Source organism: Hyperolius riggenbachi, chromosome 5 (genome assembly GCF_040937935.1).
Source record: "Hyperolius riggenbachi isolate aHypRig1 chromosome 5, aHypRig1.pri, whole genome shotgun sequence".
In the NCBI taxonomy this organism is placed as follows: Eukaryota; Metazoa; Chordata; class Amphibia; order Anura; family Hyperoliidae; genus Hyperolius; species Hyperolius riggenbachi.
In genome coordinates this window covers 403949579-404021667 of record NC_090650.1, presented here as the reverse complement: position 1 = coordinate 404021667, position 72089 = coordinate 403949579, and the positions used below count along the sequence as shown (strand labels likewise).

The 72089-nt window shown below is 44.9% G+C and overlaps 1 long non-coding RNA gene across 1 annotated transcript; it reads left to right on the top strand.

Annotated features, from left to right (window-relative positions):
* The first annotated feature begins 13517 nt into the window (after positions 1–13517).
* Positions 13518–42300, top strand: LOC137517862 (uncharacterized). Its single transcript, XR_011020691.1, has 4 exons — positions 13518–13690; positions 33140–33456; positions 39917–40077; positions 42080–42300. It is a non-coding gene; the product is annotated as an uncharacterized lncRNA (long non-coding RNA).
* The last annotated feature ends 29789 nt before the right edge of the window (positions 42301–72089 follow it).

The window sequence follows — 72089 nt, the reverse complement described above, 5'->3', positions numbered from 1 at the left end:
TCATGAATGTGGCAGCCAGAATTATCCACTCCTCCCATTGCTCCACCAATGGCGGCTCCCCTATGTTAATCCCTCCACTGGCTTCCTATCCAGTCCAGAATCAGGTTCAAGATACTGTGTCTGGCCTACAAATCTGTCCACAAAACCTGCCCAAGCTACATATCCGATCTTACTCAGAGGTACACACCTAGCCGCTCACTCCGCTCTTCCAATGAACTTCGCCTGACCGCCCCCGCATCACCCAGTCCCATGCACGCCTCCAGGACTTCTCAAGACATGCTCCAACAGTATGGAACTCCCTACCTCCCCACATTAGGGTTGCCCCCTCCTTCAACATCTTCAAGAAGGTCCTCAAAATGCACCTTTTCATTCTGGCCTATCACCCTTCCCCTCCCACTGGTGCACTACACCCGCAGCTGAACTCCAGTCCCCTACCTTTCGTGTCCCCAACTTTCCCTCTAGATTGTAAGCCTTTCGAGGGTCCTCCTCCCTGCGTCTCCATCCTGTTCACGCACCTCCATAACTGTACAGCCTTCCTATAGATCTGACTGAACTGTTGCATGAACTCCACTTGCCTAATCTCCATGCTCCCATCCAGTGACTGACTAAGCATTACCTTGTACTCATACTGTGCTGCGTGATCTGGTTTGCATGTATTCCTGTATTGTCATTTGTCATATTGCTGTATGTAACCCCTAAATATTGTCTGTAACCTTATGTCCAGCACTGCATAAAATGTTGGCACTTTATAAATACAATAAATAAATAAATATCACAGCATATAGTATAGACAAATGCCTCTGCGGTATGATGTACAAACCTCAGCCAGACCAGTCTTGCAAGAGAAGTCTCTGCTAAGCTAGATGGTCGCCCACTAGAGTCTGTACTGATGTGAGTGTTAAAATTGAATACAAAAATATAAAAGTTCACAATAACGTAAGCCAAACTTGCCAAGTCCAGCAAGCCGCTCACACAGGAAATATGTCAGGATGGATGCCTCGGTGACAGTTCAGGGCCAAGGCTATACATCTTCATGATTTCTAAGTGCTATTGAGAATCACACTAGGGCCATCTGCATGCTCATAAATCCAGGTCAAACACCTCAATGATTAATGTGCTATATGTAATTATTGTCTGTAGACTATGGTACGGATATTAGATTGAAAGTCACTTTAAAGAACGGTGAGTTGCTTGAGTGGTGGGATGCAGTGCTGCTCGGATACCCCTTTTCAAAATCCGTATCTGATTCGGATCCGGATACCCCGCTATCCGATCTGGGTTGGATATCCGAGTTCAAAATTTTGGATATCCGACCCTATTATCCGGGATATCCGGGCAAATTCGGATATCCGGATAGAAAAACCAGAAGTGGCCTTTAAATTGTTTTTAAAAATTTTTTTTAGGGTATATGAGGCATGCAGCATCATTATTTTGTAAAGAGGAACACTAATTGATGATGTAGGGACTAAAAATCCCCCCCCCAACAAAAAAATGGCTGTCAATTAACATTAGGGCTAGGTTCCAGACAGCGGTCATGCAGCCCGCATTGTGTCCAAGGTCCAACCGCACAACTGGGACATGACAGTTTTCAGCCAAGACACCTCCAAAACATTATGCAGCAATTGTGTTTTGGGTTAATTATAGGTGGTATCAGTGGCCTGTGGCACCCTGACCTGGCGTGGGAGCTGCACAGGCAGCAGGAGCAGGACAATGCAGCAGCAGCAGGTGTAACGTGTGCCAGGAGCATTCCGGACGTGGCACGTGGCAATTGGCACTTAGCACGTGTCACGTGGCATGTGTCACGTGGCACTTGGCACGCGTCATGTGGCACTTGCCACCTGTCCCGTGGCACGTGTCATGTGGCACTTGCCACCTGTCACGTGGCAAGTGCCATGTGACAAGTGCCACACGTGACACTTGACAAGTGCTACGTGACATGTGGCAACTGGCAAGTGCCACATGTGATACTTGGCAAGTGCCACGTGACATGTGGCAAGTGCCACATGTGATACTTGGCAAGTGCCACGTGACATGTGGCAAGTGCCACGAAACACGTGGAAAGTGCAACGTGACACGTGACACATGGCACATGCCACGTGACACTGACACGTGGCACATGCCACGTCACATGTGCCACAAAACACGTGCCAAGTGCCGAGTGCCAGTCAGACAGCAGAGGAAAAGACACTAGTGCACACTAACTGTCACACTGGCACTGCTCACAGCACAGCAGTTCTGTAGAAAGCTAATACAGTAGTACTACTACTCTAACAACTACTAGGACTGACTGCAGTACTACAATACTAACTACACAATAACACAGTAATCCTATCCCCTAATCCTTAACCTAACGTATACCTAAGGCTAATAGCTGGCCAGCAGGCAGCAGCTGGCCTGGTCTGTGCACAGCACACACACAGACACATAGCAGCTGCCTGCAGCACACACTCTGACTGTCACACAAATGACATCAAGCTAATTAATGATTTACCAATAGTGTAGTGATAGTGAAGGGGTTAATCACTGAACAGCTTTCGGTTTATCACTGCTAGGCCAGCAGCACTGGAGCACACACTCTGACTGTCATACAATGACATCAATCAAGCTAATTAACGATTTAACAATAGTGCAGTGATAGTAGTGAAGGGGTTAATCCCTGAACAGCTTTAGGTTTATAACTGTGTACAGCCCTTGCTAGGCCACCAACACTGGAGCATGTCTCTCAGTGAGCATTCAGCAAGCTAAGACGATATGTCTCATCATGGCAGCCCTCCTTATATACAGGGGGGCTGGCCAGTGTTCCTTTATGTGATTGGGTGCCAGGGTTTAGGCTGGGAGCCCTCTGATTGGCTCAATGAGGTCAGGTGGGGCTGGCCAGGGTTCCCCTCTGTGATTGGTTGCTAGGGCTTCTGCTGGGAGCCCTCTGATTGGCTCCAGGACGTCATCTCCTTAGTTACAGTATTTTGGATCCGGATATCCACAATATCCGCGGATATCCGAGTTATGCGCCCAAATATCCGCAGATAGCTAGACGGATTTTTAAAAAAATCCGAAACGGATAGCGTAAAAAAGTTCGGATAACCGGGTTACCCGGATATCCGGAATCTTGATGAGCAGCACTAGAGGGATGCGTAGTCTGAGGAGGTCTGCAGGAAATGTGTCAGACTTATATAAATGAATAAAAAAAATATTAATAACTATGCATTGTACTGAGGAGAACTGCAGAAAATGTGTCAGTATTATATAAATGTATAAAAGTTTTAACTATGTCAAAGTAATGGAAAGGAAATGAAGCAGCTCAAGTCAAAGTAAAACTCTTTTATGAAGTGCAAAGGAACGAAAGTCTTATAAAATGGAAAGATTATACTATAAGCAGAACATTGGACAAAACAACTCTGCTGGAATCCTAGGGCACTCTGTTTTTCAGTCTCTAGAGGCTGAGGATAACTGTATTTACAAGCAGCCCCATTTCTAAGGGCGGGGAAGGAGGGTGGCTGCCCGGGGTCCAGCGTAGGATGAGGGAGCAGTGGACGCAGAGCTGTGCAGGAAGGGGAGCCCGATTCCTCCCTTTCCTTGGGCCCCTCATATGCAGAGTTTTTGGCACAGTGGGTGGGTATTACAGTGGGCACTCACCTCTTCCAGACTCCATGCACTAGAGGTTCAAATCCCATCTGTCACATCTATGGGGGCTACATGTGGCTACATATACTAAGCTGACAACTGGCTACCTATGCTGGGGTACATCTGGGGGGCTACAAATGGATACCTATAGTAAGGGGACATCTAGCTACCTATATTGGGGGTCAAACTACATCTCGCAACTTATACTGCAGGGGGGGGGGGTGTCATCTGGCTATCTATACTAAGAGGGGGGTCTACATCTGACTACACATACTCCAGTAATCGACTGGCCACCTATACTATACTAAGGGGGGAAAGGGGTAAATCTGGCTACCACATACCGGAGGAAACCGATTATGGGGGCACCTCTGGCTACCACATCCCAAACATCATGCTCTAGCCTCTTTTGGATGGATGGGGTTGATTACACCCTTGCAAAGATGGCCTTTCCTGTAGAGCTGATGTTCCTAAGTAATGCTCATACCAAACACTTAAAGGGAACCTTACCTGAGAGTGGATGTTTCCTTTTAAACAATACCAGTTGCTTGGCAGTTCTGCTGATCTCTTTAATTGCAGTAGTGGCTGACTCACACATCTGAAACAAGCATACAGCTAATCCAGTCTGACTTCAGTCAGAGCACCTGATCTGCATGATTGTTGAGGGGCTGTGGCTACAACTATTAGAGACACAGGATCAGCAGGAGAGTCAGGCAACTAGTATTATTTTAAAAGGAAAAATCCATATCCTTCTCAGTTTAGGTAGATATCAGGAACCAAGGCAGAGAAGGGTTAAAATCCACCATGTGTCCAGTATTTGAGTGTTAAAACAAAGGAAATTGTTGCCAAAATTATTTAACCACTTTACCCCCAGCGGTACGGATTTCTCCGACTCCGTCCCTTTTTCCACCCTGTTAACACCAAGGGACAGAGAAATCCGTACCTGACGCCGCTCCCGCCACTCCCGCCACTGTTCGCGCTCCCACTCGCTCAGCCGTGCGCCCCCGCGCGCCCCGCCCGCTCGCCCGGAGATCAATGAACGGGAAAAACCTTTCCTGTTCGTTGATCTCTGCCCCCTGCAATGATCAGCTGCTTCTACGTGAAGCAGCGATCATTGTGAGTAAAAAAAAGTTTCCCAGCCTCCTAACCCTTCCTGCAAGCGTACTTCCTGTATGCTTGCAGGTCACATAAACAAAAAGTTACTCTTGTGGCCAAATAGTAAAACAACACCTTAAAGCATTTTTCATATACAAATACATTACGTTTACAATAAAAATTAACTCATTACCTCCTACACTCCTCAATTTTTTTTATTTTTTTTGTAATTAAAAAAAAAATGACAATTAAAAAAAATACATAAATAGTTACCTTAGGGACTGAACTTTTTAAATATTTATGTCAAGAGGGTATAACACTGTTACTTTATAAACTATGGGCTTGTAATTAGGGATGGACGCAAAACTGAAAAAAATGCACTTTTATTTCCAAATAAAATATTGGCACCAAACATTGTGATAGGGACATAATTTAAACGTTTTTTATAACCGGGACAAAAGGGCAAATACATTTCATGGATTTTAATTACAGTAGCATGCATTATTTAAAAACTATAAAGGCCAAAAACTGAAAAATAATAAATTTTTTCCCACATTTTTTCCTACATTTTTTCCTATTTCCCCATTAAAACACATTTAGAATAAAATAATTCTTGGCATAATGTCCCACCTAAAGAAAGCCTAATTGGTGGTGAAAAGAAGAATATATAGTTCATTTCATTGTGATAAGTAATTATAAAGTTATAGACAAATGAATGGAAGGTGCGCTGAAAGGTGAAAATTGCTCTGGTGCTCAAGGGCTAAAACCCCTCAGTGGTGAAGTGGTTAAAAACTAAATTCCATGCAGGGTTAGAAAGAAATTAAAAGGAGAAAATGGTCACAATGCACTCTTTTTGTCTATCAGATACTCACTTTGGGTTACATTCATGGTCACTGCCCTGTAACCCTTTATCATCCTCTATCTATCATACACCAGCTGTACTGGTTTATACGTGACAATCTGCAATGGGTGTAAGGGCACTCTGTTCCACTCACTCTGGTTCATTAATGGTCACCTGCCACAAGCTTCAGAGTGCTCCACCATTCACTTGGTGAATGGTGAATTTGCTGGGTCAAAGTCCTTTAGCACCAAAGGACAAAAGTATCCCCCCTTTTCATCAGACACTGATTGCTTGCCAAGACCCCAGGTACATTACTACATCAGCCCCCCCCCCCCCATTCCAATCTTTTGCTCAGGATGGTATTGAGAGGTGTTCCTCCATGACTTTCCTGTCCCAATCCCACCCCAACCTCCTTCAAATTAGAGTCAGTTTGCAACGTGCTTACTTAGTAAGTCAATACTCCCCATTCAAACTTTCCACTTAACCTGAACACAGATTTACAGGTCCACACTCTAACCAGCCCTTCTAACAGCATTTCTTCTGCTATGCAGAGCGAAGTGGTTGCCCGACACAGATGTGGCCTTGTGGCCTTTTTAGATCTTTTTCTGATCACATACTGTTGGACTGTGTGGTGCAGCACATGGATCTGCTGTGATATTGTCCTCCGCCATGGCTGCTCTGATTCAAATGCATCAACAACTAATCTCTCCTCACCACTCCACCCAAGGTTGGTGCCTCTTTCACCTCAGCCTTGGCCTTGCATGTTCTTAGCCTCACTTGGCCTTCCATAGTGTTGGGTCTAACTTTTTTTAGGCCACCAGCAGCCACTCTTTTGCACAGTGCACTGTCTCCTGGGATGTACAACTCTTCATAGGAGCCAGGGGAGCCGATTACACCTGCTTCTAAAACTGTATGCTCTTTTTGTATACTGCAGAAAGGGCACAGCAAGGTCAAACAGTGACTTAGTACTGACATTCACAGCTCTTTATTAATCTTCATAAAAAGCTCACACTTAACACAAAAAAGTCAATATCAATTGATAATAGTTCTAATAGATGGACATACAATGTTTATGTTGAATCCCCTTTTTAAAGTAAACTCACCCACATTTTTTGCTTGCAATAGTGTTCCTGAATAGGAATGGTCCATTTCCAATTCTGCGAAAATTCAAATTTCCGGCAATGCCAATTTCTGATTTTCCCGACTTTCGTTTTTTACGATTTTCCATTTTTCCAATTTTCGAGGAGTATTTTATTTGTCATTCTTTGTATCAGAGAATGCAAAAAAAAAATGACAAAAACATGGAAAATCTTGCTAATTGGGCTAAAATGACCGAGTTGCAGTAATTAAATCGGATTTCCGCAGAATTCCAGTTTCCGAATGGAAATGCTGATTTCTGATCGCAATTCCAATTCAGCAGAACCCGAATGAGCAACGCTACAGTCCTCCTTAATAAAGATACAATTTAAGCTTTCTTGCTCCCACCCAAAGTAAAAGTACAAGCTTCAGCTCTTCGTCAGTGTCAGGATGTGCCTGGGTTTAGAATAGCAGTCAAAGCTGAGGTCCATTATCAGTGACTAAACCATTGTAATTTCCAGGGCAGCATTTATTCGTGGTCGACAAGATGAGAGTCTGTCTTTTCAGATTTCTAAGAGGCTCCATATGCAAAGACATTCTGTCAGTGATAATGACTTTGAAATTGTTTCCCAATGGATTTTACAACAGCGTCTATACAGGCAATCCTTTATCTTCTGTTTGTCCATTTTACCATCAGTTTTTCAATATGATGATTACCTCCGAGGAATAATCTTTTGTCATGAAATGGAAGTATTGTATTAACGTCCGAGCGACAACCACCGCCGGCAATAGCGCATGTTGCCTTCATTTGAAACGTGGATTGATTTGTTTGCTGTGTTGTCCATAAGAACTGATTCTACGTGATAAGCCTCACATATTGGAAACATACGTCCTTTAAATCTCTGAAAGCAGCATGTTCTGTGCCTAGAAATTATAGAATGAAAATAAAGCTATACCAGTACAATGGATGACAAAAAAAGATAAACAGCATGCCTGGAATGTTAAGTGCCAGTGCATGAAATGTAATAAACAAAAGGAAAAAACAATATTGTATTGCTAAATAAGTAAAAAATATATGTAAATTCTGAAATGCAAAGTAATGCTAAAAGCTCAGCTATTAGACATCCAACAGCCAAAATAGTTAGTATATAATAATTATTTAAGCCAACAATCTGATGTTTTTACATTGATCTCCTGTCCATCAAAACATGCAACTAGAAATCTACCTCAGCCTTTCCTCTCAGAAGAACATTATTTGCAGCTCGGCCAAGTCCAATCCATGCAATCAATAGCATTTTGCACAGATAGAGTACAGGCGCTGTAGTACTGAGCAATAACATTACATTGGTATGAAACTCAGCATTTCTACTTTGTTCTAAAATATTATTTTCAGCATAAAATCTACTGCTTAAAAAATTATAGCAGAACAGCATTTAAACAGTTAAATACAGCACTCTTTTCTTCAGTGGAAAGCTCTTGGCAGCTACTGCAGCACCCAAAGAGGTGGCAACATAATCTTTTGTTTACATTCCTCTTTTGCAGGTGCATATTATATCGGCACCGCTCAGTTCGGTGCAGGGAGAGCCGAATGACGGCTTTCTCCACTACCGCTAAACTCTGAGGCAGCGTTGTCGCACTTTGGAGGGAGATGTAATTTGGGGTCTGGCAGCCGCCAGAGCCCAGAATTACCGCTACGTGGGGCGTGCATCATAGCATTGCTGCTATGATGGCACCCAGTTTCGGCGCTCGGCTCTCAGAGCCTTGTGCTGAAATGAACTGACCCAACCTTAGCATATCCCCCTGGTGTAGAAGAAAAAAATAGAAAACCACAAGCTAGAGGCCCTTGTCTTAGAATAGTGAACCCATTTTATGTGGATACTAATCAATCCACAATGATGGTGGTATTAATAAACGAGTGCATGCAATACAGGCACAAGAAAAAAAAGGTGCTGATAGAAGTCTAAATGATAAATACCTTCATGAATTGGGCACCAAATGAAGACAAAAAAATATTTAGAGTGGTAATGAAAATAGTAAAACATTAGTAAATGTTACCAATATTTTACTACAACTGAACCTAATCCTACTCCTAATCCAACTAATCACACAGAATCCTCCCCCCTCCTAAGCCTAACCTTAACCACTTCACCACTAAGGGGTTTTACCCCCTGAGCACCAGAGCAATTTTCACCTTTCAGCGCTCCTTCCATTCATTCGTCTATAACTTTATTATTACTTATCGCAATGAAATGAACTATATCTTGTTTTTTTCGCCACCAATTAGGCTTTCTTTAGGTGGGACATTATGCCAAGAATTATTTTTTTCTAAATGTGTTTTAATGGGAAAATAGGAAAAATGTGGGGAAAAAAATAATTATTTTTCAGTTTTCGGCCATTATAGTTTTTAAATAATGCATACTACTGTAATTAAAACCCATGAAATGTATATGCCCTTTTGTCCCGGTTATAAAACCATTTAAATTATGTCCCTATCACAATGTTTGGCGCCAATATTTTATTTGGAAATAAAGGTGCATTTTTTTCAGTTTTGCGTCCTTCCCTAATTACAAGCCCATAGTTTATAAAGTAACAGTGTTATACCCTCTTGACATAAATATTTAAAAAGTTCAGTCCCTAAGGTAACTATTTATGTATTTTTTTTAATTGTAAATTTTTTAATTTTTTTTTAATTACAAAAAAAAAAAAAAAATGGGGAGTGTGGGAGGTAATGAGTTAATTTTATGTGTAAAAGTCATTTATTTGTATGTGAAAAATGTGTAGGGTGTAGTTTACTATTTGGCCACAAGATGGCCACAGTAACTTTTTGTTTTAATGCGACCTCCAAGCTTCCTTCCGGAAGCTTGGAGGAAGAATAAAGAGGTTGGACACGTGAGTTTTTTCTCACAATGATCGCGCTGCCCATAGGAGAGCAGCTGATCATTGCGGGGCTTAGATCAACGAACGGGAATGGATTTTCCCGTTCATTGATCTCTGGGCGAGCGGGCGGCGGCGTGTTTACTAGCGGCGGGCGGCGTGTTTACGAGCGGGAGCGCGGGCAGCGTCGGGAACGCGGAAAGTACGTGTTTCTCCGTCCCTGGTTTTTAAAGGATGGAAAAAGGGGCGGAGAAATACGTACGCGCGGGGGTAAAGTGGTTAAAATTGTTGGCAGTATCAACAGAATTACCTAAACTGCACTATAGTAAAACAACCACAAGATGTCACTGTAAAATGTAAAGTTCTACAATGATCTCTATGGATTTGTGTTTTCCTGTTTTCATTCTGCGTTCAGGTCTGTTCTAAGTAAGCTGCATTTCCTGATGGTGTTAAATGATTTATTTCTGCATGTTTTTCTCCAGTAAAGAGTTCTAACTTGTTATACTGGGTGCCCATCTGTGTGTACAGACCACTCTGCTCCACCATCCCCCTTCCTGATGCATAGCCTTAAAGCTTCCCTTCATGATGCCTAACCCAAAAACCTCCATTCCTGATGCCTAAGCCTGCCCCCTTCCAGATGCCTAACCAGCCTTAAAACCCCCCTTCCAGATGCCTAACCCTAAAACCCCTGTTCCTGATGCCTAACTCTACACCCCCCCCCCCCCCTTCCTGATGCCTAGCCCTAAAACCTACATTCCTGATGCCTAACCCCCCCTCCCAGATGCCTAACCATAAAACCTCCCTTCCTGATGCCTAACCCTTAACCCCCCCCCTTCCAAATGCCTAACTCTACACCCCCCTTCCTGATGCCTAGCCCTAAAGCTCCCCTTCATGATGCCTAACCCTAAAACCTCCCTTCCTGACGCCTGAACCTTAACCCCCCCTTCCAGATGCCTAACCCTACCCCCCCCTTCCTGATGCCTAGCCCTAAAGCTCCCCTTCATGATGCCTAACCCTAAAACCTCCCTTCCTGATGCCTAAACCTTAACCCCCCCTTCCAGATGCCTAACCCTAAACCCTCCCTTCCTGATGCCTAGCCTTAAAGCTCCCCTTCATGATGCCTAACCCTAAAACCTCCCTTCCTGATGCCTAACCCTTAACCGCCCCTCTTCCAGATGCTAACCCTAAACTCCCCCTTCCTGATTCCTAACTCAACACCACCCTTTCTGAAGCCTAACTATAAAGCCTCCCTTCCTGATGCCTAACCCTAAACCCGCCCTTCCTTATGCTTAACCCAAAAACCTCCCTTCCTGACACCTAACCCGAAAACTCCCTTCCTAACCTTATAACTTTCAAAAGGATAATTGTCAAAAACAAAAAACAAAATTCAAACACTACAACTTTCTATTTTTGAAAATTAAATGATAAGGAAAAGATTTGCAGAGCCTTCACATACCTCACCTCATCATCAGGCATCCTGTCGCTTGAGTAGTTAGTGACGGGATTCTAATCAGTTCATTTACTTGTGAGGAGGTCAATTATAAGGCCTCAATCACAGTATATATGCACTACCATGCATGCGCATGGTGTGCGATCACCAAGAATATTAGAAGTGCATAAACAGCAATTCTGACGTTCAGACTATTCACGCTGTGCAGCAGTGCGATGCACTATCACATTGCTGCATGTATTTTTGGCAAAGTGCATCGCTGATCTCATTCACTGGGCCTGATTCACAAAGCGGTGCTAACAGTTAGCACGCTGGTGAAAAGCCCTTTATCACGCCTAAACTCAGTTTAGGCATGATAAGTTTAGGTGTGATAAGTTTAGGCATGATAAGTTTAGGTGTGATAAGTTTAGGCATGATAAGTTTAGGTGTGATAAGTTTAGGCGTGATAAGTTTAAGCACCAACTGGGTTAGCACCGCAGTGCACAGCTGATCAAAAGGTTTGCGCTAGCAAAGTCTGGTGCACTTCGCATAGAGTTTATTGGTGCTGCTTTGCGCGTGATCTAAACTTATCTAAACTTATCATTAGAGTTGGGCCGAACCTCCGATTTTAGGTTCGCGAACCGGGTTCGCGAACTTCCGCGGAAGGTTCGGTTCGCGTTAAAGTTCGCGAACCGCAATAGACTTCAATGGGGATGCGAACTTTGAAAAAAAAAAAAATTATGCTGGCCACAAAAGTGATGGAAAAGATGTTTCAAGGGGTCTAACACCTGGAGGGGGGCATGGCGGAGTGGGATACACGCCAAAAGTCCCCGGGAAAAATCTGGATTTGACGCAAAGCAGCGTTGTAAGGGCAGAAATCACATTGAATGCTAAATGACAGGCCTAAAGTGCTTTAAAACATCTTGCATGTGTATACATCAATCAGGTAGTGTAATTAAGGTACTGCTTCACACTGACACACCAAACTCACCGTGTAACGCACCGCAAACAGCTGTTTGTGTAGTGACGGCAGTGGCGGGTTCACTGAACAGGAATACAGTGGCGGGTTCACTGAACAGGTATGCAGTGGTGGGTTCACAGAACAGGTATGCAGTGGTGGGTTCACAGTACAGGTATGCAGTGGTGGGTTCACAGAACAGGTATGCAGTGGTGGGTTCACAGAACAGGTATGCAGTGGTGGGTTCACAGAACAGGTATGCAGTGGTAGGTTCACTGAACAGGTATGCAGTGGCGGGTTCACAGAACAGGTATGCAGTGGCGGGTTCACAGTACAGGTATGCAGTGGTGGGTTCACAGAACATCACAGAACAGGTATGCAGTGGCAGGTTCACTGAACAGGTATGCAGTGGTGGGTTCACAGAACAGGTATGCAGTGGTGGGTTCACTGAACAGGTATGCAGTGGTGGGTTCACAGAACAGGTATGCAGTGGTGGGTTCACAGTACAGGTATGCAGTGGCAGGTTCACTGAACAGGTATGCAGTGGTGGGTTCACAGAACAGGTATGCAGTGGTGGGTTCACAGAACAGAACAGGTATGCAGCCAGGAACAAGCTAAGCCTAACTAATCTTTCCCTATGAGAGACAGTCTGCAGCAGCTCGCCCTACTCTCACTAACGCAGGCAGTGCAGGCACACGAGTGACCGTAATGGCCGCCGCTGCCTGCCTTTTATAAGGGGGGGAGTGGCTCCAGGGGCTAGTGTAGCCTAATTGGCTACACTGGGCCTGCTGACTGTGATGTAGAGGGTCAAAGTTGACCCTCATGGTGCATTATGGGGCGAACCGAACTTCCGCAAAAGTTCGCCTGCGGGACGCGAATGCGAACCACTGAAGTTCGCATGGAACCGTTCGCAGGCGAACCGTTCGGCCCAACTCTACTTATCATGCCTAAACTTATCATGCCTAAACTTATTACGCCTAAACTTATCACGCCTAAACTGGCTTTTCACCAGCGTGGTGCAATGGTTATCAGGCCTAAAGTCTCTAACTGGGTTAGCACCGCTTTGTGAATCGAGCCCACTGTAACGAATGGGATCAGCAGCGCAACACACAGCAATGCAGATTGTGTGCGATCAGGCACGCTTGTGTCCCGAACGTCCGGCCATATGCGTTGCCTAATCTGAATGAGGCCTAGTCCTGGTTTTCAGAATTAACTAGTAAATATTCAGTAATTTTACCAATATTGTACTAGCGGCTATCACCTGAACATTTTTTACTGCCGGCCCTTTTGATGTGTGCTCGTCAACCTGGAATGTTTTGTAGGATTTTGAGAGAACACTGTAAAAAAAAAAAAAAAATGCTAGAAGTGGATTGACTTTTCCCGCAAGTACAATGCTGGGATAGGACTTGGCTCACCTCCTTCACGTTTTCAATCACAAGTTTAACTCTAATTTCTGGAATTGGTGAATGTTTTTCTATTCTGCTCCGGTGGCTGATAGATGTGTGATGTCCATGAAACGTAATGATGGATAACCGGCTGCGTTTGCTCGGGACCCTCACTGCACTGAGCATATAAAAATGTTTATGCCTCGGGGAGGGGAACATTAGCTGAGGGCAGGTGGGATCAGCTGACTGGAGGAGAAGTCTTCATGGAGGAAGAACACATTCCAGCAAAACTCTGATAAAATGACGGGATGGGTGAGCGGCTGCTCAATGACTCCTGTAATTTCATCACAAGACAAAAGATAAAATATTTCCCCATGAAGAAATTTCAGAAGGTGATGAAGTCCACCTAAATTGCAAGTATCTTCAGAAAAGTAAAATTCTTTACCGGGTTTTTTTTTTATTATGTGTCTAAAAATGATACTTTTTTTATTTTTGTATATTGTATTTTTTGTTATTTTAAAACTGCATTTTGTTAATTATGCTTCAACAACCTTTTTTTTTTAATTAAAGTTTTGTAAACAAAGTTATTGGCAAAAGCCTTAATCACAATTGTGATTAAGGCTTTTGCCAATACGTAGATCATATTACACATTGCTATGTAAAATGGGGGTTGATTAGCAAAATAACTCAATTATCATCTTTCCTTATTTGTTTGTCACATGAATTATATCTTCTTATATATATATATATAAACGTATCATTAATCTGTCCTTATGGCCCTTATTCAACTCATATTTTCCTCCTCCTAAGTTTATTCCTAAGAGTTCATTTTTCATAGTTTGTTTTAAGGGACTCCGAGGAGTAAAAAATAACAAAATCGGAACTTACCTGGGGCTTTCTCCAGCCGACCGTAGGTCGGGAGGTCCCCCGGGGCCCTCCTGGCTCCTCTCCCGGTCTCTTTGCAGAAATCCCGACGGGCGACACCGGGGCCAAGTGTCGGGCTGACAGTTCCTGAACAGTGATGCTCGTTGTCATCACGCCGGCCGGCTTGACAGTACTGCGCATGCACGATTTACAGTTAGAAAACGCCAGCCACCGTAATGACGCATATCGGCCGGCGTGATGACGACAAGCGTCACCGTTCAGGAAGTGTCAGCCCGACACTCGACCCCGGGAGAGGAGACAGGAGGACGCCAGGGGACCTCCCGACCTATGGTGGGCTGGATAAAACCCCAGGTAAGTTCAGATTTTGTTATTTTTTACTCCTCAGAGTCCCTTTAAAATAACTTTTCAACACTCTGAAATTAAAAAAGCAGGTGAAAGTGTACTGACAAAAAAAATTAAATATATATTTTCAGTATTTTCCTGCTTGCCGGTGTCCTAAAAGGCAATTTATTAACAAGGTGTGAAAATATCACCTTGGAGAAAACTTAGGATAAAAGTGAATTGAATAAAAGCCTACCTGTTTTATTTCATTGATGGACCGCTATCACAAAAAAATTGTTAAATTGAAGATACATATAAACACATACAAAAAAAGAAGTATGTTTCTTTCCGAGTAAAATAAAATTTGTTGCTGTCACTTACAGTCATTACAGTAGAAATCTGATGGAACTGACAGGTTTTTGACTAGTCCATCTCTTCATGGGTGATTCTCAGTATTCCATTTATTGTTTACAAAAGCAATTCCTGGAAAAGATCTATACAAAGATTCAGGCCACCTCCTCTACTGCTTGCACACTGTTCTGGCAGTTTACTGAGCAACTGCCATTCAGTGCTTTTGAAAATCACATTTTCCAATTTGCTGTTTTCCAATTTTCGATTTTTGAGGAGTATCAGAGAATGCAAAGAATGAAAAAAAAATAAAAAACCCGGAAAATGGAAAAATTGAAAAATCTTGTGATTTGTCTTCAGTTAAAATGTTGCAGAAAAGATCCTGCATCCGATTGGCCCAATGCTTCAGAGTTCTGGGACTGAGCTAAAATGACCGAGTTGTGGTAAATCGGATTTCCGCGGAATTCTGATTTCTGATCAGAAATACTGATTTCCGATCAGAAATACGGAAATTTAAATTCCACAGGATCCAAATGGGAAACCCTAATTGTAAGTTTATTTTCAATTCAGTTTTGCTTTAATGAAACCTGAGCTGCAAAAACTATAATAAAATAGCCATTTTTTCTACATCATGAAACATCCTATGTAATAAAACTCCTGTATCCCTGCGTCATCCTGTCCATGTGTTTGCGCTACTGCGCATGTGCACCACAGACAGCATTGGGACAGGAGGACAGGGCCAGGGAGCCGGTGGCGTGAGCGCGAGTGGACGGGTGCACATGCATGCGCACTGACATGCAGCAGGACAGAGGCCTAGAGCCCGTTTCTAATCGAGCTTAGGTCAACCTAGTAAAAAAATAATATGATACATTAGTTACTGCAGAAAAGCATATTTTGCTGCACTTTATTTTGCTGCACTCTGAAAAAATGCAAATTAGTTACTTAAAATAGAGCTGTCAGCCATACATTCTCAGAAAAAAACACATAGCAGTATATAAGTAGATAAATACTCGTTCTACTTCCATAACATAGGCATTATACAGTCCACATTTTGATTTTAGTGATTTTTCTATAGTTAAAAAAAAGAGAAAATCCCTCTTTGGATTTTCCATTTTGTCTGTGTCTATCTTGAAGCCAATCCTGACATCATTTCCTCCCTTTCTCTGGCTATGTATCATTTCCCCCCTCCCAGTCTCCAGACACTCCCACCCACCCAGGTCTGCATTAGAAAGTTAAACAGAGAGGAACAGAGGTGTGGGAGGGGAAAACAAGAGGGAAAGAGGCTTCAACCAATCAGACTGCATTACTTAAGTCTGAGGGAAAAGTGAAGAAGAAAAAAAGAAAACCCAGCATGCCCTCAAACTTCCTTTGTGTGACAGATGTACCAAATAAGAGACAGGGAAACTTGGGAATGTTGTTTTATGGAGAAGAAAAATAAGAGTGATTTTTAACTTTTTGACTGCCTGGGTAAGCATCCTTATTACTTGTTTACCAGATAAAAAATAAATAATTGATTTTTGATTTTATGCCCGACAGTTACACTTTAAGGTTACAGTCTGCAGCTATTAAAGAGAATCTGTATTGTTAAAATCGCACAAAAGTAAACATACCAGTGTGTTAGGGGACATCTCCTATTACCTTCTGTCACAATTTCGCCGCTCCCCGCCGCATTAAAAGTAGTCAAAAACAGTTTTAAAAAGTTTGTTTATAAACAAACAAAATGGCCACCAAAACAGGAAGTAGATTGATGTACAATATGTCCACACATAGAAAATACATCCATACACAAGCAGGCTGTATACAGCTTTCCTTTTGAATCTAAAAAGATCATTTGTGTTTACCTTCTGTCCCCTTCTTCTCTCATGCACTGAACATTACAGGCTTCCTGCAGACAGCTCTGCCTGTGCCTGTGTTTGTAATTCCTCAGTATGTGTCAGCCAGCTACTTTCACAGCCTAACAGAGGAGGATTTTTATCCAGCTCTCTTCTATCACTGATAAGATAGCAGAGAAGCTGCTGGCTTATGTAAATAAAACACACACTGGAGTGTGCATAGAGGAACAGACCAGCACGGAAGAGTTGGCAGCCTTCCAGTAACAGGCCGACAAGTTTGACAGGGGAAAGATACATTGATTTATTACAGAGACCGTGATAGTACAAAGTGCTGCAGTGAGCCAGAACAGATTAAAATAGGTTTAGGAACTTGTAGGATGGTAGAAAAAACGTAATTTTTGTTACAGAGTCACTTTAAAGAGACGCATAGATACCCTTCCATACATATGACTTCTAATTACCAATAAAGTATATGTCTGGTATTTATCCTTTACTGGGGTAGTGGAAGCTTTCATTTAGGTGGACATTATCCTCTATTACAAGATACTGCTTGCTAAAGGCAATGGATTCCAGTAATTGAACCACTAAGACTATCCAGTTATCTCCTATGCAGTATAAATATTCCACTGAAGTCTAAACTCTGAACCGGTGTAGCTGTGAGCCAGAATCTATAAAGCTCTCTGACCCTCTACATAGTTAATCTATAGACAAGTAGCCTGTTATGTGTACTAAAGGCAATGGATTGGTAATGGAACCCTCAGCCCATTCACAACAATGTGATTATTATGCTATCATTTGCTTTGTATGACACATGAATCACATAGAGAATATATGCCTTCCAGGACTCACGCAAGTAAACTGTAACGGCGACAATTGTAAGTGAAAGTAACTGTTATGCTAAGTTCATACTGCCAGTAATCAGCATAGTAATAGACCGCAAGACTGCTTATGGAGATGTTTGTGCTTAGTTTATGGATGTAATGAAGATTGATTCTGTTACACATTATAGCTAGTGCTTGTTCACTGTACACGTTTTAATAAACACAACTAAGGCCAGTGGCGTAACTACAATTCATGCCCCCCAGTGAAACTTTGATGAGGCCCTCTAACGTACACCATTCCTGGCCTCCCCTTGTGGTGCCCTCCACAGCCTGGGGGACCATTATTATTATTATTATTATTATTTACTATTTATATAGCACTGACATCTTCCACCACGCTGTACAGAGTATATATAGTCTTGTCATTAACTGTCCCTCGAAGGAGCTCACAATCCAGTCCCTACCATAGTCTTATGTCTATGTATGTATTGTGTAGTGTATGTATTGTAGTCTAGGGCCAACTGAGGCGGAAGCCAATTAACTTATCTGTATGTTTTTGGGATGTGGGAGGAAACCGGAGTGCCCAGAGGAAACCCACACAGACACGGGGAGAACATACAAACTCCTTGCAGATGTTGACCTGGCTGGGATTTGAACCGGTAACCCAGCGATGCAAGGCGAGAGCGCTAACCACTATGCCACCGTGCTGGCAAGTGTTGCCATCATGATCTTCACACCCATAACAAGTGTAGTCACAAAAACACCTGATCTGAAGCACAGTCCCCTGTATCGGAGGAAGGGAAGGTTAGTAGTTGGGGCCAGAGGCGGGACAAGGTCCTCCAGCACCCAAGGCTGAGACACCAAGGTGCGCCCCTCCATCCTTCCCACCCCAGCCGTCACACACTGATTGCTATTAGACTAAGAGGCGCCCCAAGACAAAATGACAAATAACATTTATATTGCGCTTTTCTCCTTGCGGACTCAAAGCGCCAGAGCAGAGCAGCAGCCACTAGGGCACGCTCTATTGGCAGTAGCAGTGTAAGGGAGACTTGCCAAAGTCTCCTACTGAATTAGTGCTGGCTTACTGAACAGGCAGAGCCGAGATTCGAACCCTGGTCTCCTGTGTCAGAGGCAGAGCCCTTAACCATTACACCATCAGCCAACTGCCCCAGGGCCCCCAACACCTTCATCTCTAGTTATGTGGCTTGCAGCCACGGCCATGTATCACCTTTCTTATTTCTCTCTGCTTCAAGCACAATAGGGGAATGATAGCTGAGTGAGTTGTGCGCCCCCTCCTACACTGCGCCCTGAGGCTGGAGCCTCTCTCGCCTCTGCCTGGCCCTGGATGGGGCCCTTCACAGCTCCGGGCCCCTCTGTGATTGGATGTGCTTCTCCACCCTAGTTATGCTTCTGGTAAGGTTTGATTGTATTTTCAGCAACTCACAGTTAAGAGATCCACAGAGACATCAGAAGTGCATAGGTTGCATCCATGCGTTACGTATTCAGCGCACAATGAATGGTTGCCGACAAATGTATGCAAATGCAGTACAATTACATTTATTATAAATGAATGGTATTGCAACTGTATTCGAGATAGTTGCATGACAACGAGGCGTCGTGAATTGCCACTGCTACCTGCATTACATGTTGCGTAGAAGTGGGGAAGGGGCCTAAAGCTATTACATAGTTACATAGTTATTTGGGTTGAAAAAAGACATACGTCCATCGAGTTCAACCAGAAAACAACACCAGCCTGCTCTCTCACATATCCCTGTTGATCCAGAGCAAAGCAAAAAACCCTTACAAGGCATGGTCCAATTAGCCCCAAAAGGGAAAATAGTCCTTCCCGACTCCAGATGGCGATCAGATAAAATCCCTGGATCAATATCACTGGGCATTACCTAGTAATTATAGCCATGGATGTCTTTCAACGCAAGGAAAGCATCTAAGCCCCCTTTAAATGCAGATATAGAATTTGCCATAACTACTTCCTGTGGCAATGCATTCCACATCTTAATCACTCTTACTGTAAAGAACCCTTTCCTAAATAAATGGCTAAAACGTTTTTCCTCCATGCGCAGATCATGTCCACTAGTACTTTGTGAAGGTCTAGGGACAAAAAGCTCACCTGCCAAGCCCTCTGATGTATTTATACATGTTAATTAGCTCCCCTCTAAGGCGTCTTTTCTCTAGACTAATAAACCCAGTTTATCTAACCTTTCTTGGCAGGGGCGCCTCTAGCCATTTTGTCACTCCAGGCGAGAAAACCTGTGGCACAAGGAGGCACAATGGGGGACAGAAAAAAGCACAAAGGGGGGCAGAAGGAAGCACAGGGAGACAGTAGGAGGCACGAAAGGGGGACAGAAGACGGCAGAGGGGGATGTAAGGAGGCACAGGGAGACAGACAGAGGCAGAGGGGGACAGAAAGAGAAACAGGGAGACAGAAGAAGGCACAAAGGGGCACAGAAGTAGGCACAGGGGGCAGAAAAAGGTGCAGGGGACAGAGATGGCACATAGGTACAGAAGAGGCACATGGAGACAGAAGGAGGCACAAAGGGAGACAGAAAGAGGCACAGGAGGACAGAAGGAGGCAGAGTGGGACTGAAGGAGGAAACGGGGCAAAGGTAGCACCGGGGGACAAATAAAGGCAAAGGGGACAGAAGGAGGCACAAAGGGGCACAGAAGGAGGCAAATGTGGCATGGGGGACTGAACAAGGCACATGGAGACATAAGGAGGCACAAAGGGAGGCAGACGGACAAATGGGGGTCAGACATGGCACAAGGGACTAAAGGAGGCACAAGGAGACAGAAGGAGGGACAAAAGGGACAGAAGACGGCACAAAAGGGGAAAGAAGGCTGCACAAAGAAGAAAGAAGCACAGAGGGGGCAGCTGCCTGCAACTTACACTAAGTAGATGCAGGAGAAGCAAGTAATATAACACGCACCGGGCTGGGCTCAGTGCAGGGGCAGGGCTTAATTTGGGGGTGGGGCTTAACCATTTAACGACCGCCTAACACCGATAGGTGTCGGCGGGTCGTAGTGGTTTTGCATGAAAACGGGCGCTCGTTCGAGCGACCTTTCCATGCTAGTTCACGGAGGGTGTCTCCGTGAACAGTGTGCGAGACGCAGATCGCGGCTCGCACACGTAATGTAAACACGCGGGGAAGAAATCCCCACTGTTTACATCATACAGCGCTGCTGCGCAGCAGCGCCGTAAGGCAGGTTGGCGATCCCCGGCCTCTGATTGGCCGGGGATCACCGTATTCTGATTCGCCGGCATCTATTCTAGACGGCGCAGGATGGATCTCAGTCCTGCGCTGCCCATAGGAGGAAGGGGAGGGACGGAAGGGGACGGAGGCGGAAAATGGCTGCGGAGGGGGGCTTTGAGCAGCCCCCCCCGCCGAACGAACAGAGGCGGCGGCGATCAGACCCCCCCAGCAGGACATTCCCCTAGTGGGGAAAAAAGGGGGTACGTCTGATCGCCCATCCTCATTGCTGATCTGTGCTGTGGGCTGTAGAGCCCACGCTGCACAGATCAGCCAAATCACCCCTGGTCCTTAAGTGGTTAATCCAGCAATATGGCGCCCCCCCCCCCCCCCTCGTCTCTGCACCTGCTCTAAAACGGTAATATCTTTCCTGTTATTGTTATAAAACAATAATAATACACAAGTGGTTTCTATGTTAAGCACATCACAAATGCATTGAAAATTATGAAACAATCTACTGTACGCTATATGAATTAAAAGAAAAAAAAGAAGAAAAAAACTGAACAATGGCTTTAAGAGGAATTAAAGAGTATTTTGAGTGTAAAAAGTAAAAAACATAGAGGCGAGCCTGTTATATCAGCCCCGCTCTCAGAAAAGCTGCCTGTGGCTAATTTTTCTTCAAACGTTTTCCAAAACTCTTGCCACCCCCAACTGTGTTGCCATGGCCCAACCCAGCTCAATAGCCATAGCCTAATTGGTGGCTGCCGAGCTGGCAGTTAGATGTAATGCCTTCTAAAAATTGCATCCTTTTGACTGCCCCTTGTGTGATTAAAGGGCCATTATTGTGAAAATGTTAACATTTAAAATACATGTAGATGCATATAAATAAAAAGTGCACTTCCTGTAGAGTAAAATGAGCCATAAACAACGTTTCCCCTATGTTGCTGTCGCTTACAGAAGGTAGTAGAAAACTGACAGGTTTTGGGCTAGTCCATCTCTTTATCGGGGATCCTCAGCATGGCTTTTAGTCTTTATAAAGACACTCCCTGAAAAGGATTTATACAAAGGTGCTGGTCAGCCTCCCTGCTTGCTGCGTACTATGTTGGCAGTGAGCTGGAACAACTGACATTTACAAAATGCTTTTGAAAATAAAGATAACCCTGAGAAATCCCCATGAAGAGATGGACTAGTCTAAAACCTGTCAGTTCTGTCAGATTTCTACTCCCTACTGTAAGTGACAGCAATATAGGAGAAAAGTAATTTATGGCTCATTTTACTCTGGAAGAAATGTACTTATTTTTATGTGTTTACATGTATTTTATATTTCACAATTTTGCCAGTAGTGGTCCTTTAACACCAGAAATAAAACAATTCTATAAACATTAGGTTGGCATCTTTTTGGTTTTAAAGTAGTCTGTTTGTTAGATTGTATTGCAAGGGAATGTAAGAACCAAGAATGTAGGACAGCATGACATGCTAAGTGACTACGTCTGGCATCTCCAGGGTCTTGGATCTGAGTCCCACCAGAGACTCTGTCTACATGGAGTTTTCATTTTCTGACGGTGTTTACTGCTCTTTCCTCCCATCACCAAAAGACGTACTGGCAGCTTAATAGGCTTTGACCCAAAACATTTGCTGTGGATCTTAGAGGGAGCATTTGAGTGTGAGAGCCTTGGAGGGACAGTGAGTGATGTACGTGTCTGTTAAGTGCTGCAAGAAATGTAGTCAGAGTTATATAAATATGTAGAATAAGTAGGAAGTGATGACAGAAGAATGTGGAGTTTGGTTTGTTAAAACTTCAAGTGGAAAAAGGTGAAATACCTTGCGATGACACATCTCATGATCTTCAGTGACTTGTCACAGTGTGGCCTATCTATATCAAGAGTGGCTGCAACAGAAGAATGCCGGTTCAGCAAGGGTGACATAGAATGAAGCAGGTAATTTTGATTCGCCCTTTTCCCCCGCGCTGGGTGACGCCATAGACATAATGTTATTATGTCTATGTCTATTCAGAGTGTAATTTGGGTGCCAGAGATCACCGGACCACAAATTACTTCTCCCTCTGAGTTGCTACGACTCATTCATCTCACCCTGCGCTAAAAATGAGTGACGGCACCACGACGAAAAAAGCCATGTTGCAACATACAAACAGTGTGTGTGTGCATGGGTGCACACACACGGCTGGTGCTTCCATAGAAACAAACTGGGCAATTTCCCAGGGTCCCTGAGCTGGCTGCCAGGCCCCCCCAGGTGTCCTCCTAAGTGAGGGGGGTATCACTCTAAGTGGGGGGGGGTATCCCCCGGCACTGTCCCCCCAGTGTAAAATGTCGTCCCCCCATGTCGGTGTCCACCGCTGGCTCCATGATCTATTGTCTTGAATCATGTCTCTCCACTGGAAAATATTGCATTTTTTTAATTAATTAAAGTACTGCAAATATTTTGTCAGTTATTTCTGAGCACTGCCTACCTCTTGCTATGCTATGTCTTTTCTCTACCAGACTAAGCTGAAACTGAATTGGAATTGTCTGCAAATGAGATGTGTGTAGATAGAAATTCCCTACAGCTGTGACCACTGTGACCTGCATGCATGAAGCACTCACTGGCAGAGAAAAATAAGGATGCCAAAAAAAAAAAATGTGATTTCACAAACAGCTGATTGTTCCATGACTGCTGTGGAGCATAACTCAATTTTGCTAAAAAATCATAACTGCCATCAGACTGAACTTAAAGCAAACCTGAAGCATGTTTAATATAAAAAACAGGTACTAAGGAGTAGGGAGGCGCTGGGTCCTATTGAGCCTTTCCCATGTCTCTCATGGTCCCCTCGTTCCAGCTCTGTCTCCCCCATTCAAATCTCCTGCAGCGGGAGGCTTGAAAGTTTTTGAGAGTTCAAGTGCTCCTGAAGATGGGCAGCTCCGTACTGTGCATGCGTGAGTGCACACGAGAGCGCCCTCGCACATGTGCACTACGGAGACACTCATCTTTGGGAGCACTCAGGCTTCCGAAGCCTCCCGCGGCGGAAGAGAGCAGTCTCTAACCCATGAGTCGGAGACTGCTAATGGCGGAGCCAGCACTGGAACGAGGGGACCAGGGGGGGAACAGGAAGGCTTTATAGGACCCAGAGCTTTCCCCCTCATTAGGTAAGTATCTGCTTTTGTATTTTAAAAAGCTTCAGGTTCACTTGTTTTTTATAGTACTTACGTATTTTACTTCCCACAGGTTTGACAGTCTCGTGTTCAAATTCTAGTTACTCACCTGTTGAGATTTAACCAACAGTTGAAAGTCAAAGGTCTTGGCTTTTATTTTCACCAAGTCCGAAGTCGTTCTGATGCACCATTCCAGAATTATGCAGTCGTCAAGTAGGGGTGTCTACTGCACCTTGCTGCTCTGTCCATCTGATCTGAAATGCAAGCTGATGACCTCTGGTTAAGAATTGATGCAACATCTGTGCAGGCCTGAACCGAGGAAAGGGTGGCTAGGCAGGAGCCGGGGGTTTGTTTGTGTGTACAATGAAGCAGCGGAGGCAGCAGGTGCATTTCCAGGTTCCTGAAGTTAAGAAGTTGATGCCCCTTGGCTGCTACAGCGCCCTCTGCTGTCACAATGCAGCTGTTATTTACTCCAATGCAACAATGCTCCCACAGTGTGATGTCAGTACTTCAGGGCTCTGAGACGCTGACATCACACTGTGGGAGGGGTTTCACCACAATATCAGCCATACAGTGCCCCCTGATGATCCGTTTGAGAAAAGGAATAGATTTATCATGGGAAAGGGGCTATCAGCTACTGATTGGGATGAAGTTCAATTATTGGTTACAGTTTCTCCTTAATAATGTTAAATTACAGGACAGCTTGAGGATCGATGTGCAATGCAATGTCTTTTTTTTTTTCTTCAAAAAAAGAGTTACACTTTAATAATGCTCTAGAGCAGTAATTCTCAACATTTTATTGGTATGCACCCCTTTTAAAACTCTGTACTCACCAAGTACCCCCTAGCATAGGCCTCAATTCACAGAGCATTATCAAACGTTTATCAAACACTTTATCAAACGTTTGATAATTTACCTCATGGGTAAAATCTCATTTTAAATTCACTAAGGTGTTATATATTTATCGAATGTTTTACCGATAAAGGCCTCGATTCATAAACAGCAGTGCGATAAAAAAAATCTTGTCGGGAAAATACCGCACTCGGTATTTTCCCGGTCTGTGTGCTAATTCATAAAGATTTCCCCAGCTGCCCTTGGAGGTCGGTAAATTACCGCAGCCCATTGAGCGGTAGAGTAGAGCAGTGTCCCGATTCCCTTTTTGCCCTGCAGAAATGAATCACACAGACGGCTCTCTCTGGCTCTCCCACTGATGACTCAGACAGATGAGTCACACAGTCTTTCCCTGCCTGCAGAAATTACTCACACAGACGGCTCTTTCTACTGATGACTCAGACAGATGAGTCACACAGTCTTTCCCTGCCTGCTGAAATGATTCACACAGAGGGCTTCTGGCTCTCTCCACAGATGAATCAAACAGACTTTCGGCTCTCTGCACTTTGCATTAATCAGAGCTGTCAGAGCAGTCGGTAACTTGTTAAGAACTCACCAGAGGTGTCGGTAACTACCGCCAGGCTTACCGCTTGTTGAAGGCTTTATGAATTGACATTTGCTGACAATTTACTGACATGTGTTGTCGGTAACTGCAGCCAAGTCGGTAATTTATCTCCCTGGTCGGTAATGTCAGCTTTTCATGCGGTAACAGCCTTTATGAATTGACATTTTGCTAAGTGGTCGGTAAAGTCTGCTGTTTTCAGCATTACCGCATGAGGTAATGCTTTATGAATCGAGGCCATAACGTTTAACAAATATATAACATCTTAGTGAGATTTTACCCATGAGGTAAATTATCAAACATTTGATAAAGTGTTTGATAAACGTTTGATAATGCTCCGTGAATTGAGGCCATAGTAAACATTATCACAAGTACCCCTTGACAAAAGTATATTTAATCGTAGTACATGATAATTGGTTCTAAACAATTTCCAAGCATTTACTATTAGCTAAATACTAATTTGGTGCTGTTTAAATACGATGTATCACTTTCTAAAACTCTAAATTCATTATTCTTGGTTAAGTATATCAAGCCTGAGTACCCCCTGTAACCATCAGAAGTACCCCTTGGGGTACACGTACCACACATTGAGAACCTAGGCTCTACAGCCCAATGAAGACTGCCAACTTTCTTGACCTCATAGCTTCCTATCTGAGATGCTGATCATCCATCCACAGAATGCCTTCTGAGTTGCTCCACTGGAACAACTATGGAAATTACGAGAGCCAGAGGCACATTAGAACAACTAATGTATACACAGTGTTTACACGGTGTCAGTCTCTAGTCTTATATCCAGTGCAAATAACCTTGTTAAAGCCCATCACCCAGGGGAACCAATGTGTTCTATAGCACAGCTTTAATCACAAAACGAATACCATAAATATATTATATTGGCGTGATACCAAATTAAAATGTAATTATTTACCTTTCTACTTTAAGCAAAGAGGCCACAAAGCCTATTATCCCCACTCTTCGCTCTCAAAACCAATCACAATATCAGGGCAGTGCTAATTCTGTTCAAGTCACACTTCTAGATCCATACGTTGATTGCTTTAAAGTAATCACACATTGGCATGCAATTTCTATTTCATATTAGTTCCTGATTCCGAAATCATACATTTCCATAGTTCCAGGTTATATCCTCACATGTTCACACCGTTCCGCATTCTGCCATAATTAGATGGATGCTACCTCCAGTTATTTTACACGGTTCTTGCCTGGCCCACAGCCATGAACTCAGCTCACCACACACACACGAAGTGCGGTAGTATATAATATGTAGTGTACAATATGTATACCTAAAGTCAGTGGGCCGTAAACCATTAACTTTTCTCCTGAGTTTACTCCAAGGAGATCATTTTTTTATTGTATCTAAAAAGTAATTTTTTACTACTTAACCACTTTAGTACCAGCAGTCTCTGGCCCCTTAAGAACCAGAGACTGCTGTTACAAAAAATGGGGCTCACCAACGTCACACAGCGCGGACCCGAGACTATCGCCGATCGTGCTTCTCTTCCGTCGCTGAAGCTGCTCTGCCGGCACTATGATAGCAGTGCTCTGATTCTGCCAGGAGCCGATTTTCTCCTGACCCAGTGATCTATGTGAGCCAATGAGATTGACTCACAGTGATCACGGGGCCAGAAGCCAATGACTTTGGCTCCTGTCCAGCTCATAGCGACAACAAGACGAGTGGGCTGCAGCGGCAGGGGAACAGCGCGACCAGCAGTAGCGGTAGTAACATGCAGTGTGGTAATTGAAATCTATGCCCTGGCAAGGACGACTGGTCCCAAACAGGGTGTAGATTTCAATAAACGTGCTCCAGTGGTGATTAACAATTGAAAATGTACTCAAAAAGAAAACAAAAAGTTCCTATTAAACAACAGTCATTTTTTGATAGGTGGGAGGTTTTAAAGCATTCTATTGATAAGGTATGAATATATCGACTTTTCAATCAGCTTTGAAACCACACCTGTGCAGTCGGCTTCCTAAAAATGCCTGCAGTCAATTGGCTTCCCGACATAGGCCTGGTGCACACCAAAAACTGCTAGCAGATACGTAAAATGCTAGCAGATTTTGAAACGATGCTCTTATTTTTCTGTAGCGTTTCAGCTAGCATTTTGCGGTTTTGGGAAGCGTTTTTGGTGTAGTAGATTTCATATATTGTTACAATAAAGCTGTTACTGAACAGCTTCTGTAACAAAAACACCTGCAAAACTGCTCTGAACTGCGGTTTGCGTTTTTCCTATACTTTACATTGGAGGCAGAAATGCCTTCGCAATCCAAAATCTGCAGCAGCCCGGGAGTATGCGTTTCTGCAAAACGCCTCCAGCTCTGGTGTGCACCAGCCCATTGAAATACATTACCCAAGCGTAGTGTTGGACGAACACCTGTTCGGGTTCGGGAAAGTTCGCCGAACATGGCCTCAATGTTCGGCATGTTCGGGCGGAACCCCGAACTTCCCGAACATCCCGCTTTTGGGGGCCCTATGGGGTCGCAGGCATAAGGGGGGAGCATGCCCCGATCCCGGGGGGGGTCGGAAATTCCCCCCACCCCCTCCGCTAGCGCTCCCCCCTCTGCCCGCTTCCCCATACAAAAGTTTCAGGAAGTACCGGTCCGGTGGTAGTGGGTGGCTGGCAGTGGGCGGCACTGTGAAGTGAGTGACTGAGGAGGAGGAGTCCGGAGAGTGACGCGTTGAGGGAGGCCGGGCAACGGGCGGTTCAGCAGTAGTACGGTACTACTGCTGAGTAGTGCTGCTGGGTGGGGGGAATTTCCGACCCCCCCCTGCGATCGGGGCATGCTCCCCCCTTATGCCTACGACCCCATAGGGGGGCAGTATTCGGCCGAACAGGGCCCTGTTCGGCCGAACAGGGGCCCTGTTCGGCCCTGTTCGGCAGCCAATTAGTAGTTCGGGGCAAACCCGAACTTAAAAGGCCGAACACCATCAGGTGTTCGGCCGAACTCGAACATCACCCGAACAGGGTGATGTTCTGCAGAACCCGAACAGTGGCGAACACTGTTCGCCCAACACTACCCAAGCGTATCCGCAGCCGCAAGCGGATCGCAAAACGCAGCCGAACCACTCTGGTGTGCACTAGGCCTAAGTGCTGTCCTGTTGGAGGTGGGGAGAGGGACAAATGCACAATGCACGACAGAGTGGCTTCCAGTTGGAGGAGTAAGAAGGACTACAAGGCTTGCAAACTACAGTTACATAGAGATAAACAAACATTATTGCCCTTAAGGATTGGGACTCGGTTACTTGGGTGACAGTCCAGGACCAAGTGCTGTTCTGTTGCCATGGAGGGGGAGAGGGACGACGGCATGATGCACAGCAGAACCGCTTCTAGTTGGAGGCAGAAGAAGGAGGACAATGGCCTCAATTCTGGTGCACTTATCGTCCGTTTTACCGCATAAGTGGTATTGTACCACATGCGGTAAAAGCAGTTTGTTATTATGGTCGATTTTAGTCATAATTTACTGCATGCGCCATGCAGTAAATTAGGTCATAAAATGTGCAGTATTTTACCAAAAATTGTAATTTTCATGAAAAATAGGGGGCATGTTAGCACATAATTTACACGTTTAAGACCTGTCTGTACCTGGTGGTAAAGTCAATTTGTATGCATTTTGCAGTTTTTAGTGGCGTTCCTATTCAGTTTCTATCCCTGTTTTAGTGGAGTCCCTTTTCCAGCTGTGTAATAGAAAAGAATAGTAGAAATATTTACTGGATTTTTTTTTATACAGGATGCCTATAAATATACTTTCTATAGGCTGCTACATAATAAAATATACCTTCCCCCTCCAAAACAAAACACCTTCCACACACTATCCTAAGTTATGCAAGTCAATGAAAGACTATTATTATTATTTTTCCTGCACTTCTTGCATTTACCACTCGTTTTACCGTATGTTTGGACTTGCAGAATAATCTTTCAGAGTTGCCAAAAAAATTGAAAATACTGCATGAGGTATTTTACCTACAATTTTTTGTTTACCGCACATAGCTACCAGAATTGAGGCCAATGCATCTGGCTGTGGCAATCTGGCACTCTGGATCTCTCAGTGAGATATTTATGCAGAAACCACCCCCGACTAGCTGAGAACACACTAGCTTGTTCGCCGGTCTTGAGGTGTTATTGGCCTATGTATGTTTAGCATTAGGTAACTGGAGTGGGTAAAATGATCTTACTGGCTTTTGCCGATAATGAGAAAGAAAGTACTTGTGAAGTCCAGAAAGACCTACTCAACCTACTTCCCCTCTGACCTCAGTATGTTCCGAATGATAAATAGCCGTGCCAAAGCCAAATAAGCAATACTCATTAGGTAAATGTTTATGGAGAGAGGCAGGCTACAGTGGCGGAATAATTGCAGAGCTGAGATTATAATAGCATTTAATTAATTTTCTTCCAGGAGTGTAGAAAAGGTTTACGTTTATTATAATGAGCGTGGGAACTCCCGGGAGTATCATCGCCTTGACTCCCTGCCTCTCCGTTCTGTTTTACAGGCAAATTAAATCAAAGACAAAAGGAAACGCTTGTTTTTGACTGTTTTATACATATTTTATTAGAGTTACTTTGAGGGTGACTGATCCCGACGGCTTGTTTTTTTATCTGTTTGGAAGTTTTGCTGTCTCAGTCAAATGTACTGAAAGGATGGATGAAAGCCAAAAACTATTTTCTAATTGTTAATAATTCAGCACATTCCCCTTCGTGCGGTCTTTTATTTACAAAAAGGACCTGTAGCGGGTCGGAGCTGTGTGTTTTACAGTTACTTTACAAAGTCGGGACAGGGACTGAAACTTAAACAGAGCATGAGCTGGATAAGGACCTAAAACCTGCGTTTAAAGGAGAACTGTAGTAAAAATAACATAATGAATAAAATTCCTTATTTTTTACAAAATTAATATATAGATTTTTTTAATCAGTGTTTGCCCATTTTTTTAATCTTTCCTCTCCCTGATTTACATTTTGAGATTTATCACTCGTGGTGACATCTTTAGTTCTGTCAGGTGATCTGTACGGAATCATTCTATTCGGTTTATTACTAAGAGCTCTATGCACAGAGGGAGATACTGGTTGCTTGGCAGTTTGAAAAAGTCATTATTTCCCACAGAGGAACGAGGTTCACAGATAGCAAATTGTCAGCACCTTGGTCATGACATCACACTGTGGGAGTGGTTTCACCACAATATCAGCCATGCAGACCCCCCTGATGATCTATTCAAGAAAAGGTTAAGCATGTTCATGGGAAAGGGGGTATCAGCTGGTGATTGGGATGAAGTTCAATCCTTAGTTAAAGTTCCTCTTTAAGCATAGGTTTGTTTGTTTTTTTTGTTTGTTTTTTTTAGACCAATATTTTATACTAATTTATTGGGCACCGCGTGTAGTAAAACCTACACCTCATTTGTGGCTGTTCTAGCCTGATGTGGCGTAGGATTTACGCCGCCCGCTGTTTCCGCACCCGAGGCGATAGTGTGCACCCAAGAGGGGAGACTAAGCTGTCATATGACTACTGGCATCTCCCCTCAGTGATCAGCGGCCATCGCACATGGCTCCTGATCATGTGATCACTACGATCAACTGCGGCGGTGGGGGGGGAGGATCCACTCACCTTCCTGACGTCCCCCCAGGGATCGGCACTCCCCTCCGCTCTGGCCAGCATCCCTGCTCACTCCGACTTAAAGTGGAATATAACTCTGCATTTCAACTTTGCTCTAAAACATTATTTACAGCATATTATATGCAAAAAGCATTTTTTTTTTTTACTAGACCAGCATTGGAAGGGTTACACAGGGCTTTAAAGTTCCTGGAGATTTCTGCAGACGCATCCGAAGCTGAAATAGATACATTTTGTTTACATAAATGTATCTAAGTGTTGAATGTTACACACACATTGGCTGTCCTCCAGCTCAGTCAGAGAGATGAGTCACATGCCACACTTAGATACATTTATGTAAACAAAATGTATCTATTTCAGCTTCGGATGCGTCTGCAGAAATCTCCAGGAACTTTAAAGCCCTGTGTAACCCTTCCAATGCTGGTCTAGTAAAAAAAAAATGTTTTTTGCATATAATATACTGTAAATAATGTTTTAGAGCAAAGTTGAAATGTAGGGTTATATTCCGCTTTAAGTGCCGGGTCCCGGCTTAATGACATCATCAAACCGCGACCCGGAACTTAGCGGCAGTACAAGCGGGGATGCTGGCCGGAGCAGAGGGATCCACAGCTGCTCATCACTGGAGCCTGGGAGGTGAGTAAAGGCTGAGGCTACAGGGGGGACATCTGGCTACAGGGGTCACACCATGCCCAGCAAGCCACACTGGAGATCCGACTGCCTGACCCCCCCCCCCCCCAAACGCAATCCCTTTCCCACATGTAAAATAGCATGGTCCTCAAGGGGGGTTAGGCTGACAGTCCCGAAAGGATTAAAGACGTGGAAAAATATTTTTTTAAAATGTTGCTCTATATAAATGTCGTGCATAATATTTGGGATGCCTGTTAGTACTGTGCTGCAATTTTATATTTATATAACACAGACATCTTCAGGAACCCTTTACAATGTCCATAATAAGTTCACTGACTGTCCCTCAGAGGCCCTCATAATGTAAACTCTACATAGTTTAGTGTATCTTTTCCATCATAGTCTATAGCAATGTGCCCATGTTGTGATTTTTCAAGTGATTCTTCCCGCAACAAGTGATGAGTAATTGTCACTGTGATATTGTGATGTGCGTACGCAATTAAACAAACGTTTTGCGACACATAGCGATTACGACCATCACTGCAGATCAGATCAGATCTTTAAGATACCCGATCATTTGAACTCTCATTCGCGCCCATCGTGTGCCATCACATGATGTTCCCTCTATGTTCCCGTGGGTAGGAAGGTGGATTTTCTGTCCTCTCCTCTTGCCCTTCTCTTTGTCTCATTAGTCTGGCACTTCTGGCTGGTGTGGCTGCAACTCGATAACAGCCCCTCCTACTCCCAAGCCCACGAGAACTTCTGGAAAAGAGGGGCCATACATTTGCCACACTGATTCGTTGTTGCCCATGGGAAGGAGCGATGGACACATTCGCTCGCAGCCCTTACTTGCAGAGTCTTCGGCGTGCAACCACTATCTACCAACCCAGTAGTCCTTTTGCAATCAACTGGTAAATTTGCGATCAATGCAATAGGATCCCTTGCTTTGAGAGATCAACTGGATTAATTTTGGGTTTAATTTGACAAAATATGCTTGCTGCTCATGGCCTCAGAGAGACCTCACCTGAAATGCAGGATACGGGCTGCATTTGTTTTGCGTCTCCATTTTTTATTGTGACAATAATTTTGCTATAGGCAAAAGAAAGATGTCATCTATATGAACTAGTGGTAGACGGAAGAAGCCGCTAATAATGAGACATAAGTCACTTGCTGTTACATGATGCGAGTGACCAATAAAAACGCCAGGGGGGCCTAATGTATATACTGAAAGAAATTGTTTACGAATGCTTCTTGATGGTTTACAGCTGAAGCATCACCTCTCAGAGCTTCTTCACATCTGCCAATATTAGAATTAAGAAAAAAGTACAAGCGTGCTTCAAAAGTGATAATTATTAAGGAAGAGTGATCTGATTTTAGCTCCTCTTGCCGTAATAAAGTCGTTTCTTCACAGCTGAGTGATGGGCTAAGTGACAGCTGTCATCCCGCTCAGTCTTATTCCATTTACCTCACACAAATGTTTTTTTTTTCTCTTTTTACCAGGCAGAAAGTAACCGGTGGAATTTCAGAAGATGGACTCAGCTTTCTTGATTAGATTAATGGATGTTGACTCAGTTCCGGGTGAATTGACACAGACATTTTGTATTTCCTGACAGGGTGTAATGACGACGCCACATATGGAAGAAGCAGGAGTGGAGGCTGGGGGCGCGGAGAGAGCCGCTACAGCGCTATAAACAGACCTGCGGTGTGACGGCGTCACACAAGCGGAGGAGACAGATGAAATATTTCATCAAATATATTTCACAACAGGAATTCTCAGAATTGTCAGACTATCCCAGCTTTTTTTGTTGATGACACTCACACATAAAATATTTATCCAAGAAGAAGCGGTGACAGAAAATAACAAGGCAATATGGAAAGTTGGAAGCACATTTGGACCACGATGGTGGTGAATTACATAACTCCAGTCAAGGCAGTTATTTACATTACATTTTTTTTTTAGCTTAGTTTATCTGCAGTTACTGTTTTATTTGTATTATATATGACAAAGTTTATACATTGGTTCAAAACGGTAGATGAAGGTTTAACTACCTTCCGACCGGCTAACGCCAAAGGGCGTGGCCACAGCGGCAGCCCCAGGACCGCCTAACGCCAATTGGCGTCAAGTCCTGGGGCTCTGTTTTGCAGGAGATTGTGCGCAGGTTGCGCGTGCATCTCCTGCTCCGCCCCCTCTTCAGTCTCCGAGCTGCGATTGCTGCTCGAGAGACTGTTAGACAGTGAAACTGCTGTCTAAACACATAGCACAGAGCTGCGATCAGCAGAAGCACTGTACTGGGGAAAGTCGTGTCACATGGCTTTCCCCCTGGGGGACAAGAGAGTGATCGGCTCTCATAGGCTGAAGCCTATGACAGCCGATCACGTGATTGAATGGCTGCATGGAGGGAGGGAGGGATGGAAATAAGAAAAAAATGTACATTTTGTTTAAAAAAAGACACAAATAAATATTTATAAAAAAAAAACACTTGGGGGCAATCAGACCCCACCAACAGAGAGCTGTGTTGGTGGGGGGAAAAGGGGGGGCTCACTCGTGTGCTGTGTTGTGCGGCCCTGCAGCTTAGCCTTAAAGCTGCAGTGGCAATTTTAGTTAAAATTGGCCTGGTCTTTAGGGGGGTTTACCACTGTGGTCCTCAAGTGGTTAAATAAGGATTACAATTTCTTGTACAGATATGATTGGTTTTGATGATATGCTTTTCACCTATTAAGGACCTTAGGCTTACATCCCCCTAGTGACCAGGCTATTTTTTACACTTCAGGCCACTGCAGCTTTAAGAGCTCGCTGCAGAGCCGTAGAAAGCAGCACACAAATAAATCACCTTCTTTTCTGCCCACCAAAGAGCTTTCTGTTGGTGGGCTCTGATCGCTGCTGCAGTTTAATAAATTATACTATTTTTGTTTATTATTCCCCTCCCTCCCCCTGGCAGCCAATCCCTGTGATCGTCTCTCATAGACATCAAGCTCAATGTACTTTCTAAACAATGTCTTGGGGACCGATCGACTTCAGATAAAATGCTTTTCTCTTTATCGTGTCCACCTGGACTCTGTTTGATCAGATTATTTAAAGGGTAGAAATGATAAAAAAAAATGATTGGCTCAAGTGCAGAATTAATGACCTCACATTGAATCAGCCTATGAGAGCCGATTGCTCTCTGAGCCTCCCAGGAGGACAGCCCAGTGACACGGCTGTCCTCAGTACAGCACTGCTATAGATCACAGCACTGTACAATGTAAATAGATGGCGGTTTTGCCGTCTAACAGTCTCGCTGCTAGGAGACTAATGATGGAGCTCCGCTCCATCATTTGATCGAGGATGCGCACACATCGGCGAGCGCGATCCCCAGCCAAATTGGTGTTGAGCAGTCGCCAAGAAGTTAAATCCCACTATTCTTTTATATTTTAATTTAATTTCATTTTTTTTTCTTGTGCCATTTTTTTTATTTGTGTGCTGGTAAAAAGGGTTTTAAATTCTGCAATTTTCTTCAGCTTACATCATTGTATGTAGACTGACCAAGTCACGTTTGAAGAGTCTGTGGTAAGTGATGGTTAACCAAACAAGTGGTCTTATCTTTTGGTCATAAATTAGCTAGCATCCATGTGAGACCCTCTTGATGTTGTAATCAAGGTATCCAGTGACTTTTATCGCAGAACAATGTATCTCCTTTTTAATGTCCAGTGTATATAAGCTTTGTTCTAAATGTTGTCAGTATACCGGAATCAGTCTGATGACGGCTTCAAGCCGAAAGCTTACTCCTTTTAGTTTAACCACTTCAGGATTCTGCGTACGCTTAAGTACGCCCCTGAATCCTGAAGTGGATTCCATGGAAACGGCCACTCGTACGAGGGTGTCTCCGTGAACACCCTGCGAGCCTCCGATCGCGGCTCGCAGGGTAAATGTAAACACATAGGGAAGATCTTCCCCGCTGTTTACATATATACGGTGCTGCTGCGCAGCAGCGCCATAGAGGAGATCGGCGATCCCCGGCCTCTGATTAGCCGGGGATCGCCGGCATCTGATAGGCTGAAGCCTATCCCATCAGGCGCAGGACAGATTTCTGCTCACAGGGGGAGGGAGAGGGAGGGAAGGGTAAGGAGGCCAGAAAACGCTGCGGAGCGGGGCTTTGAAGAGCCCCCCCGCAAGCGCAAACAGCCGGCGGCAATCAGACCCCCCCAGCAGGACATCACCCTAGTGGGGAAAAAAGGGGGGAAGTCTGATCGCCCTGGCTGCTATCTGATCGGTGCTGCGGGCTGGAGAGCCCACGCAGCACCGATCAGCAAAAAAAGCCCTGGCACAGAAGTGGTTAAAGGGGCACTATGGTGAAAAATTGTAAAAATTTTAATATGTGCAAACATAGACAAATAAGAAGTACATTTTTTCCAGAGTAAAATGAGCCATAAACTACTTTTCTCCTATGTTGCTGTCACTTACAATAGGTAGTAGAAATCTGACAGAAGTGACAGGTTTTGGACTAGTCCATCTCTTCATAAGGGATTCTCAGCAAGGATTTTATTCTTTATAAAGATATTCTCTAAAAAAGATTTAAACAATGATGCTGGTCAGCTTCCCTGCTCGCTACACAGTTGTGTGGCAGTTGGACAGAGCAACTGCCATTTACTAAGTGCTTTTGAAAATAAATAAATCCCTGAGAATCCCCCATGAAGAGATGGACTAATCCAAAACCTGTACTTTTTATGTAATGCACTTCTTATTTGTTTATGTTTGCTCATATTTTACATTTTACAATTTTTCACTATAGTGCCCCTTTAAGTTAGCCAATGAATGGTATCATCCTGATTCAAAACTCCTTGCTTTTACTGGTGGCTAACATGGAACAACACTCTACTGCTTCTATTAAGTATTTTTTACTAATTTAGGTGTTTTTATTTATTTATTTACTAGGGACAATTTTGAAGTAGGATAATTTAACCCATTCGCGTTCTGTCGTTTTCACTTGAGAAATGTTCACCTCCCATTCATTAGCCTATAACTTTATCACTACTTATCACAATGAACTGATCTATATCTTGTTTTTTCCGACACCAATAAGGCTTTCTTTGGGGGGTACATTTTGCTAAGAGCCACTTTACTGTAAATGCATTTTAACAGAAAGAATAAGAAAAAAACTGAAAAAAATCATTATTTCTCAGTTTTCAGCCATTATAGTTTTAAAATAATACATGCCTCCATAATTAAAACTAACGTATTGTATTTGCCCATATGTCCCAGTTATTACACCATTAAAATTATGTCCCTATCACAATGTATTGCGACAATATTTTATTTGGAAATAAAGGTGCATTTTTTCCGTTTAGCATCTATCACTATTTACAAGTTTAAAATAAAAAAAATATAGAAATATTTCATATTTACATTGATATTTAAAAAGTTTAGACCCTTAGGTAAATATTTACATGTTTTTTTTATTGTAATTTTTTTTTTTTTTTATATTAAACATTTTATTTGGGTATTTTTGGGAGAGTGGGATGTAAACAATAGTTTTATAATGTAAATGTGTCTTGAGTTTGATTTTTTTTAGTTTTAGTTGTAGTTTTACTTTTTGGCCCCAAGATGGCAGCCATAAGTTTGTTTACATGACGTCACTCTAAGCGTAACATACACTTAGAGAGACGCATGGGGGAGATAACAGCCAGAAAAAGCGCAGCTGTCGCTTTTTCAGCGAGGGAGAGGAATCAGTGATCGGGCACCATAGCCCGATTCACTGATTGCCTGGATAACAAACCGCGGGGCGGGAGCACGTGTGCACGAGCGCGATAGGCCGCGGGAGCACGCATGGTTCCTGGACGTAGTTTCTACGTCCAGGAACTAAAATAGGTTAAAAGTATTTTTTTAATCCGGAAAATAAGACATATGAATGAAGATGTGATATTTGTTTACAGCCCCACTGTGAGGTGTGACTGGGAAGATTTGTAAGTACTGTACAAGAAAAGCAGTGCAGTTAAAGAAAATCTGTACTGAAAAAAAGTTCCCCTGGGGTGCTCACCTCAGTAGAAGGAGGCCTCTGGACCCTATCGAGGCTTCCCCCGTCCTCCTGTGTCCCACGGCGGTCTCGTCGCAGCCCCTGGAACGCACAGGCGACAAATTTGACAGCCTGTGAAATATTTACCTTTTCGGGCTCCAGCGGGGGTGCTGTTGCGGCTCTTCTGAAGGAGAGAGGCGAAAATAGCCGATCTCCGTCTACTCCGTTCTACTGCACAGGCGCAGGAGACTTACGCCTGCGCAGTAGAGTGGCCCGATGGAGATCGGCTATTTTCGCCTATCTCCGTTGGAAGAGCGGATACTGCGCCTGCGCTGGAGCCAAAAGGTAAATATTTGTAAATATTTACATCTCCGCCGCTCCGGGAGGATTTTCTCCACCGCCGTGGGACCAAGGAGGACGGGGGAAGCCTCAATAGGATCCGGAGGCTTCCCCCACCCGAGGTAAGTACCCCCCAGGGGAGTTTTTTTCATCACAGATTTTCTTTAAATTAAATTCTTAATTCTATAACTGACTCCCTGTTATTGTGCTTGACCGAGCTACCTCATGTAGCTCGGTCAAGCACAATAACGGAGTCAGTTATCAATTGCCAAGTCTGGGGACTTTGCTCTTGTAATCTTAAAGGTAAATGGGCCTATTAATAAAAGTGGTGATTTGTTTAAATGAGTGCCTTATGTATAAGAAATCACACCTTTCCACAACTGCCATTATTACCATTGTATTTCATCCAAAAAGTGACAATCGCTATATGCCGAACTAAGTTTAATTACAGAGCTACAGGTTGCCACTTTAGAGATCGACACTTTGAAAGTAGGAAATGCTATTGATTTCAGTGAAGCAGAATGTGATTTTGAGAGGTCAGTTAAAGGACAGTAAGTGATATGACTCAATGCATCTTTAACCACTTTCCCCACCACTACAGTATATCTACGTCAGGTGTGGCACCCTCCAAGCCACAGTGACGTAGATATACTGACCTGGCTGCAGCCCTGCTGTGCACGGTCGGGTGCGCTTCAGAGCACACCCTCCGGCACTGTCAGCTGCAATACTAATTGGTGGAAGGGATCATGTTCCCTTTTGTCCAATTAGTCCACCCCCTCCCATGAATGATCACTGCAGTAGTGAACTGCAGCGATCCTTCATCTGTCCCCCTCGGCGCACAATTAGTAAAAAAAAATCATCCAACGAGCAGCCTCACTCGCCTACCTTGTTCCTGCGACGATCCTGAAGCCTGGTCCTCTGATTACCGCTCTGCATTCAGCCGCGTTATGCCGGTAACCCGGGTCCCGGCTTGATGACGTCATCAAGACGGGATCCGGGTTACCGGCAATATATGGCTGACTGCAGAGCGAAGAACAGAGGATCGGGCTTCAGGACAGTCGCAGGAACAAGGTAGGTGAGTGAAGCTGCTTGCTGTTGGATTTTTTTAGGATTTCTGCACGGAGGTGGCTGCCTCATGGGGGGGGGGATCTGGCTATCGATCCTGGGGGGGTGGGGGTAGGATAAATAAAAGGGGGGGTTACATGTTTGTTGGGGGCATCTAATTGACTAAAGGGAGGGGGGATTTACTAATTTGGTGCATCTGGGCAACTGGGGGGGGCAGAAATCATATACTGGGGGCACATTTGGCTATAATGGGGGGCAGCACTAAACCTGGGGGTACATCTGGCCATAATGGGGTTAATCCTGATCCGGGGACACATATGGCTATAAAGAGGGGCACTATTCCTGAGGGTGCGTCTGTCAATCTATTCTGGGGCTGTCAAACGCAGGGGACACATGTGGCTATGCTAGGGGGGCTGATATTGGGGACACATCTGACTATACTGGGGGAGGCAGTGATACTGGGGACACATCTGGATATCTATACTGGGGCGACTTTAACTGGCGGCACAGTTTTTATGTCAATCGCACTTTTTGTTTCCAAACTGGAATTGGTCAAAATTGAGAAACAATGCATTTTTTTTTAAATTGTCCCACTTTTTCCCATTAAGATGCATAGAGAGGAACATTTTACTTCGTACCAAATACCCCCAATGAAAGCTTAGTTTGTCTTGAAAAAAACGATATATAGATAATTTAAGTGGCACGAGTACAGATGAAGTTATTGCTGATTAAAAAGGAACACCGCTAAAGTGTCAAAACTGCTCTGGTCAATAAGGGGAAAACAAGGTCTGGATGCGAAGTGGTTAAATGTTCTTCCAAACATATCATTACTACATAAATATGGCTGCCTAGAAACTGACCTTGTTCTGCAGAAGGTACACTTTAGTTATGAATTGTTTAATGTCCTCTGCAAAGTGCTATGGAAAAAGTTCCACCAAGATCATATAAATGTATAATAATGATAATTTCCTGTTTGTCACACGTGGTTTGTTTCAGTGATGATGTCATGATAGAGCTTTCATCTGGATTTCTGTTATTTTCTGGAGAAACCCTACTGCATCATCAGAGTGGTCTGGACTCTGGAGTACTGTCATTACAGCTAGGAGGGGGCATGACATTCATACAATTCAACCCTTCATTTCTCCACCAGAAGAATGGTAGGAATTGTTGTTAGAACAAGTTTCCCCCCCTCCCACTCTTTCAGATTTGTTGAACCGCAAGTTGGGAGGGAGGGGGTGAATTCAGTGACTAAAAAAGTAGGGAGTGCAGTAATATGGAAGTTATGCAGTGGTTCCTAGAATGTAGGGGGCTGCAGGGCTGGTGCTGCCACTAAGGCAAACGAGGCAATTTCCCCAGGGCCTCTGAGCACTGTCAGCCCTCACCGCCACCACCACCACTACCTGTGCTTCCAGAACTCTCTCCCAGTCCTCCACCTGACTACTCCCTGGGAACCCTTCATCATACTTGGCAGCAACTCACCTATACCTGAAGGGTGGAGGGGATTGTTAGAGTGGCCCCAGGTTAGCTTTGCCTTAAGGCTCCAATGCACCTGCAACTGACCCTGGGAGGTTGTGGAAATGAAAAAAACTATTAGAGCCTAAAAGTCTCTGAGTACTTCAGCTCCATGGCTTTCTGGTTCGATGGTGACGTCACATGACTATGACATAAAAGACTCTTATCCCTATATGTATGTGGGAGTTATTTAGATTGTGAAAGTGCACAATTAGGCGATTTGTGGCAAATGGATAATACTGTATTTTTTGGTCTATAAGACTCACTTTTTCTCCCCCAAAAGTTGGGGAAAAAAGTTACAAAGTCACTGCATCTTATAGTCCAAATGCCTGCTTATACGAACCTCCAACACGCCACAATATCAGGGACTCCCTGTACTGTGCCCATGCAGCGGAGGACAAAGGGGGACAAACGGAGGACATAGGGGAATACAAGGGGGCATAGAGAAGGACACAAGGGGAACAAAGGCAGACACAAGATGGACAGAAGTAGACACATGGGGGACACAGTAGGACACAAGAGGGACAGAGGAGGACACAGGAAGACACAAGGGGTATAAGGAGGCATAAGGTACAAAGGGGGCATAATCCACAAGATGCCCCTTCACCATGGACATTTTTAGTATATTATTTCCCCCTGGTTTTTGGCCTCTAAATCTTGGTGTGTCTTATAGTCTGAAAAATATGGTTGTTGTTTAAAGAAAATTCTCAGAAATGGATTGTTATCCTTCTTGGCTTGATTTACTAATTGAGTGTAAATGTGTCTCCAAATATTTAACTGAACATCAACGTTCTAAAATCCAAAATGCTAAAATGGATAAAAAGACTTCTGTCTGCAAACTTCAAGAGGAACTGTAGCGAAAAGGGGGAAAAATAAATCAATACATTGCAAAGTGAGAAGTTAAAAAATAGAAGAAAGTTAAGAAAAATGGTTTATATTTACCATAAAATTTGTTCATATTATTTGATCCACATTCAGTCTGCATTTAATCATCTTTACTACTGGCAGACATAAAAAAAAGAGACAGCTCCAAGTGTAATAATCTATAACCTCACCTCCTAACAATGCGATATGCTGAAAGGTTGTTTTTTTATAGAGATACACATATGGAAAGGGAGAAATACTGGTTGCTAGGCAGTTGGAAACAGCTGTTATTCCACACAATTCAACAAGGCTCCCACAGTGTGATGTCAGGACCTAGGTGCTGACATCACACTGTGGGAGGGGTTTCACCACAATTTCAGCAACACAGACCCACTGATGATTTATTCAAATTTTTTTTTCTTTTTTTTTTTTTTTTTGTGGGAAAGAGTGTATCAGTTACTGATTGGGGTGAAGTTCAATCTTTGGTTACAATTCCTGTTTAAAAGCATTTAGGAAAAAAAATAATAATAATTTGGGGCCAAAACCCACGATGACTAGTCTCTAAATAAAGCGCAACTTGTGAAAATATTGTTCGGCGTAATGGAGTCGAGAATCCCATTTCCATGAAATAACATATTAGATTTCCTGAAGAATAATGATAGTGTTTCACTTCATAATGGAATGATATATTATTCAATGTTACATGCATGGGGAGACAAGATAATGCTGATTTAACTTTGTCCTTATAGCAGACTTTCCTCTCTGATTCATCTTCTGTTTCAGCACATGGATGCATAAATCATTGCTAACGGTAATGTCAAGTGGAAAGAGAAATTCTGTCATTTCCGGAGCCTTCCTTGCAGAGACGAGAGATGGAAGAACAAAAATTCTAACAACAACAAAAATGTAAAAAAAAAGTATCTGCTTTACTGAAAAAGTTTTCCAATGGAGATTGAAGAGCTCTATGACAGTCAACAGCCAGCAGAATCTATTTTTGCCTCTAATTAAATAAACATTTGTTTGAGAAGGAAGGATCAAATTATTTGTGTTTATTTAAATGTTAATTTATTTGGTTATCTTAAATATGCTAATGAAAAGCACACATTGTATGGGACCGGAGTCAGCTGTGACATTGAGGCGTCTTTGCCGCGGTTTCTGGAAACTTACAAGTGTTACAATTTTAACAGATGCTTTCATAGTACAAACACTTAAAGCACATCTATCAAAGAAACTGTCCTTCTGTAAACCCTACATGCCTATATTGTTTTTAGCCAGCAACAATAGAAAGCTTTTAGAAGTCTCTCATCACCTCCGGTGTGAAAAAGAATACCGTATTTTTTGCCGTATAAGACGCTCCAGCATATGAGACGCACCTAGGTTTAGAGGGCAAAATCCAGGGAAAAAAAATACTAAACCTGGTGCGTCCATGTTCCAGGAGCATTTTGAAGATGTTCTCCCCCAGTTGGTATCCTCCTATGTCCCCTTCTGTCCTCCCAGGGTCCCCTTCTGTCCCTAGGTGACCCCTCTTCTGGCCTCCCAGGTGTCCACCTTCTGTCCCCAGGTGTTCCTGCTTTCTTCCCTTGTCCCCGCTATCTCTGCCGTGTCCCTGCTTCTCTCCGATGTCCCTGCTACTTGTAGTGTTGGGCGAACAGTGTTCGCCACTGTTCGGGTTCTGCAGAACATCACCCTGTTCGGGTGATGTTCGAGTTCGGCCGAACACCTGACGGTGCTCGGCCAAACCGTTCGGCCATATGGCCGAACTAAGAGCGCATGGCCGAACGTTCCCCGAACGTTCGGCTAGCGCTGTGATTGGTCGAACGGGTCACGTGGTTCGGACCCGAACGCGCTCTGATTGGCCGAACTGTCACGTGGTTCGGGTAAATAAATACCCGAACCACGTCATATCTCCGCCATTTGTCTGTGGGTTTAGCTTTGGGTAGGCAGGCAGGGTAGTTCGCGCTCCAGCCACGCTAGCCAGGGTCCCCCCCAGTCATTGTGTGTCGCTGCTGGGAATAGTAGTACACCGCTCGCTCAGCATTCTGTTTACTGCCACTCTGTGTACCTCGCTCAGCCACACTATATAGCATTCTGTTTACTGCCACTCTGTGTCTGCTGGGAATAGTAGTACACCGCTTGCACAGCCACACTATATAGCATTCTGTTTACTGCCACTCTGTGTACCTCGCTCAGCCACACTATATAGCATTCTGTTTACTGCCACTCTGTGTCTGCTGGGAATAGTGGTACACCGCTCGCTCAGCCACACTATATAGCATTCTGTTCACTGTTCTGTGTCTGCTTGGAATAGTGGTACACCGCTCGTTCAGCCACACTATATAGCATTCTGTGTACTGTTCTGTGTCTGCTGGGAACAGTAGTACACCGCTCGTTCAGCCACACTATATAGCATTCTGTGTACTGTTCTGTGTCTGCTGGGAACAGTAGTACACCGCTCGCTCAGCCACACTATATAGCATTCTGTTCACTGTTCTGTGTCTGCTGGGAATAGTGGTACACCGCTCGCTCAGCCACACTATATAGCATTCTGTTCACTGTTCTGTGTCTGCTGGGAATAGTGGTACACCGCTCGCTCAGCCACACTATATAGCATTCTGTTCACTGTTCTGTGTCTGCTGGGAATAGTGGTACACCGCTCGCTCAGCCACACTATATAGCATTCTGTTCACTGTTCTGTGTCTGCTGGGAATAGTGGTACACCGCTCGCTCAGCCACACTATATAGCATTCTGTTTACTGTTCTGTGTCTGCTGGGAATAGTGGTACACCGCTCGCTCAGCCACACTATATAGCATTCTGTTCACTGTTCTGTGTCTGCTGGGAATAGTGGTACACCGCTCGCTCAGCCACACTATATAGCATTCTGTTCACTGTTCTGTGTCTGCTGGGAACAGTAGTACACCGCTCGTTCAGCCACACTATATAGCATTCTGTGTACTGTTCTGTGTCTGCTGGGAACAGTAGTACACCGCTCGTTCAGCCACACTATATAGCATTCTGTGTACTGTTCTGTGTCTGCTGGGAACAGTAGTACACCGCTCGTTCAGCCACACTATATAGCATTCTGTTCACTGTTCTGTGTCTGCTGGGAATAGTGGTACACCGCTCGCTCAGCCACACTATATAGCATTCTGTTCACTGTTCTGTGTCTGCTGGGAATAGTGGTACACCGCTCACCCGTCACTGTATAGCATTGTGCTCTGTGTCGCTGCTGGGAATAGTGGTACTGTATAGCATTTCTGTACTGCCACTGTACTGCTGCCAGTCAGCGTGTACTGTAAGGATAAGTGAAATGAGGAAGAAATCCGGTGAAAGAGGGAGGGGCAAGGGAAGAGGTGTTTCCCCTGACGGTTCACGTACAGGCCACAGGGGAGCACCCAAGAAAACCCACTCAATACCACCCATGTTGTCCAGGACAACAACCCTCACAAATCCAAAAGAACAGGACCAGATAATTACTTGGATGACCTCTCAAGCGTCCAGCAGTGGGTTAAGCAGCACCAGCACATCACGCACGAGGTCCGAGTCCTCAGCCAGTTACAAGGAGCCAGTGGGCACAAAGCTGACACAACCGGCAGCGACACCACGCACACAACTGCCAGATAACCAGTCCGATGAATTACCTCAGGACACAATGGGGTATTCGCAGGAGCTATTCCCAGCCCAACAAACTTCCACCTTTCAAAGGTCAATGGAGGAACAGCCAGAAATGTTGTGCCTGGATTCACAACCGTTAACTGTGGGAAATGTACCGCGCACTGAAATACGAGGCGAGTCCGAAGAGGACTCGGAAACCCAAATCCCAGAGCAATTTGGGCAGGAGGGGTTGCAATTGCAGGAGGTCGGCCGACAAGATCTGGAAGACGACGTTGGAGTGTGCTGCGCAGAGGTTGTTGTGGGGAGCTCTACTCCACGGCGGTGGCCCACAATGACATATGACGAGTTTGAGGAGATGGAAGAGGAGGGTATGGACAATGTGGACAGAGACCCAGATTTTGTTTGTGAACGAGAACATCGCCGTCGTAGCAGCAGCACAGATGAGTCTGTTGAAGAACACACTGCTGCACGAGTTCGCCTTGTGCCACAAGGTAGGCGGCGCGCAATTTCAGGCACCACAAGCGTGGAAGTTCAAGTGAGAGGCAAAAGAGGAGCAAACAGAAATCGCCAGCAAGGAGGCAGGTGCTCCAAAGTCTGGGCTTTCTTTGAAGACTGCACTGAGGATGTTACCATGGCGATTTGCAAGGTGTGCAAGACCCGCCTGAGCAGGGGGAAAAATATTAACAACCTCTCCACCACCAGCATGAGCCGTCACATGCTATCCAAACATCCCACTCTTTGGGCAAACGCGTCAGGACAGGGTACCAGAAACAACACTGCCTCCCTTGGGTTCACCAGACCCGCCTCAGCAGCAGCAGTAGCCCAGCCATTGCGTGGTTCACAACATTCACAAACATCAGACGACGCTGACACTGTCACTTTCCGGAGTAGTGCTCTTGAGGTCTCCCAGTGTTCATCAAACACAACAACCAACAGCCCTTCCGTGTGCAGCGCTACGGTTCAGTTGTCTGTGTCGGAGATGTTTGAGCGCAAGAGGAAATTGCCAGCAAATGACCCTGGGGCCGTGGCAGTAACAGCCAGCATAGCCAAGCTTCTGGCCTGCGAAATGCTGCCATATCGATTGGTGGAGACAAACAGCTTCAAGGGCATGATGTCAGTGGCCATCCCACGTTACGTGGTTCCCAGCCGCTACCACTTTGCACGCTCTGCAGTGCCTGAGTTGCATGAGCACGTGGTCAGCAAAATAACCCGAAGCTTGAAGAATGCCGTTGCCTGCAAGGTTCACCTCACCACTGACACCTGGACGAGTGCGTTCGGCCAGGGTCGATACATCTCCCTTACCGCGCACTGGGTGAACCTTGTGGAGCCTGGCAGCGATTCCTCACCTGCTACGGCACGGGTGTTGCCCACGCCACAAACAGCTGCACCGCCGTCCCTCCCACTGGATAACAGCAGCACCTACCTCTCTGACTCCTTCTCCTCCAACGCATCTCAAAGCTGTACCTCATCCGGAAACGCTAACCCAGCAGCAGTAGGATCGTGGAAGCAGTGCAGCACAGCTGTTGGCATGCGTCAGCAAGCGTTGCTGAAGCTAATCTGCCTTGGGGATAAGCAGCACACAGGGGAGGAAATTTGGAGGGGAATAAAGGAACAGACGGATTTGTGGCTGGCACCGCTGGACCTGAAACCGGGCATGGTTGTGTGTGATAATGGGAGTAATCTCATTCGCGCTTTAAGGTTGGCTAAGCTGACACACATCCCTTGCCTGGCGCACGTGATGAACCTAGTAGTTCAGCGGTTCCTGAGGACATACCCAGGCGTGCCCGATCTGCTGTTGAAGGTGCGTCGAGTGTCCAAACATTGTAGAAATTCCAGTACTGCTTCGGGGGCACTCGCCAAGATGCAGGAGCGCTTCAATCTCCCCCACCATCGCTTGCTGTGTGATGTCCCTACGCGCTGGAATTCTACGCTGCACATGCTAGCCCGCTTTTGCGAGCAGAAGAGTGCAGTGGTCCAGTACATGACGGCGCAGTACCGAGGCGCATCCGGCCAGCTGCCAAGCTTCTGTGGATCCGATTGGGCCAACATGTTGGACCTCTGCCAAGTCCTCCAAAATTTTGAGCAATCCACGTTGCTTGTGAGCAGTGACAACTCTTCAGTCAGCATTACCATACCACTGCTGTGTTTACTGAAGAGGTCGATGTTAAAAATCAAGGAAACAGCTGTCATGATGCAACTGGGGGAATCTGAAGGAGAAAACGATCAGCGTGATGGTACCAACATCAGGCCATCCGCCTCAGGGAACGCTGGCCCCAGCAGCTATGACGAAGAAGAGGAGGAGGAACAGCTGGAGTTGGAGCAGGAATTTCATGCCACCACTGACGAGGGCCAGAGCGGTGCACGTTGGACTTCCACAATTCAACGCGAATGGTCAGCAGAAGCAGACCAGGAGGAAGGTGACGACTATGATGCATCACAACAACTATCACAACGCTCACAAGAGGATGATGAGGATTCTGGTAGGACTCTGGCACACATGGCTCAATTCATGCTAGACTGCATTGAACGTGACCCACGCATTGTGCGCATTCTGGACAACACCAATTACTGGGTTTATACCCTTCTGGATCCACGGTACAAACACAATGTTCCAAAACTGCTTGAAGAAAGAGTCAGACAGGTCAAAATGGAAGAATACCAGCAGGCCCTTGTGGAGACTTTAGAGAGGAGATTGACATCCTCCCCCTCCTCTAGCCAGTTGTACGCAGACAGACTGACTTCCGCAAACCCAGGACGACCAGGAGGGCAGCAAACAACGCAAGCCGCAGCTAGTACCCAAAAGGGAATGGTATCGGCAGTGTCCTTGGAGTGGGAAAATTTTCTGACACCCATGCAGCCGCAGCCCACTGAACAGCAAGCGTGCAGATCCACCTCCAACACCGATCGCCTGGAGAAGATGGTCAAGGACTACATGTCAGATGGCGTAGCTGTGTCGAACCATCCATCTGCACCCTTCAACTATTGGGTATCGAAGCTAGACACCTGGCACGAACTGGCAATGTACGCAATAGAGGTGCTGGCTTGCCCGGCAGCCAGCGTTATGTCGGAACGCTGTTTCAGTGCTGCCGGAGGCATCGTCACAGATCGGCGTATCCGCCTCTCTACAGACAATGCAGACCGTCTGACTCAAATTAAAATGAATCAATCCTGGATTGGAAATGACTACGCAACACTCCAGGACCCCAACCAAGTAACATGACCAATGAACATCTGGGATGGTGTTGCGTTTCCGGGCCCTGTTTATTGAACCTCTCATCTGTATTACATTTATGACTGCATGGCGGCAAAAAGCATTGCTGCTATATCCGCACGCTTTTTGTCCACATGCAAGGCCTGGGTTGTTGTGTCTCACAAAGCGTGGCCTTCTCCTCCTGCGCCTGCTCCTGTTCCATCACGTCTGCTGCTGCTGGGTTAGCGTTGCCGCGTGGTCCCTGTTTATTGAACCACTTATCTTTATTACATTTATGACTGCATGGCGGTACAAAGCATGCTATCCGCACGCTTCTTGCCCTCATGCAAGGCCTGGGTTGTTGTGTCTCACAAAGCGTGGCCTTCTCCTCCTGCGCCTCCTCCTGTTCCATCACGTCTGCTGCTGCTGGGTTAGCGTTGCCGCGTGGTCCCTGTTTATTGAACCACTTATCTTTATTACATTTATGACTGCATGGCCGTACAAAGCCTGCTATCCGCACGCTTCTTGCCCTCATGCAAGGCCTGGGTTGTTGTGTCTCACAAAGCGTGGCCTTCTCCTCCTGCGCCTGCTCCTGTTCCATCACGTCTGCTGCTGCTGGGTTAGCGTTGCCGCGTGGTCCCTGTTTATTGAACCACTTATCTTTATTACATTTATGACTGCATGGCGGTACAAAGCCTGCTATCCGCACGCTTCTTGCCCTCATGCAAGGCCTGGGTTGTTGTGTCTCACAAAGCGTGGCCTTCTCCTCCTGCGCCTGCTCCTGTTCCATCACGTCTGCTGCTGCTGGGTTAGCGTTGCCGCGTGGTCCCTGTTTATTGAACCACTTATCTTTATTACATTTATGACTGCATGGCGGTACAAAGCCTGCTATCCGCACGCTTCTTGCCCTCATGCAAGGCCGGGGTTGTTGTGTCTCACAAAGCGTGGCCTTCTTCTCCTCCTGCGCCACCCTCCTCCTGTTCCATCACGTGTGCTGCTGCTGGGTTAGCGTTACCGGTCCCTTTTCCTGGAACCTCTTATATGTATTACATTTATGACTGCATGCCGACAAAAAACATGTTACCTGTGCAAAGAAAACAGACATTTCCCGCATTTAAAAGACAGTTTTCCCTTTGAAACTTTAAAATCGATTTTCTCAAAAACTATAAGCTCTTTTTGCTAATTTTTTTTTCCTCTTGTACCCACTCCCAAGGTGCACATACCCTGCAAATTTGGGGTATGTAGCATGTAAGGAGGCTTTACAAACCACAAAAGTTCGGGTCCCCATTGACTTCCATTATGTTCGGAGTTCGGGTCGAACACCCGAACATCGCGGCCATGTTCGGCCTGTTCGGCCCGAACCCGAACATCTAGATGTTCGCCCAACACTAGCTACTTGCACGTGTCCCTGCTCAATGTTTAAATGTATACAGTGTACCTCTGCTGTACCTCCGCCATGTCACCGCTATGCCCGCCTATTCGACCTATTCGGCCATTGTTGAAAAAAATAATCAGGGAATTCCGTGATTAATTTCCGGATTTGAAACAGACTCACAAACTCGACCCGGGTTTCTTTACGTAAATGGGGAAATCACAGAAATTCATGGCTGTGATCACGGAAAAGCGTTTAACTAATAGCAAGGCCCCCATACATGCTACAATCCCCCAAATTGCATGGATTATAAAGGTGATAAGGGGCTACAACGTAAGAAAAAAAAATTAAAAATCAACTTTTAGTTTTTGAGAAATTGGATTTTAGAGTTAAATCAACACTTTAAATGCGGCTATTATTTGGTAATAAATGGTTTTAAAAAGGGAAATACACTTTAAGCAATCACAGAGGTGATGATGAGTCTCAATGGTACCTGGCGCTGGTGGTACTACTGGAGGAGGATAAGTGGCTGACAGCACAATAAACATCCAGAGGTTTTCTAGTGAGGCGTTCCCTGCATGCAAATTTCTAGTATCTCCTTTGGAAGGTCATCGGACTCCATTGGTACCACACCCTCTAGTGCACATAAGTGTTACGTAAGGAGTTTGCGCAACACCCGGACCCGGTAAAGTTTAGGGCTGTTTCACACCAAAAAGTGCTGCCACTTTTGGAGTAATTTTGGAGTGAGATAGCCTATTTATTTAATTTCATTGTTTTGAAAAGCCCTTGGAAAGGCCATATGCAATTCACTTTTTCTCCTAAGTTTTCTCCTAGGAGATTAATTTTCATCTTCTATTTAAAATAGGTTTTCAGCGTCTTGCAACTGATAAAGTACCAAAAAGTAGGTGAAAAAGTGCTATCAAAACTGTTTTACGTATTTTCTTGCTTGCTGGTGATTTAAAGGGCATTTTATTGACAAATCTCAAAGTATCACTCATGAGAAAACTCAGGAGAAGAAGTAAACTGCATATGGGCCAAGGTCTTTAAAAAACGACTTTGACGTTTAATAGTCCTTGTGTGCGCATTATACGCAAAACAAGAATGTTGCTTGTAGCATTGAGTGCATAACATGTGCTATGCAAACTACAAGTGTTACGCAGTTTGCGTAAAGCCCACTAAAAGTTGCGTGCACTATCTAAGCATGTACATTTTACCAACCTTTTGTGAATAAACCCCATTCTATCTAACATAACACACAGTGAACTGAAAGAAACATAAAGGGGAGAACCCTGCCCTCTTTTTATAACAGCACACACTGTGCAGCTGTAACCTAACAGCATGTCTGTGCTGCATTCATTTCTGAACTATTGCCCTCCCGATCAATCAAGGATTATTAAGAGTGACGGATATTGAATGTGTGGATGTAGCTCAGCACTTGAAAGGGAACCTTCACTGAGAGGGATATTGATGTTTCCTTTTAAACAATACTAGTTGCTTGTCAGTCCTGCTGATCTCTTTGCTTGCAGTAGTGGCTGAGTCACACACCTGAAACAAGCATGCAGCTAATCCAGTCTGACTTCGGTCAGAGCACCTGATTTGCATGCTTGTTGAGGGGCTGTGGCTAAAAATATTAGAGACACAGGATCAGCAGGAGTGTCAGGCAACTGGTATTATTTTATAAGGGAAAATCCATATACTTCTCAGTTTAGGTTCCTTTTAATAAAGGTAGACAAATTAAAGGGAACCTGAAGTGGATAAAGCCCAATCTACACGATATGATTCTTTGTACGATTTCGATTACGATTCTATTAACGATCCGATTAAATCCGACATGTCCGATGGGGATTCCATTCGATTCAATTCGATTTGCCATTGCAAAACAATGGCATATTGAATTGAATCGAATCGAATCCCGATCGGACATGTCGGATTTAATCGTATCGTTAATATAATCGTAACCAAATCGTACAAAGAATCGTATCGTGTAAATGGGAATTAAGATAGAAAAAGTGAGATACTTACCTCAGTGGTTGAAAGCCTCTGGATAGCTCTAAAGCTTTCTGGATCCTTGTAGAGTCCTCTTCATCTTCTGGCTGAGCTCCCAGCCATGGGCGTGGCAATCCGGACTGGGCGTGTGTTAGTAAGGTCTCTGTTTCTGTCCCTGATCAGTCACACCCCATGACGAAACGTGTAGGGCGGAGCTTGGATGCACACACGTATACACGCTTAGGAGGCTTAGGAGTGAGGACTGACTTCCATAACCGACCAGCGGACGTGCTGATGTTGCAGAGGAGTATAATACTATTGATACGTTTATGTCCAAGAATTTACACTGTACACAGTTCTTTTTAGTAGGGTCTTTTATTGTTCAATAAATAGGATTACGCTGTGTTTCCTTTTATATTGGTCTTAGGATGCTTATTATGAAGGCAATGGCTGCCGGTGATTGCGTTTGAAAGCAAGAGTACTGCGGGTAAGCGGCCCTTCTACAGGGAGCAGTGGCGGCTATCCCTGTCTGGCTGAGCTTACTCACTACCTCTGGAAGTGTGTGAAGTGGCACTAAGGGTGTGTTTGTTGTAAACATTACACCCTCTGTTTGTGTATTTTTTCTCTTTTCCCTACATGTGGTGTTTCTGGATGCCTATGTGGATTACAAGCTCAGCAGTATTGGACATTGATCATTTATATCACCTACACAGAGGACCAGGGGCGTAACTAGGCCCCACCGGGCCCCCCTGCAGATTTTCAGAGCGGGCCCCCTCCCCCCCTGGGGCCCGCTCGTGGCCGGTTTTTGGGTGCTGGAGGGGTGGCAGCATGAGGGGAAAGCCTTGCCCACAGTCGGCGGGGAGAGGGGAAGTTCCCCCCTCTCACTCACCTCGGGGCACTCCCCTCTGCGCTCCCCTCCAGCTAGTTAGTGTGTGGGCAAAGGCCAGTGGGCAGCGAGCGGTGGGCAGATACATACCTTCTTCCTTGCATTCCATCGCCGCCTTCTCGCTCTAGCTGCTGACGTCACTTCCGGAAGCGGAAGTGACGTCAGCCGCTAGAGCGAGAAGTCTTCGATGGAACGCACGGAAGAAGGTATGTATCTGCCCGCCGCTCGCTGCCCACTGGCCTTTGCCCACACACTAACTAGCTGGAGGGGAGCGCAGAGCGGAGAGCCCCGAGGTGAGTGAGAGGGGGGAACTTCCCCTCTCCCCGCCGACTGTGGGCAAGGCTTTCCCCTCATGCTGCCACCCCTCCAGCACCCAAAAACCGGCCACGAGCGGGCCCCAGGGGGGGGCCAGGCCCCCCCGCGGGCGCAGGCGCTGCAGGGCCTATTGCTACGCCCCTGCAGAGGACACTGCGTACAGCTTTGATCACAAACAAGTACTTTATTTACATTGAGCGCAGTGTTATCATATTGACATTTTTTTTGCTAAGGTCTCTGTTTTGCTCTACTGGGCATGTGCAAACCTAACATCCGCATGACCAATGATGGGGCCACCCCAAAGTTCACACCCTTTCCCTTGCCTTCCCTTGGTGACCTTCAGGGCCTAGCGGTCCATCATAATCTTCACACCCATAACAAGCGTAGCTACAATAACACCTGATCTTAAGGATAGACCCCTTTATCGGGGGGGGGGGGGGGGGAGGCAGTAGTAATTGGTGCCCCTTACAGCTCGGGCCCGTCTGCAGTTGCAGGGGCTTCTCCCCTGTAGTTACGCTTCTGGTGGGCATCTTAATTTTCACACGTATAACAAGTGTAGCCACAAAAACACCTGATCTGAAAGATCGACCCCTCTACAGGGCCGGATTTGTACTTTTTACCGCCCAAGGCCTACTATCATCAGCAGCCCCAGGACTGACATCATCCTCAACTCCACTCCCCCCCCCCCCCCCAACACAGCAGGGATTCAATTCAATTGTAAGCTCCTCTGGGGATTGTTAGTGAAGGATTAGATTGTAAGCTCTTTGGCGAGGGGCACATTCTGTGAGTGACAGGCAGCTCAGAGATCAATATAAGCGAACTGCCTGTTCGCTGCCCCTTCAACCCCCGAGTGCCAGATCTGGTTATTGGTAGCCGCCCCCGGCTATGTGAAAACTGTGTAGCAGGACGAATGTTTGGCAGGCTAACTGCTACTTCCACCCTACTGCCATCAGCCTGCCCCTTGCTTTCCTGGTGCCCTAGGCCATGGCCTTCGTGGCCTTGGCTGAAATCCGGCCATGTCCCTTTATCAAAGGGAGTGAAGTAGTAACGTTTCTGAAAAAGAAGAGAGGAGCGGGCACTGCTGTATAAAAGGTGTACAACCTGCTTCTTCACAGAAGACTCTGAAGAAGCAGGTTGTACACCTGCGAAACAGCTGTCAGGCACATCCTTTCCCCCCACTGCTAACCACTGTGTAACCCGGCCACAATAAAGGGACTTTTATACAGCAGTGCCTGCTCCTCTATTCTTTTCCAGAAACGTTGATGCTGCATCGGAAACGCGCTGTAGGTAAGCCCACCAGTGGCCGTTCCATCCCTGCCGCTTACTAGTGCCAGTTTGTTTCTATCTTTATACATTGCAAATAGGAGTGAAGTAGTAGTTGGGGCCCCATTACAGCCCTAAGCCCCCCTGCAGTTACAGGGGCTGCTCCTCTGTAGTTACGCCCTTGCCATTAGATGTAATGGTGATTGGTGATGGGGATGTGACCGAAGCCAGACATTAGTCCAGCCCAGTCTTGTAAGGACAATTTAAGATTGTTGTTGGACTTTTTGCTTATTATAAATGAACAAGAAGCCAGCAGAATAGGAGCAGAGAGCAACCTGTCTTGTTCATTCTAATAAATGATATTAAAAGATTAATGTAAAATCAATTTCCTTCCGTTGTCCTATTTATCTTGCTTTATCCATGGGAGGAAACAGCATGTTAGTGACCTCTTTTGTATCTAAACAGACTTTAATGAATTGAGTGTTTTAACACTTATCATATAATTTATATCTTTAATAAGAAAACTTAGTGGTGCTTGAAATTGGCAAAAGCGAACTCACAGATAGCAGCTTTTTAGTCAAACAAAGGTGATAAAACAGGAAGTGAAACAAAGTTATCAGACATCTACGGAGGATCCACATTCTATTCCGTGAGTAATTTGCCTAATTTTACTAACAGGAACGTTTATCTGGAATTTGTCATGATGTCCTCATCCTTTTATGCAATCTACTAAAATAAAACTTCATCATGAGTTCCTTTTATCCAGTAAGGCCCGGTTCACATTAGCGTTACGTGCCAAAATTGTCAGACACAGTTGTCTGTTCGAACGGATCCGTTGCACGCCGGTTTCAGGGTCAGATTTGTACTTTCCAGTGCCCTAGGCCTGCTGTCACCAAGCGCCCCCCCCCCCAAAAAAAAAGAAATTTGTCCAACACTTTGACTAGCGATCGTTGGTTTGAATGGGCTCATCTCAGTTGTGCTGCTCTGCCCCCCCACTCAACAAATAATTCCTGTAATTTGCGCTCCTGCCCGAATGTGCACAGCAGCCGATAGTGTTCTGGGCATGCATACGTGAGAAATGATGCTGATGTATGACCGGTACTTGTCAAGAAAGCATAACACTGTACCGGCCATGGGCAGAAGCGAGAAATTACAGGGAGCGCGAGTGGACAGAGCATGCGCTGCTTCCTTGTGCAACTGGCAGGGCAGTGCAATGGAGAGAAGCCCATCTAAAACAGAGAACAGGTAAGTAGCAAACATCCTATCAAGACCCACTTTGGATGTTCTGTTGTAATTATAGTGGACCTGAACTCAGAACTTCCTCTCTGCTCTAAAAGATACGCAACAACATAACCTTTAAATAAAAACATTTCTTTGTTACAGCTGATACAAATCCTGCAATAAATCTGCAGTGTGTCTACTTCCTGCTTTTATGGAAGCAGACATATTTTTAACATCCTGTGCTTTCAAATGAGCTTAGCTGTTGTGGCAGTCAGGTGACACAGTGTAGAGATCAAATTACAACTTGTGACACAGAGGAGGGGGAATTAGACAGGCTCTCGAAATACATACATGGTACATATCTCTGTTTTCCTTCTGTCCTGTACAAGAGTTCAGCTCCACTTTAAAGCATCTGAATGACATTTATTTACATTTGCTGAAAAATCTATTCATGTCTTTTGAATGCTGAATGTACATATGGTGGTGTGCTCTAACATATTAACAGTATACGGGAACAAAGTCTGAAGAAGGCTTATTTAAATTGCCTTTAAAACGTTTTTTAGGGTAAATGAGGCATGTAGCATCATGTTTTTTTAATGATGTGGGGACTTAAAATCCCTCTCTCTCTCTCAGATGGGAAATCCGAGTTTGCTCGGATAGTGCTATTCAGATTTAAAAAAATATCCAAATTGCTATTCAAAGTTCAGATAGTGGAAAAAGTTCAGATTATCTGGGTAGTTCGGATACCCGAATATTGGATGAGCACCACTGCTCAGGTTTCATTTAAAATGACAGTTTAGCAATGAAAGGTAAGAAAACAGCATTTTTATTCCTGCAGTCTCATAGATGGTAGGAGCTGGAGGACAGAAAATGAGTCAGGAAAGAGTTAACTAAGGAAGAGAAGAGACCACTGATAGCTAGGGAAAAAAAGAAAAACAGTCATAAATTAGGATTAGATAAATTAACAACTGCTGGGGTCAGTGCCAAAGCTGTAAAAGAGGTAAAGAAACTGCAGAGCTCACTGATGTTTGGGAATGCCTGCATTAAAACTCAGCGGAACTTAGTTCTATCTGCTTTGTAATGTAAATCTCTGGTATTTCTCACATCGATCTGTATGTTCATCATATAAAGGAATTGGATTATCAAGTGACCGTTATGATTGATCCTGATTGCTTTAACACATCAGGAAGTGAGAGAGAGATGCAGGGATTGGGGAACTCTGGAATTCAGCTATTAGTGCAGAGCAGGGCGCTGGATGGCTGCGCTGAGGGACCAGAAGAGATGATTTACTTTGACATATGACCTCTTCTCTCTCCAAGTCATGCCGCCCTTCTTATCCTATCTAACTTTATCGCCCTAGGCTGTAGCATTTCTGGACTTTCCAGAAATCCGGCCCTGACCGGTTTAAATCGGTTTCCGGTCCGTGTCAGTTCCGTTTGTGTCCGTTTTGCATACGTTTTGTATCAGTTTCTGTTTTAAAGGGGAAGTTCTAAAATTAGCATTAAAGATTAGCTATACATACACCAGAGCTCTGAATGATCTGTAAATACATTGTTGTCATTTTTGAGGAGAGAGCTTGTGGTTTGGACAATGGATCCAGTGTATTTCTACAGCTTCTAGCTTGGAATAGCCTCATTTTTAATTTTCACCTACTACTATGTGGGGCGGAGGCCTGCTCTTCGCAGGAGATGGTGGGTGTACCCTCTACTCCTTGAAAGGTTGCCCCTGCACTTGGACAATCAGGTCCTAGATGCTGTATGGCCTGATGTCTTCCATCTCTTTCCAGAAATCAATGAACTGGAATGGATCCCACTCCTGCAGCACTATTAGGCCCATGTGCTAAAAAAGCCAAGATGGCCGCTGTACCATAGAGCGTACACAAGAAGCGGCTAGAAAGGTCTGTTTTTATAGCCAGTGTGTTGTTAAGTTCCGTTTTCTATTGGTTCCTATTTCCCTGCAAAACCTTCCGTTTCAGGTCCGCAGGGAGCAACGATCTGGAAAATTAGGGCCTGCAGCATTTTTTCTATCCGGGGACCGAAACGTTTGCAACGTATCCGTACGGACGGACAGATGTGTACAGTCCCATAGATTAACATTGGATCCGTTCACGTCCTTTCCGTTTGTACAGTATACAGTCCAGATCCGCAAAAAAATGCTGATGTGAATCGGGCCTTATGAGTCTTGGGAACCACTATTATGAGGAAAGTGAGACAAACAAGGTAGATGAGTTCATCCTACATAGAGCATAAATATTCCACAGGAGCAACTGACCAGCTTCTACTCCACCACCAGAATCCATCCATTCTCTGCTCCTGTTGATTGTCTGGAGCCTGTGCTAGCGACAACAGAGCAGGGATAAACCCCACAGAAGACCGATGTGCTAGCCCTCAAAAGGGCTGTTTGGGGTGCTTTCACAGCAAATGAGGAACAAGAACACAGGCCTAGCTAAAACTTTCCATACCTATCTGCAGCAAGTCTGACCCTGCTCTCACTAACAGTCAGCAGCCAGCAGAGAATTAATCCAATATGGCCACCGCAACTGCTTTTTGATAGTGGGGTGAAGAGGTCCAGGAAGGCGTGCTAGCTGATTGGCTGTCATGTGTCTGTTGACTGTGAGGTAAGGGGTCAAAGTTTAGCTCAATCATGATGGGAGGCAGGTCTAAGACGAAGGTCATATGACTATTGCTGATTTGTGCAGGAAATATCTGAGGAGAGTGCAATTGGAGCAGGACTAAGTGCATTTCAATGACCGTGTTTGATTTTGTCAAGAAGGTGTTTAACGTCTGTCTGAAATGCACTATGGAAGCAAGCTGTTTATTGCTGTTGCTATTGTTACATATTGTTAAAGTTGTTTTCTTTTCTGTGAAAAAAGAAACAAGCCAGTAAAAATAATTCTTTAGAATAAAAACAAACAAACAAAAAGAAAGAAAAACAATACCTTGTACAGTCACTATTTCCTCAGCCTCTTCATCTTTGCAGCCATGCTCCCCTCCATGTACAAATGCAGTCACACTGCACAGGCACTACCTAATGGGGAAACTGTAATAGAATATCTGGAATGCTACTGATATTCTACTATCGCCCACTATACCCTAAGGTTCACTTGCACACTCCCCTTCTAAGTCAAATCCTAAACAACCCCCACCTACTCCAAAATCTAACTAGCCTCCACCTACTCTTAACCCTAACCACCCTCACCTACTCCTAACCACCCATCACCTGCTTCTAACTCTAACCACCACCGACCTACTCCTAAAAACCTAACCATCCCCCACCTACTCTTAACCCTAACCCCCACCCATCTACTCCTAACCCTAACCATCCCCACCTACACCTAACCCCCCTCCACCTGCTCCTAACTCTAACCACCCTCACCTACTCCTAATCACTCCCACCTTACTCTACTCCTAAAAACCTAACCATCCCCCACCTACTCCTAACTCTAACCACCACCCACATATCCCTTACTCTAATCATCCCCCACCTCTTACTCTAATCACCCTCACCTGCTCCTAACTCTAACCACTCTGCACCTACTCCTAACCACCGCCACCTACTCCTAACCACTCCCACCTGCTTCTAACTCTAACCACCACCGACCTACTCCTAAAAACCTAACCATCCCTCGCCTTCTCCTAACTCTAACCACCACCCAACTATTCCTTACTCTAATCATCCTGCACCTCTTACTCTAATCACCCCCCACCTGCTCCTAACTCCAACCACCCCCACCTACTCCTAATCTTAGCCATCCCCCACCTACTCCTACCTCTAACCACCGCCATCTTCTCCTAACCCTAACCACTTCCACCTACTCCTAACCTTAAACAACCCCACCTACTATTAACTCTAACCACCCCCACCTATTCCTAACTCTAATCACCCCACCTACTCCTAACCCTAACCACCCCACCTGCTCCTAACGCTAACCACCCCCACCTACTCTCAACTGTAACCACCCCCACTTTCTTCTAAAACCATCCACTCCCTACTCACCTCTATTTTTCAGTGTAGCTAAACTCCAGTGAACTACTGATCCCAGCATATCTGCTCTGTTCCTAGAAAGTTATCCTACAGTGCAGCAGAACTCCGGCATCACTTTTTTTTGTGGGTGCTACCTTTATGATGCTCCACCCACGCCAAACTAACCCCCCCCCCCCCGCTAAAATTTTCGGCCATAGCAGGTATTACCATATTTTAACATGGGTGGTGGCAAAAACATTTCCCAGGAGCCACTAACACCAACATTTTCCTTTTCGTATGTTTTGACCAAGTTGATCTCCGCAAATCATCCGCAGGAAATCGCAGAGGGTTCTGCTTTGTAACTCTTAGTGGGACTCATAATGGGTGAATTATGATTACGCAAAATTTTCCGTAATTATTTTTTCATTATGTAATTGCGATTACATTACATACAGCATATTATGTTTGTGAATCGTAATTACGCCTGTAATAATGCAATTACACGTAATTCATGTTCAATGTGTAAAAATGTTTGCATCTATTTGCAAGTGTTCTGCATATTCACAGCTTTTGGTTAAATATCCAATGCAAAAAATGTGTTCATATGTGAAAAAAAAATCGCATTCACCAGCCAGTACACTGCACACGCGTGGTCATTATTTAAATATTCAACACAAAAAAAATCTGTTACTATGCATAAAAACTTTCACAAACGAAATTACGCCTAAATTATGCTATTATGCATAATTATGGTTTGTGATTCCATGCCAATTTTTTTTCGCAGAATTTGCAAATTTCATATTATGACTACAATGTGTAATTACGTAATTTCAGCCCACCACTACTAACCATGTATATTGCCTCGGATATTTTTTTTTTCACACATTGCAGCAAACTCTAATAGTTGTATTAATCATAGCCAACTTTTCATAGGCTATAATTATGCTGTTTTAAAGTGATTAAAGGTCAGGGAGAATATATGAATTCAGAAGCAAGTGCCGCACAATGTTAGCCAGGGCAGTTAAAAAGAAAAGGGAGAAGAATTATGTAATCAGATAAAGACGGGAGAGGGACATGCCGTTTTCCAATATTACAATGCAGTAAATTAATTAACTAAATATCAAATCTTTACAACTTCAGAAGTGGAATGCAGAAACGTTTGTCAGAGGAGTGCAAAACAGAGAGTTATTTAAAGAAATAAGGCTTCCCAATATGTTACCAGAGTCAAAGAGTTAAAGAGGAACTTCAACCAAGGATTGAACTTCATTCCAATCAGTAGTCGATACCCCTGTCCCATGAGAAATCTTACCCTTTTATCAAATCGATCATCATGGGTCGTCTGTATGGCTGATATTGTAGTAAAACTTCTCCCACAGTGTGATGTCATGACCATGGTCCTGACAGTTTGCTGTTTGGGAACCTCATTGCATTGTGGGAAATAATTGCTTTTTCCCTCTCAGTAAACAAACATTCCATACAGATCACTTGGCAGAGATAAAGAGGTCACCACCAGTGTGAATGTTTCAGAATATATAAATCAGGGAGAGGAGAGATTTTACAACAGACAAACACTGACTAAATGCTTTAGGCACCCCAGCAGGATGCAGCGTGCATCAAAAAAAGTTGTTCGGTACTTGTCTGACTGCACTGTGTCAAGTGAAAATTTTGTGGAAGGAGGATAATGGTGTAGGGTTGTGTTTCAGAAGTTGGATTTGACCCGCCTTGTTCTAGAGAAAGAAACACTGGAAGCTTCAGGGAACCAAGGGATTATTGGCCATTTCACGCTCCCAACTTTTTGGGAACAGCTTGGGATGGCCCCTTTCTGTTCCACATGACTGCTCAACAGTACGCCAAGCAAGGCCCATAAAGACATGAATGGAATTTGGTGTGGCCTGTGCAGAGTCCTGACCTCAACCCAACAGAACACCTTTGGGTTGAATTAGACCAGAGACTGCAAGCCAGGCCTTCTTGTCCAGAAACAATGCCTGACATCATAAATGCTGTTGTGGAAGAATGGTTAAAAATTCCCATAATTATAGACCTGAGGAAAGTTCCCTCAGAAGACTTGAATCTGGGGGGGCGTGGCCAACTAATGGAGGAGTAGGACGCTGCGCTCTGAGCTCCCAGCAAGCAGAAGCTATTTTCCTGCAATAGACAACAGCTAACCCGCTAACTGCTACACCTCTGTGTGAGGGAAGGATGCCTGAAGGGTCGCAGGCCCCCAAAAACAATAGAAAGAAGGCGAAAGAGTCCGCAAAAGGGTCCGGTATCCAGGGCTACCTAAAGGACGCTAATACGGAAAAGTCCATGCTCTCTAAGATGGCGCCGGTACAGCAGGAGAAGGCAGGCGCAGCCACGGATGAAAATACCCCACCTCGGACACCTCGAGCAGCACAGAGTCCCCAAGCTCAATCGAGCTCACCAGGTACTGGGTCTCGGAGAGGGGAGGGGGACAGTCCGAGCCTGCAAAGCGGTAAACCCCGGGACTCGCCGGGCCATCAGCCCGCGCAGCAGAGGCAGGCAATAGAGGATCTCCGTACACAGATCCGTAACTTACCTACAAAGGAGGACCTAGATTCATTTGCTAGCCGTATTGAGAGGTCTTTTAGGAGGGAAATGGATGAGCTCCACAAAGACATACCAGCAATCGGGCACAGAGTGGTGAACTTAGAAGATCAGAGAGAGGAGGCTGATACCAAGATGGCAGCCATGCAGACTAAACTGAAAACTCAGGACAAGCAGATAGAGGCCTTGATTTCACAAATGGACGATCAAGAGAATCGCTCCAGGAGGCAAAATGTAAGAATTCGCGGTCTCCCTGAAGTCACAGGAGCAGAGGACCCTAAAGCCTCAGCTTCCGGAATCTTTAATATAATCCTGAACCGCCCGATCTCAGAACACATAGACATTGAAAGGGCGCACAGGGCCCTGGGACCCAAGAACACCGATCCAAATAGACAACGAGATATAGTTTGCCGCCTACTTAGATTCACAGATGCTGAGCAATTACTGCGCAACATGAGGGATAAAGAATTTATAGAATATGCAGGCGCAAAAATCACGCTCTTCCCTGATCTCTCAAGGAGGACACTAATGCAAAGAAAAGCGGTGAAACCATTATTAGTATCCATCAAACAAAAAGGGGGTCTGTATAAGTGGGGATACCCCTTCGCGCTACACGCAACGGTAGAAGGAGTCTCTGCTACATTGAAAACTAAAGATGACCTATCTCAATTTCTGGAGGACTTAAGCCTGCCATCAGTCACCTTCGATGATTGGAGAGGCCCACCCAGCATCACACCCCTGCCGCAAAGGGACCGCTGGCAAACAAAAGACCCTAAGAGAAAGAGGGCACATGCCCACTCTTCACAGCCAGGTTCCCCTACAGCTCACCGGAGCCAAGATGTAGAGGCAACCTAGAGGTGTAGCAAGATACGGGGACAGGGTTAAGAGGGGTTCCTCCTTTTCTTTGGCCATCATTAGGATAACAATTTTATAGGAGAACCCTAGATACATTGAACGCAGTAAAATGTACTCTGGTTTATGATGGCGGAAGGGAGAGGATCTCTCTTTTTTGCCATACTCAAAAGCACTTGCTGGGGGAAGACGGCAAGGGCGGGTGGTGGAGAGGTGATGTGTTTTCCCCCCAATAGGGCTCCCTTGGTTAAGGGAAGACACTCAGAGATCTATAAGTTTTGCTCTGACTGGCAGAAACCTTCTCTGAGCCACACTAGAGGCTCATTTGGTTATGTTATATGTTATTATATGAATTTAGTTTATTATTTTTCAAATCTCTGGTTTGTGCACACATACTGGGTTGTATTACTGTATATCTCTAACAGTGTCCTGTCATGGCTCAAAAAGGAAAATTAAGAGTGATGACATATAATGTCCGAGGTTTATGCTCACCCTGCAAACGGGGAAGGCTATGGTCAGAAATCAAGCGGCTGAGACCGCAGGTGCTTTTCCTTCAGGAAACATACTTTAGAGATGGATGCATCCCACGCCTGCCTAAACATATTTTTAATAACTGGTTCTTTAATAACGCTAATATCAGTAGGGCTAAAGGTGTGGCGATAGCCTTTGCTAAAGAAGTACCCTTTCAAATCCTTGCATCCGATAAGGATGATTCAGGCAGGTATATAGCTGTAAAGACACAACTGGGGGAGAAGAAATTCACATTTATAAACGTATATGTGCCTAATGTACACCAGGTACACTTTTTGAAAAATATTCAAAAGAAAATCCGGGCCTTTGCAGAAGGGGCTTTAGTGTTTGGGGGAGACCTGAATATAGTGAGCAATCCTAAAATGGATGCGTCTACCGGCTCATCCACCCTATCCTACAAAACTTTGAAAGATTTTAATGGCCTGATGAAACAAATGCACTTGATAGATTGCTGGCGATACATGCATCCACTGGATAAGGACTTCTCATATTTCTCACAAGTACACAAGGTCTACACCCGTACTGATTCGATATGGGTTGATCAGTATCACTTACATGACCTGCAAAAAGCCAAAATTGAAAATATAACAGTTTCTGACCATGCAGGGGTATGGGTGGATCTACATCTGTCTCCCCCTTCTTTTAGGGGGTTCCACTGGAGATTGAATGAGGCTCTCATAGAGGACCTTGAGGTTAAACAGACAGTTGAACGGGTAATTGCTCACTATTTCAGGGAAAATATTTACCCAGAGATTTCAGAACGCACTGTATGGGAAGCCCATAAGGCAGTGGTAAGGGGGGAGCTTATATCCCAGGGGGCACGTATAAAGAGGGAGGAACAAGGGTGGATAGTGAATACCTTGGAAAAAATCTCTTCATTAGAGCAGATACATAAAAAAAATCCATCAAAAGAAATAGAAAAGGCCCTAAGAGAGGAAAGGGGGACTCTGCTTAAGATCCTGGACCGTAAAACGAAACACAAACAAAGACACTGGTGGGCTAGAGTTTATGAATTTAATAATAAATGTGGGAGGATACTAGCCAACAGTATACGGAAGAAGAGGGACCTGAATTATATCCATAAGATAAAAGACCAGAGAGGTCTGATGGAGTATGGGGCTGACAAAATAGCGAGTCTTTGTAGGAAATACTATGAGGCTCTGTACAACATAAGAAAAGGACAATCCAAGGAATCTGCAGAGCAGTGTAAGTTAAAAATTAAAGACTACCTAGAGAGGGTTGGAATGCCTAGATGGTCGGAGGAATGGTGTGTGGATCTGGAAAAAGATATAACAGTAGAGGAGATGAAAGGGGTCCTAAAAGATATGCCTAATGGTAAAGCGCCGGGACCAGATGGCCTTTCAAAAAAATATTATTACACCTTTGCTGATCAACTGCTCCCTCATCTAACCGCAGCTCTAAACGGACTGAAGGGAGGAGGAAATTTTCCGACACAGAGCATGGAAGCTCACATTGTTGTTATCCCAAAGGAGGGGAAAGACCCTGCCTTGTGCCCGAGCTATAGACCAATATCCCTCATTAATCTAGATATTAAATTATTTTCAAAAGTATTAGCCAATAGAATTAAAATTGGTCTCCCGGCTCTGGTTCACCCTAATCAGGCGGGCTTTGTGGTGGGGAGAGAAGCGAGAGACAACTCTTATAAAGCATTGAATCTGATTCATCGGGCACGTCATAGTGGAACTCCGCTTCTTCTCCTCTCCACCGACCGCGGAAAAAGCTTTTGACAGGGTGAACTGGGGTCTTATACAAGAGGTGCTGGCCCATGTTGGCCTTGGGCCCATAATGAGGTCTTGGATATCCAGCCTATACACTAACCCCTCTGCGCGAATCAGAGTGAACGGGACCCTGTCCCAAAGTTTCTCATTGACGAATGGCACAAGGCAGGGTTGCCCCCTTTCCCCGCTGCTCTTTGTGTTAACCCTGGAGCCGCTTCTTCGAAGCATAAGGATGAATCAGCAAATTAAAGGAGTACAATTAGGGGATCAAACCTACAAACTTTCGGCTTTCGCAGACGATATATTGTTGTATGTGACAGATCCACAGGCCTCCCTCTCCGAGCTATTAGTAGAGTTCCACAATTATGGAGCCATTTCTGACTTTAAAATCAATCCGAGCAAATCAGAATTTCTGGGGGTGGGCTTTAGTCAGACTGACCTCGATAGCATTAAACAAAATTTTCCTTTTTCTGCAAAAGAAGGGTCCTTGAAATATTTAGGAATTAAATTACCTGCTAATATAGCAGAGCTATACGCATTAAACTTTATCCCACTATTGGAGACCATAGGTAAAGACCTAGACAGATGGAACAATCATAGCTACACTTGGCTGGGGAGGGTTAGTATTTTTAAGATGAACGTGCTCCCTAGACTACTCTTCCCGATGTCTATGATCCCAATCTCCCTGCCAAGAACATATTTTGGGAAAATTAGGTCCCTATTAATAAAATTTCTTTGGAGGGGAAAAAGACCTAGGCTGGCATATAAAATAATGATTAGATCAAAAGAAGAGGGGGGTCTGGGGGTACCGGATCTTAAGACATACCATAAAGCGACTGCTCTCAATAGAGTCTTAGATTGGCAACACAATGGGACGAACAAAGGCTGGGTAAAATTGGAGAAGATACTAGCAGGAAGGAACTTAGCGGGTGCAGTATGGGTAGAGCCGGAATATCGTAGCCTTTCAGACGGGACACCTCCATGGGTAAGGTACACACTAAGACAATGGGACGAAACAAGTAAAACTGCAAGCTGGACACGGGAGCCCTCACCTTTAACCCCATTGGAGGGCTTTAGGCATTTTCCCCCGGGACTAGAGAAGGGATATTTTGGGAAATGGAAAGGGGATAAAACAATGATGCTAGGGCACTTCCTAAATGGGACTAAATTAAAAACAATTAACGAATTAAGAAGGGAGTATGGCCCCTTTCCCTTTGATGCTTGGAGACTAAACCAAATTACACATTGGCTCAGTACTAGAGGAAACATAAGGGCGATTATTGACATGACGGAGTGGGAAAAGTTATTTGTTCAAGAAGAGAAACTTCCTCATGCGATATCCTGGATATATAAAGCGTTGCTGTCACAATTAACTCAGGGTAAACCGATATACTTGAGGGAGTGGGAAAGGGAGACGGGCCATATACTCTCGGAAGCACAAGGGTCCAGAGTCTTAAGCATGTCTCACGTGTCTTCTATTAGTACCCACATACAGGAGGGCTGTTATAAGCTACTGACACGATGGTATAGAACCCCGGTCTTTCTAGCAAGGATCTATGGTACTGATAACAAATGCTGGAGAGGATGTGGGGCGGTGGGAACCATTCTTCACCTTTTCTGGGAGTGTACTTTCATCCTTTTGGGAAAAGGTCATTACAATAATCAAAGAAATTACAGGGGTAACGTTGGAACTAGATATATGGCAAATTCTATTCCACTTGGCCCCAATACCCTTGAAAAATTATAAGACCTCTATCATGCCTTTTCTACTAAATGCAGCAAAAAGTCTGATCCCACGATATTGGCGTTTGACCAGTCCCCCATCCATTAAAGAATGGTTTCAGAGAATAAACAAATTGCATGAAGCGGAAGAAATAATTATGACAGGTAGAGATAGAGGGGAAAAGTACAGGAAGGTATGGTTCCCATGGCTCCTATTCCAGGATACAGATACCTATAAACAGATAGTGAGTGTGGAAGACTCGGACTAAACGAGGTGTTACCAGGGGAGGACTGGGACCTTTTGGCCTGGGGGGACAACACAAACTAGAGGCCCGTTTCACGACATCCCCAGCCCAAAGCCATATCTTTCTTGTGTGCAAATCTTCAAATTGTAATGACTAACAGCCCCAGCCACACACACACACACACACTATGTACCTGATGCCTAACCCCATTTCTCCGCACAATCTACCTGTCTGTGTCTGATGGTTATCAGGCTTTTTTTTTTTTTTTTTTTTTTTTTTTAGAAAATAAGTGCTACTTACCCAGGGCTTGTCCAGCCCCAAGCTTCCAGCATGTCCCTTGCCGCAGCTCTGCAGTCAGCTGTTCGCTGCCGCTGCCTCCCAGCCCCCGGCGATGACATCAGGCCGACTGCGCCTGTGCGAGCGGCGCTGTCAATCACCGCCACATGGACCAGAGCGTACTGTGCAGACGCAGAACTACTGCGCCTGCGCAGTACACTCCGGTCCACGTGGCGGTGATTGACAGTGCTGCTCGCACAGGCGCAGTACAGGCCGACATCCAGGTCGGACTGGTGCCATCGCCAGGGACTGGGAGGCAGCGGCAGCGAATGGCTGACTGCAGAGCTGCGGCAAGGGACATGCTGGGAGCATGGGGCTGGAGGAAGCCCCGGGTAAGTAGCACTTATTTCATTAAACCTGATAACTCCTTTAAACAACACTCCCCCCCCCCCCCCACCACACACACAGTGCCTAACTGCCTGCCTCCCCCCTCCCCTGTCGCCAATCACACCACAAGAAGAAAAAACGTTCTCCCTCAGGCCAGGGTCAGAATGGGGATGATTATCACACAAAAAAAAACTCAGAGGGCACTGGCCTGGGCAGAGAATTGAATTTGACAGCAGTAGCAGGCAGGCAGCAAAGTGTGAGTAACTCAGTGACAAGAGGGAGAAGAAGTACAGAAACAAAATTTATAAAAACCACCTTCTCCTCTGGCGACCTGGACCCGACCTCCTCTATCCTCCTGTCTCCTCAGTCCTACACCTCCTCCTCCTCCACAGCAGCAAGCAGCTATAGGTGGCATCTCCGTCTCCCAGCCCCCAGAGTGTCCGATTCCTCCAGCCAGGACAGCCAGCCAGCCACTCGTAGCCGCAGCTCCAGGGCCCCAGCCCCCCCAGCACAGAAAGCTGAAGAGTGAGACAGCTCACTCCGATGACACCGCAGGCACAGCAGCACTGGGGAGGACTGTGTCCGACTCCTCCAGCCAGCCACTCGTAGCCACAGCTCCAGGCCTCCAGCCCCCCAAGCACAGAAAGCTGAAGAGTGAGACAGCTCACTCCGATGACACCGCAGGCACAGCAGCACGTTGCGGGCGGCAATGGCTCCAGGCGGGGGGCGGAGTCAAGCGGGGTCAACCCACCGGGCCGGAGAGGACCTAAGCTATTTGTGTCCTTGTGCCGCTCACATCCACCGCAGGCGCAGCCACGCACAAGGGCACACCTCGGCCGGCCGCCTCAGCCCCTTCTCTGATTGGATACTTCAACTTGCCGGGAAATATCGCGCGAGGTTGCGATCCCCACTGCGAACCTGTCACCTGTGGTATGTCTGCGGCCGCTGCATATAGCAGCGGCTGGCCCTAATTACTCAAGATTTGGGCGGCCCGGGGGGCAATTGCCCCCCGTCCCCCTGGGCCAGTCCTCCCCTGGGTGTTACTCAGAGAAATGACAGAATAGACAGTTAAGAGGTATGATGTGCACATATAGATGTTCTATGTTATATTGTTCACTTCTCTTTCTTTTCTTTTTTTTCTTTTTCCTTTTTTGTTTCTTTATCTTCTTAGTTTTCTTTTTTGTTTCTCTCTTTTTATTTTCCTCATCTCTTCTTCTTTAAATTTTCACTCACCAGGAAGGGAGATTAACAAAATGTGTAAATTATAAAGGTATATGTGAGACTGCATATGGCTCTGTATTACATTGAGCACTTTGTAATAGCATTGCAGAAGTAATTATTGGAAAACACCTGTTCAGCAATAATGTAGAGTCCTTATGAAAATGTTTGTTAACTTTCATTGGTTGAGTATAAATAAAAATTATATTAAAAAAAAGAAGACTTGAATCTGTTATGGCTGTAGTGGTGGGTCAACTCCATATTAAGGCCTATAGATTAAGAACAGGACGAAATTAAGATTAATTTACGTGTAAAGGCAGTCTCTCCAATACCTGCTTTCATGGATTGGAGCACTATATAGTTCTCTCTCAGGTAGAGTGAGGGTGAATTAGGCATTATCTGGGCTCTTGGATATGCACAATGACATAGGGCAGGGTGTTTCATTATCAGCAATATTTTTAATTCAAACTGTAGAGACATTATTGTGTTACATTAAGAAAAATCTAGACATAAAAGAGCTTTAAACAGACCTCCAGTGTAACTTACAGTGGTATGTAACTCAGAATTTCCTCTTTGTTCTAAAATATTGTTTATTACAGCATAAAATCTAGGACCACAAAAAAATTGTGCAAGACAAAAATGAGCATAAAAAGCATGCACCTAGCTACAATTAATTGAACAGCTTGGCTTTGCTAATGAATCCATAAACACAAGAAAAAGATCCAATATTGGTCCAATATTAAATTACAATTCCCACAAATATAGTACAAAAATGTAATGCATTTTATTAATGGTCAAATTCCAGTGATTAAAAATACATAAAAACAATGTATTTTGTATGTAATTCCAGTGAAAAAGCAAGCAAAAATACTCAGATTATGTGCAATAGACTATGTGCACAGGCCCGCCATCAGGGGGGTACAAGTGTGACTTCCGTCACGGGCCCGGGCCGGGCCCAGGGCCCGCAGCCTCGGGCCCCGCCCCCAGGCATTAACCTGCTGACTGGTCTCTTCCGGGCCTTCCCCTCCCCCAGCGGCCGCCGCTGTTAATACCTTAGCAGCGGCCGCTCTCCCCTCTCCGGCGTGCGTACTTTTTATTCCAGCAGCATCTCCCGGCTACTGTGTGTGATGCGGCAGGAAGCATGGCTCAGTTCCCATAGTAACGGCGATACACATCGCCGTTACAGGAAGCCGCTGCCCTGCTTCCTGCCGTATCACACACAGTAGCCGGGAGATGCTGCTGGAAAGTACAGGTGCCGGAGAGGGGAGAGCGGCCACTGTTAAGGTAACAACAGCGGCTGGGACGAGCGGGGGGCACCACCTACCCATACTGGGGAATTATACTGGCTATACTGGGGCACTATACTAGCTATACTGGGGCACTATACTGGCGCACTATACTGGCTATACTGGGGCACTGTACTGGCTATACTGGGGCACTGTACTGGGGCACTGTACTGGCGCTATACTGGGGCACTGTACTGGCTATACTGGGGCACTATACTGGCTATACTGGGGCACTGTACTTGGCGTGCACAGCAGTCTGTAGGGGGCCCAGGCTTGATGTTGTGTGAGGGGCCCTAAAATTTCTGATGGCGGCCCTGTATGTGCATATGCACCTCCACAAAAAAATCATATGGGCGTGCACATACACACATTGCTTTTTCAACTGTACAGGATTTTGTATTGAGGTTTTACACTTGTTATATTTATATATTTGTGTATGTTCATGTGATCCTAATGCAGTCAGATAGTACACTTGCCATTATTTTGTACTTTGTTTTTTTCAGACAGTGTTGCTGTGACCTACGTATTTTTACAGAGCATCTGTTATATTTATTAGAGCTGGGGTTACTGACTATACTCAGTTTAAACTAGAAGATTTTTAATTATTGTCTTTTATATATTTTTAATCACAGGAATTTCACCATTAATAAAATATGTTACATATTTTTGCACTATATTTGTGTGAATTGTAATTTACTTTAATATTGGGCCAATACTGGCTCCTTTCCTTGTGTTTATGGTAACAAAAAATGTAGCAGAACAGCATTCAAACAGTTAAACACAGCAGTTTTTTCTTCAGTGGAAAACTCCTGAAAGCTTCTGGCTGCATCCAAAGTGGTGATAACATTATCTTTTGTTTACATTGCTCTGTTGCTACCATTAGTATACAACCAGCAGTGGGTGCTGAAGTGGAGCTGTACTGACCCGAGAAGCAGAGAGAGATGAGAAATGATCACTAGATAGATTTTAATATATAAATACAACAGCTATGAATAAAACGCAATGGTAGCTTTCAGAGCAGATACACTGTACTTTGGGAACTTGTAATTTGTATATTGACAATATTACTTGTGCACAAAAGCATAAAAGCAACTATCGTAACTGAATGGGTAATAAAAAGTAGGTAAACACTTTTTTATTAAATATTATGTCAGTTTTATCCCACTTTACAATAAGTACCAGGGACACTATCGCTATACGTTATAATGCATTAGGATAATCCAATTTTACTCAGAGAAAGAAAAAAAGGAACACAGCATAGTTATTTGTGTGCTAGGCACTGTACATACCCATGTCTATCTCATCACGTCACACGTCACCTCGGGTATTCTTTAAAGGATACTCTTTTTTTATTACTCTGCCTGAAAGAGTTAAACATCAGGTATTTAAAGGGAACCAGAGATGAACCTATGCTAAAAATAAAAAAAAAGAGGTTATACATACCTGGGGCTTCCTCCAGCCCCATAAGCTTGGATCGCTCCAACGCCGCCGTCCTCCGCTACCTCTATCGCCGGTATCGGGTCCCATCACTTCCTCCGGATGCGGCCAGTCTTCCGCATGCCCAGGGGCTCCCTCCGGCTTTGTACGCATGCACCAGCACAGTACGGAAGAAGCGCACTGCGCTTGCGTCGACTGGCCGAAATGACGGGACCTGGTACCAGAGGCAGCAGAGAAAGGCGGCGTGGGAGCGATCCAGCCTGATGGGGCTGGAGAAAGCCCCAGGTATGTATACATATGTTATCTTTTTGTCTCTGGGTCTCTTTAAGTGGCAGTTTCTGTCTGAGTCAGGACTGGGTCCGACTTCAGTGTGACCCTCACTGATAATAAATTACAATTATAAAACACTTTGCTAGAAGAAAATGGCTTCTGAAAGCAGGAAAGAGATTAAAAGGGTAAATAGTTCATAGATTTTAGCTCTGGCATACTTCAGTGAATGTGTCATTGAGCGAAAACAATAAAACATTAAAAACGTAAAAAGTAGATTTAAATATAAAATAAAACAGTGGAATATCTTAAAAAGTCATTTTTAGGAGAAGGACGATATATACAATTGTTTATTTCATTAGTTTATTTTCTCCTCGGGTGTCCTTTAAAGCACATAGAAATAGTGTCGCTGCCAATAACGTTAAGTTATACTGGCGGACCGCTTTATCGTAAGTTCC